Genomic DNA, 70388 nt, shown 5'->3' with positions numbered 1-70388 from the left:
CGATGAGAAGCCTGTACACCAAGAGAATTGTAATTTGGGATACACAGATTTGGGTAGAAGGGAAAGAGTGTTCCAGGGAAGAAAAAGAGTCAGGGGTTTATAAAGGCAAAGACTGTATGGTTGTTAAACTTGTCTGGCAGGAATTATGATTGGCTCTGATGCAGGAAAGGAAATATTTCTCCTTAAGGGATAGGCTGTCACGAGTTATTTAGGGTAAGGGTCCAAATGATATCTTGAGTGTCTGGAAGATTGGGCAGATGTTCTGGATGCCTGAGCTGAGACATAAGTGATCAAAGGCCAGATTCCGTCTAGGCTGAGGTGTGCATAAATCACACTCACTCAGTGCCTCCTGGCTCCATTTTAGAGGATTAGCAATACCGACTCCATTTTAATTTTCCTTTCACAGTACATGCCAGACTCTTAAAGCAGCATGCAACTTGTTCTAGGAAGGGAAACCTTTCGGATCCTTATACCTTATTGAGAACAAGTTCAGCAGCTTTTCCCACAGGGAGGGCCGGGGCAGCCAGAGAGACCCTGACCCCTGCACGGAAGGGCTGAAGAATGAGCACAGGACTTTAGAAATGGTACAGATTTCCACCCAAGTTTGTCTTTATAATTTTGCTGAGGGCTCCTATACCATGGGAGGATGTGATACAGAATGTATCACAGACATAAAAGGTCAATACTTCTCCAGGGCTCTTTAAGTAAGGCAGCGCTCTTGAGGCTTGTGTCCTTGGAATCCTGGCTGATGTGGGAGCTGGATGTACAGGATCAAAAGCACAGCAGGCTTCGGGTTGACTAGTACTCTGCCAGGCCCTGCCCAGCCAGTTCCTGCTCTCACAGCCACGGCAGCCTGAACACTGCTGGGAGCTAGAGCTGTTCGGCAGTCAAGGCCTTCGAGGTCGGCCAGGACAGACTGCCTATGCTCCGTTCTCTTGAAGTTTTGGTTCAACTCAAATAGACCTCTGACCACATTTCTGGCCTCTAGGGGGCACGTTTCTCAGTCTCACCGTCTTTTTTAGGGTGAAATTTCTTGAGCCTTGACCACAAGCTTCTAGGAATTTTCTGGATGGGTGGGTGATAAACCACAGGCCACTGTGCTTTTGACTCAAACTCTTGGAAGACCTTGGGCCCCAGAGCTGGAGCAGATGAACTTGGCCTGGAACCTGGAGACAGGAGCTTTGCAGGGTTTTTCCTTTGTTTTGCCCTTAGGTATGGACAGGAAGGTTGAGTTACTTAGCCTCATGGTCCATTATCATCTCTGAGTAAGGCCCCTTCCTTGATTTTGAATTAACGAATTCCCTCTTATCCCATAGTTCCCTCCTATGCCCCTCTCCTCTATAGGTAAGCACACTAATGGGCTTAATGCATATCTTATTATTTGCATGTGTTCTTGCATGTATTTTGTGTGAGTATATTTTTTTTAACTTGGAAAATAATTTATTTTTCTTAAATGTAAGGGGAAATTAGAAGCATTAATACCTTATCAGGACTTTATGCAAATGTAGAATAAGCATGTTATTCCAAATTCAGGGCCCAGGTGATGTGAAAATGAAAAAGAATTGGGGGGACAAAAATACATTGTGAATAATACATAAATTTACATTTCCATTTAGGTATATTATGCCAAAGTCAGTTTACAGTATTTTGGTACATTTGAAATAGTACTGAATTACTGAGAGTAACCACTGAAATACCTTTCAACTATGTGAAGTATGGAAAATTGCAAAATTAAAAAAAATGTTATACTATTGTGCTGGCTTACAAAGTTAGTGTCCATATTTTGGATGAAAATATGTTCCCCTAGTATCCTAAAAATAAGCAAAGTTTTGAAATCTTTTACACACTGGTATTAGATAGTCGTGTTTATTTTATTCACACAGAGGCAATAGTACAATGCTAAAAATAAGCATGCACCTATGCCTGTATTATTAATGTATGGAAATTGTATTCTGTTATAAAATCTCATCTGGTTTCCTACTTTTTTCACTAAGCACTCTGATTTTAAGATGTATCCACGTTGCTGAATGTGCCCGCAGCTCATGGGCCACGTTTTACTCATCCACCCCCCCCGCCGGTGGACTCTCAGGCTGCCCCTCCCTCCTCCATCATGGGCACAGGAATAGAATTTCTGGGTCATAGGACTGAGACGGAGGCTTTAGTCTGGAAACCTATTAGCACAGCAAGTGCCAAAACCCCTTTCTTGTGCCTGGAAGAGACGTTTTGGAAGTCTGAAGAGCCACCACGCCTCCCATCCTCCCTGTAGCACTAGGCTTAACTCCTAAAACTACAGGATTTGAGGTAGGAAAGCTGGATTTGAGGAGCAGCCTTTCTCCCCTCCTCTGCACCAGGAGAAGACATCCCGGGGTCCAGGTGAGAGGCCCAACATCGCCAAAGATTTTGCTGGCAAGCCCTGAATGCTGAGCTGCCCCTCCTGCACAGCTCAAGGTAGGGGGACAGCCTGCCCTCACCCCAAGGCTGGGAAGTGACTGGGGCCAGGCCCGGGCAGGCAGAAGACCTGAGTAGGAACACCCTGGGATCAGGTGGCACCCCTGCACCTGCCCCCGCCCCCGGGCGAGTCTTTGGGGAGCAGCTTCTCTAACTATTGGACTGAAGCCATAGCCCAAGAAGCTCAGGCTTCTGGCACTAAACAAAATTCAGAAACACCCAGATTGACTCCAGCAAGAAGCTCTTCCAGCCCTAAGATGGGGCCTATGGGCTCTTGCTGATTTGCACTGCCTGACCCCGCCAGCCTTCGGGGGGCGCTGTTCCTCCAACATCAGAGGTTCTGAGCCAGAACCAAGGGCAGCTCTCAGGTGACAGCCTCACATTGATGGTAAAGACCTCTCAGACAAAGGCTTGGGGAGAATGAAGAGAAATTGTCAGGCAGAAACCTGACAACTAGCACCACCCTTTCCTCCTTGTTCCAGGAGACCCTCCTATTCATCCATATGCTTCCAAATGCAGATCAAAAGAGGCTGAGCCCTCCTTCCACACTGCCCTGTCCTGCAGTTCCATTTCCTGCCTCCTCTCCTCCATAGCAGGAGAGCAGGGACCTTCCCCGGCAGGACCCGAGGATGGCCTTCTCCAGGAGGACAAAACCACAACTTCTGTGTACGACAGACACACAGCAAATAGTAGGAAGACGGTGTAGGGGAGGACTTTTCTTGGCCCTCTGGACCCTTGTCCCATGGGAATGACTTTCAGTTAAGGACAGCCTGGGGCAAGGCCAGTGAGACTGGGGGTGGGAGAGTGGGGAGGTGAGTAGGAGCCCATGGGGTGTGAGCCCCTCTGGGGCAGCCTAGGGTGGGAGTGGGTGGCAGACTCATAGGAAATAAGTATTGTCCCTGCCTGGAGAAAGGGCACTCGCTATGAGGGTTAAAAACCATTTGTGCCACAACTATTCTCTAAGCATCTCTTATGTGTCAGGCACTGGGCTAGTTGCAGGATGCTGCTGTGAACAAGAGCTGTGTGGTTCCAGTGATCTGGAGCCGACACTGGAGAGCAGAGGAGTCAAACCAACAGTAAGTAAGCAAATACCTAATTCTAAACAGCAATGCGGACAATGAGGGAAGTTGGGAGCGTGTTGAGATGGAGAATAATGGGGAGGAGGGAGCTACTTTAGATGTGCTGATCAGGAAAGGAGGCACAGAGGCTGAAGCAGTGATTATGGAGGTTTTCCCCTGCCCAGGATCCCTTTCCCTCTTCTTGTACAGCCCTCTCAGTTCCCTTCTCTACTCTTGATCCACAAGGGCTCCTGGAGAGGACATGTGACCCAGATCTGGCCAATCAGGGCAGCCCATCCCACACTGGCCACAGTGATTGGTTCAGAGATGGACCCATGACCCAAATCAGGCAAAGGAGAGTCAGGCTGGAAACTTTGGCTGGACCATTGGATAAGAAGCTGTCTCTTTTCGTCAGAGGATGCTAAACAAGGATATAAGCCTTGAACAGCCATGGGTGGCCACATAGAAAGAGCCTGCCTGAGAATAGAGCCAACCCCAAGGAAAGCAGAGCTGAGAATCGGTGAGGGAGGGAGAGAGAGATCTGTTGACCAAGCCCTAATGCTACTTTTGATTATCTGAATCTGCAGGAGGGAAGAGGAAAAGAAACATCAGCATTCCCCAAAACTCTCTTCAAAATCATCATCTTCACCAGTCCTCTCTCTGCCCTCAACTCTATAAGAAGCTGGAGGCAGGTAGTGGGCAGCAGTGCAGGGTCTGTTTGGAGCCCCCTTTTGGCAGGTCCTGCAAACACAGGTAGTTTCCTAATGTCTTTTCTCATCTTCACCTTTGGACATCAGCCAAAACTCTGAGAGAGCAGAAAAGCCCCATTTTTAACATCCTGTTACATGAGTATTGTTGGCTCATTTCTATAAATGAAGAAAATGAGGCTCAGAGAGTTTGAGTAACTTGCCAAGAACACAGAGCTGGTCAGGGACAGAGCTGAATTCACGCCCTAGTTTGTCTGACTTCAAATCTTCCTCCCCCTTTCTACCACGCCAGTCTAAGGTGTGGTATGGCCCGGCAGGCAGGTGGCCCCTAGCATTGTGGCTATAGGCAGCTTGACCTGGGATTCAGGGACATTTAACTCCAGCTCTGGCAGGCTGTGGGCAGGGCAGTCCCACATCCAGAGAAAGTGACATCTATGGGGTCTGGAAAGTACAGCTCACAGTCTAGGGTTACCGCCATTGTCTGAGTGCCCACTGCGTGTTACTGTGTTTCATCCAGATAAGAAACTGACTACCAGCCAGAGCTGATGAGACCTACTGCTGGATACCTTCTTATCCTCCTTTCCTGAGTCAAGACTGACCCCTGTGGTGGCGTGAGGCTGAGGCTGGCCAGCAGGGAACCCCAGCTGTTAGGAGCAGAGGAAGGCAGTGCCAGAGCCAGGCCCACACACCTTTCTCCCACATCCATCCCATCCCAGACCTGGCCCAGCCTCCTCATGTCTCTCCAGACTCCTCCCCTGCCTCTCTGCCTCCAGCCTCACCCCTCACCCTTATCCACCAGAGCTGCCATTGTTTGCCTGATTGTTCACCATCTTGTTGCCAAATGAATGGTCCAAAAGCACGTTTTATAACGGCAACCTTTATCTACAGAAGATCTTTGAAACTTCTTGGCCTGGCATTTAAAGTGGTTCAAAATGTGGACTTACTGAACTTTTTCAACTTTGTTTCTCCTTTCTTTCAGATGCATACCCTGCATGTGTGTCAAACTGTGTGTGCTATTCCTACTGCCACTCCTTGGCTCAGGTGATTTCTGCCATCCCTGCCCTCCCCTCTCCATTGTTAATATTGACAATTCACTCCTTCAGTCTGTCCACCTTTCCTTCGACAGGTATTCCAGGAGTCTCGCTCTGCTCCTGACATCCCGGGCAGCTTCACCGACCCGCAGCTCTGACACCTCATCCCTTGTATTGTGTTCTCATTAACCCTCTCGTATTAACCTCCTGCATGAGACATCCTTCTTCTCCTGCTCCACTCAACTGCAAATCCTTCAAGGGCAGAGACCCTTCAAGGGTCTCACCCATTTTGCAGCTCCTGTGACAGGGGTTAATAAATGTGTGTTGCTTGAATGGGACAAACACAGGGTCTGGTAGGAAAGCACTAAAAACACTGGCTTGAGAGGCTAGAGCTTAGTCCCAGCTCTGCCACTTCCTAGTGTGGCTTGAGGAGAGCTACTGTCCTTCTCTGGGCCTCGGGATGCCCATCTGTAAAATGGGACTACCATCCTGCCCTGACCACCTTACTAGGCTGGGGTGGGTGGGAGACTATGCAGGTGTCGGCTGTTATTACGATAGTTTCTCCCATAGTCAGGGTGTGTGTTGAGGGTAGAGGGAGATGATTGTGTTTCTTGGAGCCCTTTAGCCATAAGAGCTGAGTTGAGCAAAGACAGCAGGAGGCCCCTCCCAGGACTCTCAGATGCCAGCTCAGGGGGTTACGGCAGGGGAAATGACCAGTGACTTGGTGCACATGTGTCTTTCTGAGGCATGGATGCTCCAGGGCTCTCTGCCAGTATCCTGAGAGGGGGGCAGGCAGGAGCTCTTCTCCAGCCCCAGACTGCCTGTGAAGGGTTAGTGGGCATGACCTCACTTGGCCTGCTTGCAGTCCTATGGTCCTCAAGGTTCCAGACTGCCTCCAGTGACCTGGGGTGGGGTGTGCAAAGGAAAGGGGGGTTTGAGTCGGGGCGTTTTATCATCATGAGCTATCTGTCCAGAGGGGAAGCCGAGGTTCACACTGGAGAAGGGACTCGCTGAGGTCACTTTTACAGTCCTGGTGTGGATATTGGAGACAGAGACGATTGAATCCCAGCTCTGCCACTTACTCCTGTAAGAGCTGGAGCAAATTAAAACCCTGAGTCTCAGGTTCCGTAAATGTTAATGGGGGCTTACAATTCTAATGTTGTAGAGCTATGAGGATCGGAGGGAATGATGTGTATAAGGTGTCCATTCCCGGTGGCAGCTCAGGCATCTGGCTCCATTCCCCAGGGTGATGGGGATGCTCCCTCCTGGACATCCTGCACTGCTCTGGGTAAATACCTCCCCGTTTCTCAGGTGACAAGGCTGTCAAGGTTTTAGGAGAGAATCAGGTCAGCTTTGGACCCAGGACAGGAGGTGGCAGGTCTAAGATTCTGCCAGTCAGGAGACTGATTCTGAGGAAGTGAGCGGCTTAGGGCCTGGGACACCCTTCCCACCACTTCCTTTCCTTCATTTGCTCATTCATTCCGCAGATATGTATTGACTGTGCACTCAGGAACAGATTCTGTCCTGGCTGCTGCTCCATCAGGGAGAAAGAAGATCCAGATGCTCCCCACCCAAAATGCTTGTGTTCCAGTGGGGAGAGAGACAAAACAAGGAGACACAATGAGAGTGGGATTGCTATGGAGTTATGTGCACAAGGCAGGGGATACCGAGGTAGTGGAGCTGCGGAAGACTCGCACTTCCTTTTTTTCTCATTTTAATTGCAGAGCACATTTTCGTGGTTGAGATCGAGCTCTATAATTTTATAACCTGCTATTTTCATTTGGCATTATGTCATAAATATTTCCTCCCTGTGATTATTGAACTCTTTATTTTTTATTGCTTTTAATTAATTTATTTTATTTATTTATTTTTGGCTGCGTTGGGTCTTCATTGCTGTGCACGGGCTTTCTCTAGTTGCATCGAGCGGGGGCTACTCTTCTTTGCGGTGTGCGGGCTTCTCGTTGTGGTGGCTTCTCTTGTTGCAGAGAGCAGGTTCAGTAGCTGTGGCACCCGGGCTTAGTTGCTCCGCGGCATGTGGGAGCTTCCCAGACCAGGGCTCGAACCCATGTTCCCTGCCCTGGTAGGAGGATTCTTAACCACTGCACCACCAGGGAAGCCCCAATTGAACTCTTTATAAATATTTTCAATGGCTGCGGTGTATTTTCAGTAGAGCAATGCCGTAATTTAATTAGGCTTGGACATGTAGATTGTTCTGGGTTGTTTTTTTTCCTATGATAAATAGTACTGTTACAAACATCTTTGTACATAAATTATTTCCCATGTGTCTTGTTATTTCCTTGGGGTAGATTTCTAGTCATGGAATTCCTGGACATGGTATATCAAATTTTAAAAATCCCTCAGTAATTCCTTGGTACCTACTGCCAAATGTCTTTCTGAATCGGTTTTTCGGGTGCACCCTAGAGCAACTGTGGTACTGTTTGGACTTAAGTCTGTATAGAGGTACGAGATTATTGTAGGAAGATAGGTTGGGGTGGGGGTTTGAACCATACAGACTTGGGGGTTCCAGTCCCAGCCCCTTCACTTACTCATCCCATAGCCCTGGCCACGTCGGTTCTCCCATGACATGTGTGATAACACTATCCTTGACCAGTTTTCTGCAGATGAGAGATGGCAAATGTGAAGCACACAGCTCAGTGCCTGGCACACAATAGGAGCACAGTAACTGGTTACTGCTATGGAATGACAGCATCCTGGTCGGGCCTGGGGTGAAGTCATGCCCTCTGGAAGCTGAGGCTGCAGGGTGAGGCCTCAGCTCCAGCCTCCGCTGGCCCAGGCCCAGGTGCCCCTACACTGACCAGGCCAGGGCCCCCAGGAGCACTGCAGGCAGCAGGGCAGAAGGCAAAGGCCAAGACCGGAGGCTAGAGAAAGTGAACCAAGGGCTCTGGGGCCAAAACAGAGGGAGGAAGTGATTTCCAGGCTGACTGAGGAGGAGAACTGGGAAGGAGAGGGAAGAGCGACGGGTAGAGGTCTCAGGGGCCACAGGAAAAGGCAGGACCAAGGTTATGAGAGCCAAAGGGAAGGGCTGGTTCAATGCCGGGATGTAAGGTGAATCCAGGTACCAACCAGGTCCCCAGAGGCTGGCCCAAGGGCAGGGGTGGGCACCAGGGGGCTCTGACAGGCTGCCTAGCACCTGATTCTATAACTAGCTCACTGAGTGCCCCTGGACAAGAACCTGACCCTTGCCGGGCACTGACGCACCCATCTGCAGAAGTCTCTGGTGTCCTTCTGTCTCTGACATCCTCTGGCCTGGCAATGCCCTGAAGAGATGAATGACTTCCCATCTGGCCCTCTGAGTAAGTTTAAATACCTACCAAACAGTTTTTCTGCTGCAGACAGGAGACAGAACTGCCCTGGGTCTCTTGGATCAGTGGGAAGACTTTTCTGAAGGATTATTGGAAAGGGGAAGGGCAGAGGTCAGAGGGAAAGGGCTTGCTTAGAGAGAGTGACCACAGCCAGAGCAGAGTGGACAGGTAAGCCCCAAGGCAGGCTCGAGGAGAATTAGAAAACGTTGCCTGCTTTGGTGGATGAAGTCCCATGTTCATACTGCTTGGCTAGAGAAACCAGCTCTGGTTTTCAGCCCTCACTCATCCCCTTGGCTTGATACTCTGTGTTGCAGGTTGAGTTCTGCAAGAGCAGACACTGAGGCAGAGTTTGGAGCATGTGGTGTGTATTAGAGACCCATGAAAGGAAGGGGGAGAAAGCAGGACTGCGCAGAGAGAAGTCAACCTGTGTTCTAGGCTCAATCAAGTCTCAGCAAACCCAGCACCAGGTCATCTGAGTTGTCCAGCATCAGATCTAAATGGAGGGGCCTCTATCCTCTTGTCTCCATCAGTCACAAGATTTGAGCTGCCCCAGGATAGGTGTGATCTCAGGTAAGGCGGCCCCCTGCAGCTGAGATGAGCTCGGAAGGAATTGACAGCTGGAGGTTGTGTGCTGAGCACTCTCCCTCCCTTCACTCTCCTTGAAGGGGGATCTGGGCAGCACAGCTTCATGTCTTTCACAACTTGGGCAGTGAACCACCTGCTCAACTGTACATGGCAGCCCTGTGGGAGAGAAATTTTAGAGGATACAAACCTGTGCCTTCTCTGGATGCTTTGAAAAGTGTGAAAGAGGAAAAGAAAATCAAATAACAGATCATTGTCTTTGTACTAAGGGAGTCCCTGTCAGGAGAGTCACACCCTCTGAGCAGGCTGGTTCCTGATTTTCTGGCCTGGAAGTTTTGAAATGTCCGGTTGTCTTATCTCACCACTTCCTGCCCTCCCCCTGCACTAGCTCCTGGGCCTCATAATATGCTTTCTGCTGGGAAAGTGTGTCAGATCATTCTTCCATTTCTCTCCTTTTCCCCTTTCTGTGTGATTCGGCCACAAGTTCTTGACATCAGGGAGTGACGAGGCAGCCCTAGAAAGAGATGTGACCTTCACAGGAAGAAGGGAGATGGAACCCTCTGGCTCCAAGGTCTTCAGTGACCCCTTAGTGCTCTTAGTTTGAAGTCCAAACTCTCAACATGGCATGTAACGCCTGCATGAGCTGGCCCTGCCTCTTCCCAGCCTGGCACAGAGCATCACTGAAGGAATGGAATTGTTTATTTTTATTAATAGTGATGATGAAGATGATGATGATGATGATAAAAGAACTCATGTTTCTCTAGGCTCCATCAAACCATGGGCCCTCCTCGGGGCTCAGATCAGCAATGACCTAAAAATTCTTGGCTCACCTGCTCATACAAAATTCTGACTCTCTCCTTAAAATCTATTCCCACCATTTCTGGGAGGCAAGAGGTAAAGAGCAATGAGTTAAGAGCAAAAACTTTGGACTCACCATTGGAAGGAACCAGGATCCTTGGAGAAAGCTTGATTCCAGAGCTGGGGACAGGTAATATATAAGATGAGCTTGAAAAATCTCGTGCCAGAAAGTAAGGAAGTGCTAAAAAACTAATAGTGCCACATCAAAAGGAAACAGAAGCCACCCTAAAGGGGCTCACACTGGCCAATCTGGGACAGTTTGAGCATCAAAATAAATAATAATAACAACAGATTATAACCCATTGAAAGAGAAATTCTCGAGTCCTCATTAATATAAGTAAATGAATAAATGAGGAAAAGGGAACATTCTTCTGTTCAGTAGGATGTCAACTAATACACATAGATGGAAGGGTGGAGTTGGGTGACATCAATGAATGTCAAAACTAGTGGGTGTGGGGCTTCCCTGGTGGTGCAGTGGTTGAGAGTCCACCTGCCGATGCAGGGGACACGGGTTCATGCCCCGGTCCGGGAAGATCCCACATGCCGCGGAGCGGCTGGGCCCGTGAGCCATGGCTGCTGAGCCTGTGCGTCCGGAGCCTGTGCTCCACAACGGGAGAGGCCACAGCAGTGAGAGGCCCGCGTACCGCAAAAAAAAAACAAACAAAAAAAACTAGTGGGTGAAGGTGTGATGAGGAACAGGATACATATATTTACATAGCCTCAAAGAATTTTCCTATAAGATACTTATTAATCACAAAGGGGAAAACAGTAACTCTATGGTGAAGAAAACTGGTGGACACCACTGAAATCGAGTGACCAAAGTTAACATCACCAACAATGGGAAAAGTTGACATCATGTGCCTCCTGATATGATGCACTGAGAAGAACACAGAAGCACTTATGTGGTGTTCCTACCAAAAGAGCATGATCTGAATCTAATCATGAGGGAAGAACCAGACACAAATCCAAATGTTGAGACATTCTTTTTTTAAAAAATTAATTTATTTACTTATTTATTTTTGACCATGTTGGGTCTTCATTGCTGCACACAGGCTTTCTCTAGTTGCAGCGAGTGGGGGCTACTCTTCGTTGTGGTGTGTGGGCTCTTCTCACTGCAGTGGCTTCTCTTGTTGCAGAGCATGGGCTCTAGGTGTGCAGGCTTCAGTAGTTGTGGCACAAAGACTCAGCAGTTGTGGCTCACGGGCTCTAGAGTGCAGGCTCAGTAGTTGTGGCGCACAGGCTTAGTTGCTCCGCGGCATGTGGGAACTTCCCGGACCAGGGCTCGAACCCGTGTCCGCTGCAGTGGCAGGCAGATTCTTAACCACTGTGACAGCAGGGAAGTCCCAAAATGTTGAGACATTCTACAAAATGACCAGCCCGCTGCTTTCCAAAGTGTCAATGTCATGAATGTCAAGGGAAAATAGAGGAACCGTCAGAGATTGAAGGAGACCAGGAGGGAAAAATAGACTTAAGGGACATTACAATTGATGGAATTAAATTTCAATGAGAAGTGCAGACTAGACAAGAGCATTGTATCAATGTTAAATTGTGCTGTGGTTATGTAAGAGAATGTCCTTGTTCTCAGGAAATATACACTAAAGAATTTAGGGGTGAAGAGTTCCATGTCTCCAGCTTACTCAGATAATATATACTATATTATTAAGCATATATAATTAATTAATATGCATATGTAAGTATATAGAGAGACATAATAATAAAGCAATTGGGTAAAATTTAAATAATCTGCTGAATCTGGGGAAAGAGGACAAGAGTTCTTTGTACTCTTTACTTTAAAAATTATATCAGGGCCTCCCTGGTGGCGCAGTGGTTGAGAGTCCGCCTGCCGATGCAGGGGATACGGGTTCGTGCCCCGGTCTGGGAGGATCCCATATGCCGCGGAGCGGCTGGGCCCGTGAGCCATGGCTGCTGAGCCTGCGCGTCCGGAGCCTGTGCTCCGCAACGGGAGAGGCCACAACAGTGAGAGGCCCGCATACCACAAAAAAAAAAAAAAAAAAAAAAAAAAAAAAAAATTATATCAAAATTAAAATGTAAAAATTTAAAAAACCAAACCAAAACATGAGAAAATGTGCCTTTTACTGACCACCGTAGAAGAGTGCTGGTGAGGGCAGGGCTTAGGAAGGAACTAGGGAGATGGGCACCTGCACCCCAGGAATGTGGGGTCTCACCGTCTGGTGAGAGTCTACTGTCACGCCGTCCATGATGCTCAGGCTACCAGTCACTCCTCAGCTTTGTTCTGCTGTTTGAAGTCCTGGGAATGAGGCTTTTCCAGTCGATCCTGAGAGGACAGGGCCACAGCAGCAACAATGCCAGGTCTGTGGGTGCATCATCATGGTGGGCTGAAAGCCTGCTCTGCGCGGGATCTGAGCTAGATGTCTTTTCATGTTCTCAAGCACTGGGCTAGGCACGTAGGAAACATCTTATTTAAATTTTAGAGCAACCCTATTAAATACACAGACTTATCATCCCTGTGTTCCAGATGAGGAACTCAGCCTCGGTGAGGTGAGGCTGGAGCCGGGATTCAAGCCCCGTTCTTCGGACTCCCAGTCTAGTGCCCTCCCTGCCCCCCACCCCCCCCACCCCCCGGCTGGACGTGCCTGGAACCCTCCTGCTTCCGCACTTTGGCCCATGCTGTCTCCTTTGCCTGCATCCGTGCTCCCCTCCCCATTTCTCAACTTAGTGATTTTCTGGCCCAGCCAAGACTGAAGTCCAGGTCTCCTACCTCTGAACCCCAGGTTCTCAGTGATAATTAAACACCAGCTGTGCCACAATCAAGCTTTGCCTTACTGTGAACAAGTCATTTTCTGACTAAATTAAGACCAGCCCCACTGAGGAGAGGATGACGAAAAACTGTTTTGATGTTCTTTTTTGAGACAGAAAAGAGCTATGATGGAAAACACAAAACAAAGCAGGCTGGAAAGGACGGGGGCAGGTGTTGGCGTGGGAGATGGTTACACCCTGCCTTCCCTGTTAGAATCAGGTCAGTTGTCTGTCCCACTGAGCCTCAGTTTCCCCATCTGTAAAATGAAGTGGTAAGAGGATAGAAGGAGTTCCCATCCAAGTGTGTATGTCTGACTCACAGACTGTGACTAGAAACTAGGCGGAGTCCATGTCCCCCACCCAGTCAGTCGGTCTAAGTTGGGGCCTGGCCTTATGTTTTCTAACAAAGTCCCACAGGGCTTCTGATAGGCACCCTTCCTCCATTTGAGAACCTCCAGAGCGTCTCTGCGGGCCCTTCCACCACTGCAGTCCTCCACCCTCTGACCAGTGAGCAGTGGTGGTGGTTCTCAGTCCTCACTGAAGGAACCCTTCCCCCATGTCTACCAGGCTGGGTAGGGGGTCCTGATTACTCTGCTGGCTGCCCACTGGCCACTTTGCACTTCTTTGATGTCTTTTAAGGATCCTGGCCAACAACACCCAGCTTCTGAAGACCAACGATGATTGGAAACTCAGAGTCACACCCTGGTGGCTGCACATTAGTAAATCTGAAAGCTCCTTGTCAACTCAGAAAAACTGTGTGAGCGGGAAGAAGCTTTATTTTTTGCAACTGCTTTCCTGGGGCAAACTGAAAAACAGAATCTATATCACATCCTGAGGGCCAAGAGCCACACCCTCGGCCCCCTCCGAAGATCTGGGGCCAGGATGTGTCCAGGCGGCAGACATACTTTCTGGGAGCCCTGGCTCCCATCCCGCATGGCCCCTTGTCCCCGTATTTCCTCCTCTGCTACTGACTTCCCTTCTCTCCCCTCCCTCCTCATCATGCTTCTGCTCCAGACCCTGCCCTGGCCCCTCACCTCCAGCCCCACACTCTAGGAAGGAAAGACTCCGCTTAGGATGGAACTCTGACGAGTTAACTGAACTCTCTGAGCCTCAGTTTCCTTATCTGTTGGATTAGGTGAGACCTCAGGCATGTGACGGGCTTAGCACAGGGCCCTGGGCAGTGAGACCCCAGCAGGCTTACTCCTGTCATCCTGGAACTACCTTGTTGCCTGGTCTCACCAGTGAGTTTCTTCTGGTTAATCAGGCCCCAGCTCCCCTCCTGAGGGAGGACTTCCCAGGCAGAGCCCCTCTCTCCTTGCACCCACTGCTGTCCTGCCATTTGGCACATTTCCCCACTTGGGCTGCCTCCCCCCCGAGACAGGCAGGAGCCCTGCCTTGTTTGTTTCCAGGCCTCCAGACAAGAAGGCTCAGTAAATGCTGGTGGGTGCTCTGCTGCGGAGCTTGTTCTATTCTGGGCCAGGGTAGCTGCGGTCGAGAGTGGGAGCCCCAGCCCAGTGGACCTGGCCACCTGGAGGGACCCTACAGGCATTTCCCCCAGGAACAGTGGACCACAGTAGCTGGGTGCAGGAACATTCCAGTTCAACCATGGGGTAGGTGGGGTGGGAGGGCACCCCACAGCCATGCTAGTGTCATGGCAGTGCACTCTGTTCCTCCGGAAAGGAAGGAGATACATGTGTCACCTGGCCTGCCTAGAGAATGGCAGATATTATCAAGACAGCATGTTAGCAATGAAAGGGCCAAAACAAATGTCCCTTGGACCAGTGGTGATGCTGTATCCAAATGAAATTCATGGTAAGGGCCTTCTGGATTCCTAATGTCACCAAGGAGCTTTGAAATGCTCTTTTTCTACAGCCCCTTCCCCTTTCCAGAAGGCTCCAAGCTATTGCTTAAGATTTTTCCTGTATGAGATGAGGTTGAAGGGTAACCTGGGGCCAGATCATGCAGGCCATGTAAGGACAATGACCATTGTTCTAAGATCAATGGGAAATCATAACAAGGTGACAACGGGAAGGTGATGATCAGATTTGGGTCTGAAAATGTCACCCTGCTGTGTAGAGAACTGACCGTAGTGAGCAGGGTTGGCTACAGGGATGTGCATCTTGAAATTCTTGATAATATTATCTTTGGATTTGTATTTTTAAGTGAAGTCTGATGGGACAATGAAGCATGGGTTCAGGGCTTGGAGCCTCAGCTCATGCGTGGTCCTGTCTCCTACTACCTCCCCTGATGGGTTCTTGGCTTTCCCCTCCCCACTCCTGCCTAGCAACCACTGCCACCCTCTGCCCCCAGCAGGAACCTGGTGCAGGTGTGGGGAGGCTCAGGGTTGACCGGTGGCATCTCAGGATGGGGCACTGCAGTGGTTGTCCCTGTGCTGTGCTGACAGCACCATGGCGCATTCAGCAGGTGACTCAGGACGGTGGGTCTCCTGCTCACTTCTGCTCCAGGTATCTAGGGCATCCTGGCATGAGTTTGCAATATTCTTGGGGATCGCCCTCCACCATGGGAAAGGGAGATGCCTGCCTTGACTTCTCTGCCCGCCCTCCCCACCACCCCCACCCCCCAACCCCGCCGCTGGGGAATGCAGTCTGGTGACTGGCAGGATGGGAAACGCAGCAGCTTGGGTCTTCTACAGAAGTGAGTCAAGAGATGGAGGGTGCTTGTCCTTCACGTATTCCTATGCCCAAGGGAGTGTAACATTAAATAGCAAGTGAAGCACCAGGACAGGTTGAGAGAACATGGGAAAGGAAAAGACTTTATATTTTAGGACCTTTAATGGCAATTTTTCCCTTACCTTTTTAATAATAGGCCCCATACTTTCATTTTGCACTGATGCTGCAAATTACATAGCTGGTCCTGGTAGAGAGCATTCAATGAGATCAAGCATGTAAAATACATGCAGGCCCTGCAGGCAGTAATACTCCCTTAGTGCTGGCTAGTATTATTGTTTTTGTTGTTTCTTTGGCTCAAAAGGATGGATGAAGTGGCTTCAGGAGCCGAACCCCGCCAGAGGGCTTGCTGTGGCAATCAATGTTGTAATAACTGAGTTTACATTTTATTCTCAATCCTCAGACCTACTACCTCTTAAATTCTTCAAGTAGATGTGTTCAAATGTCATGCAAAACAGGATGGGGCTCTGCCTGCATGGGGGGACTCCCCCTTTAAAAAAAGGAGCAAAGCTTGCCTCAAGCACAGCTGCCCAGACCTCAAGGCAAATTGTGTTTTGACGCAATTGTGATTGTGATTTTCAGAACTGGATCCCCCTCCCCGGGGGAGCTGGTGATGAAGGGCAGCCTGAGGGCAGCTCCCTTTTCTGAGGGGAGCTCAGATGGCTCCGTCTCCCTCTTCCACCTCTCTGATGTCCCACCAATCCATCGCCTCCTCCCTGCCTGCCCATCTAGGCCTCATCCCTCTCTCAGAGTTATAACAACACCCTCTTCTTGTCTCACCCCCTCCCAACCACTTCCCCTCTGGAGAGCTCTTTCTAGAACCTGTCTCTGGGTCCTCCAGGGCAGAGACCAGGTCTGTGTCCCCTCTGAGCCCCAGTCCCAGCAGGGCCTGCCAGGAGTTGGTACCCAGCAGTGTTCATGGATCTGATTAAGCGAAGGCTGTTGTGGTCACGGTGCTTGGCTCCCAACACCCCTAACACCCCAGTCAAGGCATTCCCTTCCTGAGGCCGGTGATGGTGGTATATGAGCATGTGACTAGGTCTCATTCTGGCCAGTGAGACACACGGGGAGGTCTCCCGGAAGACTGGGTGGGGAGGACTTTGGAGAAAATGAGACAAGGAGAGGGGTCCCATTTCTTCCTCTGTGGCTGTGTCTGGAGTTGTAGACCAGAGCCATTGCAGATGGAGGAGGGAGACAGTCAATGAGGAGAATCACAGAGAAACTGAGCTGGGGCCCTAATGCACTTCACCTGGAGGCCATGCTGCCTCCAAACCCCTTGTGTGGGTGATAACACATGTGCTCCATGTCAGACCCTCTGGTTTTATGTTCCTTGCGGCCAAGGCATCCTCAATGGGTGCAAATAACAAAGTGAACCTGGAAGATCATGTGCCAGGGCTGGACTCTCACCCAATGGCACCACCAGCCCCAGCAGCCTCCCTGGACTCAGCTTTTCCAGCTATGGATCAGGGTGACAGGTTCTGGAGGCAGAATTGGAGAAAGGAAGGATGAAACCCATTGTTAAGAGAGGGCTGTTGATTACAGACACCTGTGAAGGTTAAGACATGGGATTTGGCATCAGGCAGACCTGGGTCTGAAGCCTAGCGCTTTACTTACTGGCCTTGGGTGACTTGCATAAACTCTTTAGTTTGCTCCTCTGTGAAGTGAGGATGATGATAATGTGTACCCCACAGGATGGGGTGAGGACTAAGTGAGGTTGTCCATGTAAGAAGCTTCAGCAGGTGCTCCAAAGCCGGGCTGGCTGTTCTGGTGGCCCAAACTCAGGAGCCGCAAAAGGTGAGGTGTGGGGAGGGAGAAGACCTCTCTGCTGCAGAGTACTTTAGATTGATGTCTCCTGTTACTTCCTTCCCCAGTTGCTTCAGCCCACAGCCAGCATGGCCATCCATCTGGGGCTGCCCTGACTGGACCAGAGCAGCTGGGAAAGGAAGGCCTCATGTGTGGGAGCCTTGAGATGGACCTTGGGAGATGGGAGGATTGGCCCAGGGAAGGAAGATGACGGAAGGCATGTCAGGATCGAGGCTGGGAAGCAGAGGGGCAAAGCTGTGGAGGCAGGAGTAGAGAGGGTACCTTTGGGGAGAGGGAAGAGGCCTATTTGGAGCAGACTCCTGGAGAGGCAGGGGAGAGAGCCTGGCTATGAAGTTTCCTGCTGATAAGAGGGTAAGAGCCGTCTATCGACAGAAAGTTTCTAGTCCGCCTCCAGAACTAGAAGCGTCACCCCATTTGGCAGATGGAAAAACCAAGGCCAGGGAGGCTGAGTCGGTGCTATCAGAGGTGGTGATGACATTGGGATGAGGAGCAACCTCAGCACTTGGCCTTCGGGGTTCAAAGTTATATTTACATTAGCTGTCTTCAGCTGCAAGCAGCAGACAACCTGACAGGGGTGCCTTCCATGCTGGAGATGTTTATTAGCTTGACCCCAAGGATTCTGGAGGTAGGGGGCTACCACGGTAGCCCCACCGCTCTGCAGCTATCCCTGACGTGTTCTCTCTTGGGTGGTTATTGCAGAAGTGTGGGCGTGCCCCATCTCTAACCCTGGGCTTGCATAACTGGCACTTGGGCTCTTAGCTTTCTCCTGCAGCAGCTCTCATCCGTCTAATCACCACCAGTCAATGGTAAGGGAGGCATCGCCAAGGGTGGTGATTTGTGGATGAGCCTGATTCATCCCTTCTTGCCAACCCACCCTGGGCTCCGGCCCCCCTGCTGATGTCTTCTGCTGAGTGGGCAGGCCCTGGCTCACCAGGGCGGTGTCTGGAGCTCCAGCCCAGGGCTCTTCCCAAGTTGATACCAGACAGAGCCCCCAGCACCTGCCCCATCAAAACCAGAAACTCCAGTAATGTTCTCAACATTACTTTGTGTCTTTTCCAAAGACTGGGGGTGACAGATGGGGAAACTGAGGCTCAGAGAGTTGGAGGGTGGATTAAGGTCCCTCTGAAGGGTAGGGCCCAGACAGAACAGAAACTGGGGCCTCAACCTGGCTTTTCAAACTCCCACGTTTATGCCTTTGTAATCCTGTCTCTCTCGGTCCAGCCACATTCTTCCAGCCTGAAGACTCCATCTTCAGAGGGAGGCTTCCTGCCCCAGAGAGTGTCTAACCTGGGGACTTGGAGGGAAGACAGTATCCATAGGCTGTTATCCCTTGGCTAGTTACCTGCTCACCCCATTTCTGTGCTTTCATGGCTCCCCCCAGCACACAGCTCTGTCTGCGCCCAGACTGTGAGCTCCTTGAGGGCAGGATGTGGATTGGGGCAACGTTCACCCAGGGTTTGATGATGTTCTAGGCTTGGGTGAGCCCCTCCCTCCCCGAAATGGTTTGCTGGTGAGGGGTGGAGAGTCTAGCGTCTCTGGACCTGGTCTGGGGTGAGGCTTGGGGTGGTAAGTGACAGCACCTGGGTTCCTGCCCTCCTCCTTGCCCACAGCTTCAGTGGGCCTCAGGCTCCCTAAGTTTATGGCCTCTGAGAATGGCCCAGCTAGGGCATCAGAAGGAGGCAAGCGGAGGCAAGTAGTCGGGTGGCAGATGGCAGGCGGGGCTGCACAGGGGAGCACAGAGGCTCCACTTCCTGTGGGGCGACGGCCCTGGAGCCTGCCCTGGGGGAGGTTGCACAAACCTACCTGCACAGGCCCCGGGCTGCGTCTCCCACTGGCCCCTGCCTCCCCACAGCCCGGGGCTGGCATCCCTGCTCTCAGTCCTGCAGCCTGGGCTGTGTCCTCCGTCTCCACAGGGCTGGTGAGGGGCTGGGCCGGACATTGGGATCCGCCCTCCCATCACTGGGCACCAGCCCTTCCTCATTTTGCTGCTGATTCTAGCCCCAAACAAAACAGGTTGAGCCCTTTTCCTCCCTCCAGCAGTCTCTGGCTTACAGCTGCCTTCTGAGGCACTGCAGACGGCGCCGGCCTGGAAGGGGGGCCCTGGGCCAGCCCTGCCAGGACGGGGACGGTGCGCCTGCCTCCTGGCCCTCGTTCAGCCTTGTCTGTGGCAGGAGAGGGAGCTTTGCCGTGGCAGTCGGCTGAGGAAGATGCCCCAGCTTCAGTTCAAAGATGCCTTTTGGGTGAGTGAAGACGGCTGCGGGTTTGAGCCAGTGGTGTGGGCCCCGGGGAGGCCAGCCCGGCCGAAGTTTCCCCGGGGCGGTGGGTGGGGATACGGCTCCAAGAGGGGGATTTCTCATAAAAATAGTGGTTGATTTTTGGTCTTTATCATCGTGGAGGTGACTTGGGCAGCTTCTGAGTCAGAAGAGGAAAGGGATCCTCAGTCTGGGGTACTGATTTCTCTGCAAACTTCAACACAGTGAGTGGGGGATAGTCTCTGTGCTCCCAGGGCTGGTTTTTCCCCTGAGTGACCCTCTCCCCACAGCAGGAACTTTTTAGGAGTGTCTGATATATGGGTGGGAGCTCGAGGATGTCTTGTGAGGCGAAAGAGGGAGGGCGTCAGGTTTGGGGACCAGAAAAACTTGACTTTGGATCTTGGCTCTGCTATTTAGAGGCTGGACAAGTCATTTAACCTCTCTGAGTTCCATTTTCCCTCATCTGTATAGTAGAGAGAGATAATAAACGTACCACCTGGATGGGAGGGTTAAAACAAGGTGATGTAACAAACTCCCCCGCACCTTGCTGGAGCGCCAAATGGGAATTCTCTACCCCTCACCCAACCCCTCTTCCTTGCAGACCTCAGGGGTCCTTTGAGGAGGCAACAAGGCTGGGCAATTCCTCGCTGGCTTTCTTAAATCCAGCGCACTTGTAAATCAAGCCTCTTCCTTGTGAAATTCCAGCACCCAGCTGGCTCGTGGGGGTGAAATGCTTGGCCCAGGCCACACAGCCCGCAAGCCCAGTTTGGACCCCAGATCACTTCAGCTTTTTTCCAGCTGTCTCTCAAACTCCCCCTCTGCTCTGGCTGTTCCCAGTGGCTCACAGGAAAAACCTGAGACCTCTCTGGTTAGCGCTGGGGAATGTGGCTGGCCTGAGGGATCCCCTCCAGCCCTGCAGAGGACACCTGGCTCTTTGCTCACTTCGCACGGCCTCAGTCGACAGCCTGGCCTCTCTGGGCTCTTTCCTGGGGCCTCCGGCCAGGAGGACGAAAGCTAACGAGCCAGGTCTTCCTTGCCTTCCAGGCCACGCTCTGCTTGGGGCCCGTGGCCAGCGTGTGAGTGGCCTGCTTCCCGCTGGCACTGATCGCACAGTGGGCAGAAGGATGCCTCTCTGGGCCTCCGTTTACCCATCTCTACAAAGAGGGCCTGGGACCGGCCCAGAGAAGCCAAGTGAGGCAGAACTGGCTCGGCCCATTCCAAGCACCAGGCTGGCAAATGGGGCCCGTGCGAGGGGCTGCAGGGGTGGGGTGACAGGCCGGACAGTGAGTCACTACATCACTGCTCTGACTTGGAGTGCAAAATCTGGGGAAAGGACAGGGCCTGAAAATCCAGGTGCTTAGTAGCCCAAGGCAGGCCAGGACACCTTGACTATATTTTAGCTCCAGGACATCTGTCCCAGCCCAGAGCCCCTGGGTCCACCTTCCCTAGGACAGAGCTGGGCCAAGGAATAGCCCTAAGGCAGGATCTGGGCAGCAGGGGATGGTACATGAGGGAGAGCAGGGTATGGTGGCAGCAGCCCACCTGTGGCAGCTTCCTGAGCAGTATCCTGCCCACTCTCTGTGCTCTCCCCACCTCTGAGCTGCTGCGGGCTTCACCGCCTACAGGTGCCCCCTCTCCGCCACTGCTGGCTCCCTGGGCCTGGGGTGAGGGTGCAGCTTCCCTAGGGAAGGCTGGAGCGGAACGGGAGAAGTGGCCAGTGGGAGCCTCTCACACTGAGCCTGGGCAGATGCCCCAGAAGGTCGGTGGCAGCACCACTGCCCCCAGGGCTCTGAATTCTACTGGGCGCTCAGCGCCGTGCTCAGCCCCGCCCAGCCCACAAGGACAGCTAACAGTTATTGAGCGTTAAAGATGTGCCAGCCGCCCGTTCTCAGGACTATGTATCTATTCACCCATTTAAACCAAGGAGGTAGATGCTATTATTATCCCTATTATTCGCAAGAGGAGGCTGAGGCACAGAGAGCCTAAGTCATTTGCCCAAGGTTATGTCGCTGGGATGAAACCGGACAGGTTGGCCCCAGTGTCTGGGCTCTCACCCAGGTGCTTCATGGCTCTTCTAGCAACAGGGCCCATCACTGGATCTTTGGGCCACGTTGGCGGAGGAGGGAGAAAAACTGTCCTTCACACCTCCCAGAGAAGTAAGATCAGATGAGGTCCATAGAAGTCTTTTAAAGCCCAATTTACAGACAAATCTGTAAAATGGAAAAGACTTAATGATCTAACTGCCATGGGGGTGTTAGGGACAGGGGCCCACCTGCCCCTCCCCCTGGCTCTCCCCCACCCCAGTCCAAGGCGCACCAGCTCCGTTGTGAGGAGGGAAAAAGAAGTGTTTTCTGAGGAGCTAAGAGCTTGCATTGAAGCTTATATGCTTTACTCATACGAGATGCCCTATAGCAGTTAGGGCCCATGAACTCTGATTTTACCCACAATTATAACAAGCTTGGTCGTGTGGTCTTTTAAACTATAGATACAGCAAATAGTAAGGATCTACATTTGGTTAAATACTGGTGGGCCTGAACTGTTAGAGACGGTTTCACAGATAGCTGGTAGCCTGATAGCAAGAGGAGACCAAAAAATGATAAAAAGCAGACATAGTGTTTCAGAAGTAGTGGGAACATTCAGCATGGGAACAGACCAGCCCTGTCCCTCAGTAGGCCGATATTTGCAATTTTGCCAGTGTGGCCACACAGTATTTATTTATAGCCTGCGTTTATCTTCAGCAGAACGTTCAGACAGGCCGCTGTGGGAGTGAGGCAGGGGCGGGCCTAGCCACAGGGGGAGGGAAGGGATAATTTGATGTCTGTTATACACGCACAGTGATAGAGAACATCACGGCTTTGCAGGAAGTTTGTGGCTGAGCCTCAGAGCAGGGGCTGTTGGTGAGACAAGGTTGAGGATGAGAATACCAGGTGCTCGAGCTGAGGGGGACTTAGACCTCCTATAACCTGACTCAGCAACGAGCGGCACAGAGCCCCCAGAATGCGGGGATACCACCCCCCTTCCCCAGTACACACAGCTTTCCTTGCCAAACTGTATTGCAAGAAACACCTGTCTGCCTCCTCAGTACAGGGCTGGCGAGTGGGGTATGTGTTCAGTCAATGTTTATAGAATAAGTGAATGAACAGTAAATGCATCCACGGTCTTAATGCCTTCCTGAACCTATCTTCTCCTTCATTTTACTTTAGTTACATTCTGCAAATGTTTGTTGAGAAGGGTTCACTACCAGGTAGTCTAAGCTGGGCCTCCGATCCTCACCCCCACGTCCAATCAGATGAATGAGACTGTCTTGCCCTCAAGGAGGCCAGAATCCAGTGCTGGAGACTGAGCTTCTCTGATAACAAGGCCAGGCACGGGGCATACCCAGAGGGGTGCTCCGAGCTGCGCTTTCCCCTCCTACCCCCTCATTGCCTCCCAGACCTGTATGTCCAACCGCCTTTGCAAAGAAGTCACTGGATATTGCTTCAAGAGGGAAAATCTAGGTCTGGACCAGGTTTTATTAAGATCCACATCCTGTCCCACTTGGGGTTGTTAAAAGGAAAAGTAAGGGCCGCATATACTACCTCTCACTCCCCGCCCTTCCCTCCCTGCCGCCCCAGCTTTGGGCAGGAACCATCAATGGGGACAGAGAGAACAGGCCTGAACTTTTCCCTCTGACTTGAGGTCACATCTCTCCCCTTTGAGGCTGGGCTCCAGCTTCACCTGGAAACCTCTGTGCCAAGGTGGGAGGAGTTGAGCTCCCCAACAGAGGACAGAAGGAGGTACCACATCCTTGGGTGGGGGAATGACTCACCCAGGATGCACCGGGTGAGGGTGGGGAGGGGGGACTCAGGCCCCGTGTGTCTGATCAGCTACTGTTGCCTCTTCTTCTTCCCAGTTCGGAGACTCTGAGGTTCCCCACTGAGGAGGAGACTGAGGTGGGGACGACCCTCTTTTCAACATAATTCTGTTTTGAATGTGTGTGGGCCTGGGTATGATTTCCTCATCTTCAAAACACCATTGTTAATGACTGCATGGTCCTCCAGCTTGTGGATTTGGTGGACATGCTGTGATTTATTTATCCAATCCCCTATTGTTGGACATTTAGGTTACTGCCAATTATTTAGTATTCTGGACAGTGATGTACTGGGTAGATCTTTGTGTATCAAGGTTTTGCACTTGAGGACTACGTCTTTGGGTAGCTTCCCAGAAGAGGAGGCATTCCTGGGTGAGAGAGTGGGCCCAGTTCTCTAGCATTTGGCACTAGCAGTCACTTTGGGACCCCTCATAGTCCTCTGGCTGGGCAGGAGACTTTTCATCCAGGAAAGAGGGACCAGAGGGACCTGGAAGGGGCTGGGAGGACTCGGCTTGGCAGGGTTCTGCTGGGAACCTAAGCCCACTCAGGCTTTGTGGGTGGACTTTCAGCAGGGCAGGGCCCTGTGGCCTTGAAGGCTGAGGGGGCTAGTGGCTTCAGAGAGGGGAAAGGATTCTCCAGGTTGTTGAGAAGGGTTCATTACCAGGTAGTCTAAGCTGGGCCTCCGATCCTCACCCCCACGTCCAATCAGATGAATGAGACTGTCTTGCCCTCAAGGAGGGCAGAGGAGGGGGGTCCTCCTGAGAAACAGGGGATTGTAGAGGCAGGAGGTGGGAGAGGGAGGCCCCTGGCTGTCCTTCCTTTGCCTCCACCTACTGCCTTCCCAATGTCTCCCTGGCCATGGCTGTCAGAAGGGATGAGGATGGACTCTCTTTCTGTGCTGGTTGCAAAGCTCTTCAAGGCATGGTGTTCTGTGTAAAAAGCATAGAGCCAAGCCATGTGTCTTGCATGCGACCTGTTGTGAAAGGTGGGGGAAATAAGCATTTATGTCCGCACAGGCTTGTATTAACAATGAGAGTCTCTGGAAAGACACACAGAGAACTAATTAAAGTGATGACCTTGGGGGCAGTCAGAGAAAAGAGATTGATGGGTTATAGGGCTGGGTGGCAGTGAGCGTTGTCACTATGTATCTTTTTATAGTTTTTAACTTTTGAACCATGCAAATGTATTACCTATTGAAAAATTAAATTACACAACTAAAAATGAAAAAGAGAAAGTTTATTTCCTATTCTGTGAAGATTTTTTTCTCTGAGTCCCAGCTACTTAAATCATCCCCAGAGGAGCGGCAACAGTGCCTGTTTGTTCAGTGCCTATTAGGTGCCAGGCACTGTGACAGTCATTCCATGTGTGTCCCCAAACCCACCCTGCAGGGAAGGACTTGCCAATGTCCTCCCGTCTGCAGAACGGAGGCATGGGCAGGTCAAGGGCCTAGTTCATGGTCATATGTCCAGGACAGAGCAGGGCCACCCACCTAGCTCTGTTGGACCCCATCCTGTTCTTCCCCTGACTCCAAGGAGATTGACCAGTTCTTGGTTCAATTATAACTCCTGTTGGATATAAGGGCGGTTCCCTATACGTAAACACTGGTTTCCATGGTTTTGGAAGTAATGTGATTTTTCTCTCCATAATTTTCTGCAAGTGATCACGGATTATGTATTTCATTAAAAGGAAAATATTTAAAAACACAACTAAGCAATTCCTGTTTTCAAGGCCAAGATGGTGGGGTTTTTTTGGTTTTTTGTTTTAATTAATTAATTTATTTATTTTTGGCTGTGTTGGGTCTTCGTTTCTGTGCAAGGGCTTTCTCTAATTGTGGCAAGCGGGGGCCGCTCTTCATCGTGGTGCGCGGGCCTCTCACTGTCGCGGCCTCTCTTGTTGCGGAGCACAGGCTCCAGACACGCAGGCTCAGTAGTTGTGGCTCACGGGCCCAGTTGCTCCGCAGCATGTGGGATCTTCCCAGACCAGGGCTCGAACCCGTATCCCCTGCATTGGCAGGCAGATTCTCAACCACTGCGCCATCGGGGAAGCCCCAAGATGGTGTTTTTAGGTGACATTTGTAGCTCGATAGCATGAACTCTTCCACGTACTCTGTGCACACTCTGTGGTGCGTGTGCCCCCTGGGACCTGAGAACTTGGTTCCTCAGTGCCCACTCCACAGGACACGGTTGGCTGTCTAATGGCGATAGGTGACTGCAGAGGTTTGTGGTTGTGTTTGCCCTGCCGTTGCGATGCCTACAGATGCTCTCCTGTAGGATTTCCTGGAGGCAGTGTCCTGGGCCAAGAACATAACCCACACCTTTGATTTTATTATTGGTGGAAAACAAGATCTGCTTCTCAAGACCCTCTTTTTGGTCCAATTCCCAGGAACTCATGGACTTTTCCTGGCTGCTCCTGGCACCTCCCCCCAGCCGGGGTTGCCAGCCCCTGGGATGGAGAGGGAGGGCCTTGCTTGGGTTTGGAAGGGTTGGTGAGGATTTGGGAGGTGGCAGGAGGGCAAAGCGTGCTCCAGGTGGAAGGAATGGCGCAGGCAAAGGTGTGGAAGGGGGAGAGGGCACAGTGGGTTTGCAAGACGGTTTTCTGGCCCAGAGGACTGCGCAGGGTGAGTGGAAGGAAGGGAAGGCCCTTGCCAGCTTGTGAAAGGTCTTGACCAACCTTGAGTGAAGGCAAAGATGCTTTCTTCCTTTTTGCACCCTCTCCAGGGACGGATGTTTCCACTCACGCAAAGAGACTTGGAGGCTGCAGGCTGTGGGTAGGATGCCCGCCCACCTCACCTAGAGCCTGGCTGACGCTGCAAACCACACGATGGAGGGAACTTGTTGTGGAAACTGAAACTGCCTCACTTCCAGCTAGAGAGAGTGGTACCCTGTGCCCTGGGGGCTGCCCATGCTAGGGCTCCCTGCTGGGCTAGCTCCGGAAGGTCCCTCCCTCATGGGCTCAGTCACTCCCTGTCTTCCGGTCTCAGAAGGGGAATAGGCCTCTTTGAAGCTTCCACCCTCACTCGCTGAAGGGAACCTGGAGAATCCTTTCCCCTTTCTGAACTTCAGTTACCTCATCTGTAGGATGTCAGAGTGATTCTCACCTAAGATAAAGGCTTTGAAGATGGAGAGGCTCAGGGGACCACATTCTTCTGCTCAGCATCAGGAGTTAGCAGACCAGTAACAGATCCCAAGGGATCCCCACTTATAATTGGATAGGCACCTACAGGGTGAGCCTCATGTGTGGATCCTCCCAGTCTCAGGATGCCTCCCCAACTCTGTTCACCATTGCATATTAAATTCCACCATTAGAGAGTCATTCCTATGGCTTCAGGTGACAAGATGCAATAGCCCCATGAGGTTGGTATTCTTATTCCTGCTTTAGAGAGAAGACTGAGGTTTATAGAGGGGATGTGGGCCTGGGGATGCCATCCCGTTGGACTTTGAGGCTGCTGGGCTAGGCCTGGCTGCTACCTTCCCAGGCCAGTTCAGAAAGCCCTTGGTGTCAGTGAGAGTGTGTGGTGGTCTGCCGAGACCTGGTACACTGAGCAATGGGTGACAGAGGAGGCGGGTGAGTGACATCCCCTTCTGCTGGTGTTGACAGGCCACCCACTATTGGGCAACAGGAAGTGTCTGCTGGTGCTCCAGAGGCTAGAAGCCTGGGTGGGGATGGGGCCGCCAGATGGGATCAGGGCTTCCCAACTGCAGAAATGGAAAAGCGGAAGCTGAACTATACTGGAGAGGAAAAGGGGGTGATGGGCTGAGTCAGGAGAATGCTTGACCTGTTCAAGGGACAAGGAGGCCTGTGTGGCTGGGGCAGAGTGATAGAGGTAGAGAGTAGTTGGAGATAAGATCAGAAATGTGACAGGGATCAAAAATCCCAATGCCCAGGCACTGCCACAGGTCAATTGCATGCAATTTTCGGGGTGGAGAAGCAGTGTTTTTCAAAGTCCTCCAGTTTCCAAAGTGCAGCCAAGGCTGAGAACCATTGGTGTAGATAACTGTGGTGTTTCAGATGCATCACTGTTGCTGACAATGAGCATATATCTGGCTTTTACCATTTACGTGACCTCACCTGACTCACTTGTGAATGAGTAGAGGGTAGAGGGTTGTTTTTTTTTTTTAACCTTATAACCTTATACAATTAGTTGTTTTGTGGTCAGTATACGTAACATAAAATTTACCATTTTAACCATTTTTAAGTGTGCGATTAAGTGGCATCAGTACATTCACAATGTTGTACAACCATCACCACAATCTATTTCCAGAACTTTTTCAAGTTTCAAACAGAAATTCTGTACCCCTGAAATAATTACTCCCTATATCCCTCTTCTCACCTCCTACTCTGCTTTCTGTCTCTATGAATTTCCCATGCTAGGGACCCCATATAAGTAGAATCAGACAATATTTGTCCTATTTCATTTAGCATAATGTCTTTAAGGTTCATCCATGTTTTAGCATGTGTCAGAATTTCATTCCTTTTTATGGCTGAATAATATTCCATTGTATGTATATACCTCATTTTGTTTATCCATTTATCTGTTATCAGGCACTTGGGTTGTTCCCTCATTTTGAATATTGTGAATAATGCCACTATGAACACAGGTGTACTAATACTGGTTTGAATCCCTGCTTTCCATTCTTTTGGGTATATACCTAGGAGTGGAATTGCTGGATCATATGGTAATCCTATGTTTAACATGTTGAGTAACTGCTAAATTATTTTCCCCAGCAGCTGCTCCATTTACATTCCCATCAGCAATGCACGAAGGTTTCAAACAAACAGACAAAAAAAACCCAAAAAACAAAACAATGCACAAGGGTTCTGATTTCTCCACATCTTCACCAACACTTGTTATTTTCTGTGTGTTTTTTCCCCCAATCATAGCCATCCTAGTAGGTATGAAGTGGTATCTCTTTGGTGTTTTTTTTTAACCTTGCCTCTTTATTTTATTTTTTAAACATTTATTTATTTATATGGCCATGCCACGCTGCATGCCGGATCTTAGTTCCCCTACCAGGGATTGAACCGTGCCCCTTGCAGTGGAAGCTCTGAGCTTTAACCACTGGACTGCCAGGGAAGTCCCTCATTGGTGTTTTGATTTGTATTTCCCTAATGACCAATGATGTTGAGCATATTTTTTCATATTTATTGGCCATCTGTATATCTTCTTTAGAGAAATGTTTATTCAAGTCCTTTGCCTACTTTTGAATTGGGTTGTTTATCTTTTTGTTGTTCAGTTTTAAGAGTTAGTTTTTGTATATGGTGTTAGGAGTCCAATTCCATTCTTCTGCATGTGCATATCCAGTTTCTCCAGCACCATTTGTTGAAAAGACTGTCTTTTCCACATTGAATGATCTTGCCATCCTTGTTGAAAATCAGTTGACCATATATGTGAGTGCTTATTTCTGGTTCTCTGTTCCATTCCATTGGTCTGTATGTCTGTCCTTATGGCAGTACCACAGTATATTAATTACTGTAGCTTTGTAGTAAGTTTTGAAATCAGGAATTGTGAGTCTTCCAACTTTGTTCTTTTTTTTTTTTTCAAAATTATCAACTATTGAGGTCCTGAGTTGAGGTGTTTTTATTTTTTTAATTTTTAATTATTTTATTTTTAATTATTTAAAATATAGTTGATTTACAATGTTGTATTAGTTTCAGGTATACAGCAAAGTGATTCAGTTATACATATTATATATTGATATATTCTTTTTCAGATTCTTTTCCATTATAGGTTATACAAAATGTTGAGTGTAGTTCCCTGTGCTATACAGTGGGTCCTTGTTGGTTATCTATTTTATATATAGTAGTGTATATCTATCTGATAATCCCAAACTCCTAATTTATCCCTTCCCCCCTTTTCCCCTTTGGTAACCATAAGTTTGTTTTCTATGTCTGCAGATCTATTTCTGTTTAATAAATAAGTTCATTTGTATCTTTTTTTTTTTTTTTTAGATTCCACATATAAGCGATATCATATGATATTTGTCTTTCTCTGTCTGGCTTACTTCACTTAGTATGATAATCTCTAGGTCCATCCATGTTGCTGCAAATGGCATCATTTCATTCTTTTTTATGGCTGAGGAGTATTCCATTATATATATGTACCATACCTTCTTTATCCATTCATCTGTCGATGGACATTTAGGTTGCTTCCACGTCCTGACTATTGTAAACAGTGCTGCTATGAACATTGGGGTGCGTGTTCTTTTTGAATTACGGTTTTCTCCGAATATATGCCCAGAAGTGGGATTGCTGGGTTGTATGGTAGTTCTGTTTTTAGTTTTTTAAGGAACCTCCATACTGTTTTCCATAGTGGCTGCACCAATTTATATTCCCACCAACAGTGTAGGAGAGTTCCTTTTTCTCCACACTAGAGATGTTTTTATGGGTGAGAAAACTGAGGTTTGAGCCTTCCTGAGGTTGCCGACCTGGACTGGCCACCAGTCTATGACAAACCCCCTATAACTCTCCCAAACCTGGACATACTTGGAGAGACACCGTCCTTAGAGAGAATCCCCTGGGGATGGTGGGCTCCTCCTTACAGTCGCCCTACCTCTGGCCCCCTGAGAAGGCCCATGACTTCTGAGCTTCCTTGAGGCCCCACCAGCTCTCACTCTTCAAGGAGGATTGTCCCACAGGCTGGGGTCACCAACTTCTTCAGCGGATCATGAGACGGCCCTGAGGGAATTGATGTCCACCCTGGCCTGGGCCTGCCTAGACCTGAGGGGTCTTTGAAAATCAGGACTTCTGACCCCCAACTGCCTAGATGGCAGCCACTGAAGCAGAAGGGGTCCTCTTCTTTGTCACCTCTTGAATGTTTTCCCTTCATTTGGACCAGCTCTGAGCCCACTCTCCCAGGCCTGGGGACCCCAGACTGCAGGTGGTAGGAAGGTCCAGGAGGTCAGCTGGGGTCAGTCCATGCAAGCAGGGTTGAGGTGGTAGGCAGGGGATCAACACAGAAGTCTGGATCAGTGTCTCTGGAGCTGTCGTGAATACTAACAGCTTGGGCTGTGAGGGTCTGCACAGCGTAGAGCAGCACCGTAGTAGGTGCTGTGTTGGTGTCTGCAGTTGTTCTCAGTCTGACCCAGAAGAGGATGGAAATTGACACTGGAACCAAAGGAACAGTGTGGCTAATTCCAGGGCCAGGGGAAGACCAGCGGCTGAGACTAGGTCTTGGGTCAAGGCGGGAGCTGCCATGAGGCTGCTGGAATTTTATTTTAGTCCTCAGATCACCCCCAACCTTAGAGGGACTGCAGATTCATTGAGGGGAGGAGTTTGCACTCCAGGGTCCAAAGGTCTTGGTTTGAGTCCTACCAACGTACGGGTGCAAGTGAGGGGCTGAGTGGGAAAGGTAAGCAGTGAATGGTTCCAGAGAGCACAGGCTTCCCTCAGGCAGCCCCAGCGCCCCAGAACCCTGAAGGTGGCATCTTGCTCCACTTAGAGATGTATTTTCCCACAGTGCTGCTCTATGCCGGATGCACACTGGCTGTGTTGGGCAGGGTGAAGCAATTTCCCAGTCTCCAACACAGAACCCTTGCTTGGAAGGTGCCGTCTTTGTCTCTCACACTGCCTTTAGAACCCGATGCCCTGCTTGGATTCCACTGCATTCACGGTGTGGCCCTGGTGAGTCCCTCTACTCTCTCAGCCTGTGGCTCCTTGTCTGTATTAAATCCATTACTGTGGTTAAAAGATAGATGTGGTGAAATGAATGTTAATGGCCTAGGGCAAGAAGCCCCGCATATAGACCCTCAGCAGGTACAGGAGCCCAGGAAGCCCCTGGGCTTGGAAGGCGTTGCAGCCAGAGCCCAGGGTCAGCTCTGAGGCCCAGAACCTACCAAGGCCGGCAGAGGAGGCTGAGGGACCTAATCCAGGGGCTGTGGGTGTCTATTCCTGCCTTTGGGGAAAGGTGTGAGGAGTGGGGATCCCCTGCAGCCTCAGGAGCCCACCTCTGTCTCTTGAGCAAGTCTCAAGCCCAGAGGAGGCTGCCAGTCCTCACCCTGAAGCAATTCACAGCTACCAAGCAAGACACCCCACATCAGCCCGGTGAGGGCTTGGAGTCCAGTGTGCGTTCCACTATATGGGTGAAAAAATTAAGGCTGAGAGATCAGAAGCAAGCAGTCGATTGGATTCCAACCAGCTAGGATTCAAACCCAACTCTCCTTTTTTATTTCCTTTCTTGGTTTACTTTTACTTGATATGTACTAATCACCATGGCCACCATTTTCCAGGAGCCCCTTAAGTATCATGGTGCCCTTTGTTGGGCTCCTACATATGTTATATCATTTAGTCCTCAGAGCCCCAGGGAAAGTGGACAGTGTGTTCACACTCATTTTACAGAGGAGGGAATCTGTGCACAGGAGATTAAGTAACTTGCTCAAGGTTACACTGTCTGTGTGCATGGGACTGGCCAGGACTAGGAGGCAGTGCCTGCGATCTTCCCACACCCCCTACATGGACTTTCTCTTGTCAAGGTGTTCCCTGTGGGCCATCCTCTGGCAGGTGTAGGAGGTGTGGGAGGGGTGATAATTGCGGAAGGGGACGTGCAGAGACAGCGCCTGGGCCACAGACGCCAGTCCCCGGTCCCTGGCCGGTCACTTACAAGCTGGAGGCCATGCAGCAAGGAGCCCTGTGCAGCTGGCCACGTGCAGGGGATGGTCGGTGCCTGTCCTTCCTGACGGGTCAGAGTTTCCTCCGGGGCCCAGCGTTGGGTGGCTCAGTTCCCTTCTTCCCTCCAACCACCCTGCCCTCAGCCCTGGCCACTGCTGGATGCTACAAGCCCCCCGCCTAATCAGCTTGTTGGGGGGGCACTACAGAGGAGCTGTGTGACCTGGGCAAGTCACTCACCTTGCTGAGCCTCCGTTGCTCATCTGTGACATGGGGCGGTAAGGGCACAGTCCTGACATTGCAGGCTTCTCTGGGAATTAGAGGCGTGGAGAACACTGGCCTCTACCCATCCACATCCCACCCATCCTGTTCCCTTCCCCTGAACTTGGAACGTGGCCCTGGATCCTCGTTACCTCCAGGGAGGGTCCCCCCACTTGGTCTGCCTGGCTCGGGGCTCCGCCTCAGCTGGCCTCAGGCTACCTCTTCAGACACCTGCTCCAGCCCCTCAGACCCCTCACTGCTGCTTCCTGCTGGGCTTGTAGCCGCTCACAGCTCTGAGCATCAAGCTTCCGGTCTCCTAAACCCGAGGGGCTCATCCCCCACCTCCAGGCTTCTGCCCCAACTCGTGTTCACTCCCTGCCCCACTCTTGTGCTAACTTCTACACGTTTTGGTTTCATAAAGCAGGAGGGAGAAGTGGGGGATCGAGCTGGGCTTTTAAGAGCAGAGGGGAAGTGAGAAGTACATCACAGAAGGGGGGAGGGCAGTGCAGTAGAGGAGCCCCTTCCTGCTTGACGCTGGAAGAGGCCTATTTAAAAGAACAAAGTCGGAAAGCCACGCACGCCCACACAATTGCTGGTTGAGCCTGGACAAGTTACATAACCTTCCTCATCCTTGCATTATCCCCAGGTCGGTATTACTGAGATAAGAGGCCCTAGGTATGCACAGTTGGTCCCTTCTGTTGCTTGTGTTGCTCCCCTGGCCCCCACACCCAGCTCTGTGGGATTCCTGAGAGCTCCTGAACATTCACAGGGCTCCAACAGGGTCCCCTGAAAGCTGCAGGTAACCAACAGTCCCCGGCCTCCAGATTCCCCAAATCTTGGGGCCCAGCTGGGCCCCAGGTCAAGGGCCTGGATGTCTCAGGGGCCCTCCAGCAGGGCTGCTTGAGTAAGGGGCCCTCTAAGGCCCAGGGGAGGCCTCAGACTGGGGCTCAGTGGAGAGCTAGAGCCCTCTGGAAACTCATTTCTAATCTTAAGCCCCTGTCAGCCCAGCTGAACCCAGAGTAGCTCATCTAACCACACTCAATGCGCTTTTGTTCCTTAAAAGTAAGCTTTCTTGGCTCTCTCCCTTTGACACCTATCCTGGGCCATCTTAGGAAAGCTGTAAATCACCCCACATTTGTCTGCTTATGAATGGACCCCTCCAGTCTTTGAGTCAGGGGACACCTAGACCCAGAACACCTGGGTGTTCAGCACATCACCTGAGGCTCGAGTCCTCTCTGTGGAATCCCTAACCTGATTATAGACCCCGGCGATGGGGCATTCTCCATCCATCAGAGTGGCTCACCTGTGTTGCACATTTGGGGCCACTGGGGCTCTTGGAAAGCCTTTCTTTGTACTGATCTGGAGTTGGCCTCTCTGAGGGTACCAGCCACAGATACGCCCTCTGCTCCTGATGGCCCCACAAAGCTCTGCAAATGACCACATTCCCCAATGGCTCCTCAAGGGCTGAGACTAGGGAACTTCTCTTTACCCAGCCCTCCTCCTGGGGTGCTTTGGGTGAGCAACTGGCTTGCTCACTGAAGTCTCTGGTCCATCCATCCATCCATCCATCCATCCAAGCCATATGTGGGTGTCTGGTCTTTTGCTTTCCCTCAGTTTAGCAGCCAGTAATGGTGGAGATGTGGGGTACAGCTGTGAGGCAGTGGAAAAAGCCCGGCTGCTACTCATTGACTTATCCTCTCTGAGCCTCAGTTTCCTTATCTGTACAACAAGGATAATAATACATTGTACAAAGTAGAGGGGACAAGTCTGTCTGGCTTATTTAAAGGTGCTGGATAACGAGTCATTGAATTACAAACAAATTGTCTGGTGTTCTCCATGGGGCAGCTCAGGAGCTGTCATAAAGCCACGTCGGCTCGAGGGCCTCCCTAAGACGCTTCCTCAGCCTTTGTCCAGTGTATCAGCTGAGTGTTGCTGTGCAGACCTGGGCACCAGGTCCCAGTAGGCAAACAGACCCACGTTCTGCCTTCAGGGGGCTGCCTTCTCCAGAGTTCAGTGCTCACTACCTCAGGTGTGCTGACAATCCCAGTGGTTTGGTTTCTCAGCCCGCAGCAGACAAGCAACAGTGGACTAGTTGTTAATAAACCAGCCACGGTAGGCACCTTGGCCGCAGAAAACTGTTAAACTGCGGTGAAGGGAGAGGGTAAAGCAGCCTGGGCACCATGTGGCCTGTAACCATGTTCAAAATCGCAGTCCTTGGCTTCTGGAGTTTCCTGAGATGAAGGGAGTAAGTCCAGTCTCCCTGTTCTGTCTCCTCTTCACTAGTAAAAGGTGATTTAAAAAAAAGAAAGAAAGAAGGAAAGAAAAATGTTAGAAAAAATATATAGGGCTACCCCGGTGGTCCAGTGGTTAAGATTCCATGCTTCCACTGCAGGAGGCACGGGTTCAATCGGGGAAGTTCTGCATGCCATGAAGTGCAGTCAAAAAAAAAATATATATATATATATAGAGAGAGAGAGAGAGAGAGCGCCTAGCAACCCAAGAGCATGTCAGTTATTAGAAGGGTTTTTGACAAGCTTGGCTAGCATTTTACAGAATCGTTTCTGAACTTGGTTAGGGTGCAAGCAGGAAACTTAATGTTTTTCCTTCCACCTTCCAAAGCCACTGGTAGCTCTCCCTTCCTCTACCCTGGGCACGTGTTAGAGCGTTTCTAGTCCTTTTCAGGTCTAACTCCCTCCAGTTTCACCACGTATCAAAATCTCACTCTTGTTCACTTGAGAGCTTCCCAGTCTCCCCACTTGGCCTGTGATTGGAAGCCAATGCCGGGGACAGAGAACGGGTCCGTCTCTGCACTCGCCGTGTTCTGCCACCTCCACTGCCTGCTGCTTCTGTGTCTCCACAGATGGCGTGGGGCGCGGGCTTGGAAGCTCTAAAGGGGTACTTCACCCCTTATTTTCCTGGTGCTGCTGTAGCTGGTGCAGTGGGTAGCAAACGCACACAGGTCAGCTCTTCCTCTCCTGGCTGCCTCGGCGGGTTCTTTGGTGACCTGGCGTATACCGCTCCGTCCCCTGCAGCTGTCCACGTCTGACCCCTCCCAGCTGCTCCCCACTGTCCACTCCACGCAGCTTCTTTCAGGGACTCTTCCCTCGCTGTCAGGCATTTCTCACTGGCAGAGGCTTACTACCGGCAGCTCTTCCCAGCCACCTTCCCGGCCTCCACTTCGTTCCCAGGAAACACATGGTGCCAGTTCCCAACTGCTCCCTCCCCAGGCCCCACTCCCCTCAGGCAGCTCCAGCCCACCCTGGACTTCAGACTTCTCTGGGTAAGATGCAGCCATGGTTGCCATGGTTGCCCTGGCTTCCAAAAGCCAGCAGACAGACCACAGCCTCCCTGCTGGGAGGGCAATTAAAGGTCACTTCCTCTCCCTAAACCTGTTTCACAGTCAGGAGGCCCCAGAGAGGGCAAGGGACTTTACTAAGACTACCCAGCTTCTTCCTGGCAGATCAGACCTGGTACCAAAACCCAGGCCTCTCCCTCTAAGGTTAGAGGTTTAGCTGTCCTCTGAGGGACTTTATATTCTGGAATTCCACGTAAGGGAACATTTGAAAAGGCTTCTGCAGCCTTTTAAATGGACCCTCTGGTGGGGGAGGGTGTGTGGTAGGGAGATAACTTGTTTTTTCCAGCCTGGCGCATCTGGGTTCTGCCTGGTGGGTGGGTTTGGGGTGGGGGGGTGAGAGGCAGACAGGGACAGGGTAGGGCATATGGGGAGCTACCACTTGCTGAACAGCCACTGAGCCTGGGGCTTTGCAGAGAGGTGAGGGAATGAGCCAAGATCTGGTCTGGGAGAGCTGGGTTCAAATCCCTGCTGTGCCCTTCAGGGCCCCTGAGCAGATTAGATAACCTTTCTGGGTTCCATTTTTCTCATCTGTAAAGTGGGGGTAATCCCGGCTCAGGGCAAACTCTGACCTTGCTTTTACTATTCTCACCTGTGTACATTATTTCACTGGCTTCTCAGATCAAACCTAGGTTGTGGGAACAATTAGGCTTCTTTTCACAAGGAGGGAAGTAGAGGCTGAGAATGACCAGGACCACAGGGTGGGGTGTGAACCCGTATCTGGTCTGCTGAACTCTGTCCAATCTCTCAGGCCAGGCCCGGGTCCCCTCCCTGACTGGGCGGCCAATCTGCCCTGATAGGGCTGTGCCCTAGAGGGTGGGCTGTCAGGGCCAGGAGAGGTTGGCCTCTGCCCTCACTTCCTCCATGAGGAAACCAGATCCTGAGAAGGGAAGTGGCTTGCTTGGCACCCTGGTCTTTGTGGCCTAGCCCATGCAGCCACCAAGAATTGTATGGGTGTAAAAAGGAGGAAGTGGCAGTGTGTACAAAGGCTAGCTCTCTACCCACCCAGTGGGGGCATGGCAGGGCCGGGGCCGGCTGGTGGGCCTGGACCGTGGCTCACAGCCAGAGCCACCCAGAGGAGGGAGCAGGTGGGCCGTCCCTGAGCACAACCCGGCACCCAGGCCTCCCGCACGCTGCCTTCAGGCTGAGGTGGGACTATGCTTCCTCCTGCCAGACTTGTCCTGAGCACCTCCTCCTGCAGCCCCGATCTGACCCCTCTATGGGGAAAGGGAGGCCCAGAATGGTCACACAGTGAGGGTGGCAAGGCCTGGGGTCCCACATCTGGCTTGAGGGAGGTCTCCCAAAAGAGGGGACCGCACCTGCCTGCCATCTGGCGCCCTCCCCTGGGGTGGATTGCCCTAGTGCCACATGGTGAGGGCGGGGCCTCCGGCTGCTTGCCGGCTCTCAGCAGCTCATCTGCAGAGCCAGCACAGCCCTTCTCCAGGGCAGCGTTCCTCTGACCCAGCCTGGGCACAGAGCTGGCCTCTGTGAATCCATGGTAACTGAATGACAGACCGAAACACAGCTTTGGTTTGAGGCAGAGAGAATTTGGGAAATCATTTTCAAAAGTTTTTTTTTTTTTTTTCTTTGCGGCTCGCGGGCCTCTCACTGTTGTGGCCTCTCCCGTTGCGGAGCACAGGCTCCGGACGCGCAGGCTCAGCGGCCATGGCTCACGGGCCCAGCCGCTCCGCGGCACCGTGGGATCCTCCCGGACCGGGGCACGAACCTGTGTCCCCTGCATCGGCAGGCGGACTCTCAACCACTGCGCCACCAGGGAAGCCCCTTTAATCATTTTTTGATGTTTCAAAATGTAAAAGAGTTGCTGGACTGTCTATTGAATGACTGATGTCGGTATGTGAGTCTGGGGACAAGCTGACCTGGGTTCACATCCCAGATTCTGATCTTTACCAGCTGAGGGACCTTGGGCAGTCACTTCCCCTCTTTTCCTCCTCATCACCGTCCTTACCTCCCTGGGTGTGTGGTGTTTTCAATAAGAAAACAGCTGTGATATTCTTGGTATGGTGTGTGGTAAGTGGGCTCAATAAGTAGCAATTTCACAGAGGGCAAGGCCACAGGCAGGTCTCAGGTGACAGAGGCTGCAGGTAGACAGAAGGAGATGGGAGGCCCTGCCTTCTGGTAGCTTCTGCACTGTGGAAATGGCAGCCTGAGCCTGTCAACAAGGGCCCTGAAAGGGAGCCCTGGACACCTAGAGGGTGGAGCTGAGTAGGTGCAGGGAGGAAGGGCCAGGATGGGCCCCCTGGAGGAGGTGACTCTGGTGCTGGGCCTTAGACAGTAAGCCTGCAGGACTGATTGATTAACTGATTGAATGATTGGTTAGTTCATTTCCTCAGCAGCTTCCTGAGCCTGGCTGTGCCCAGCACTGAGCCATGAGTCAGAAGCCCTGGAGGAAGAGGCAGTGGTGGGGTGGAGGAGGGGTACAGGCTGGCAGGGAGCAGGCCCCAGGGAGTCAGGCACTTCCTTGGAACAGTCTAGTCACTTGTGACGGTGGCTCACTTGGCCAAAGCCCCTGCTGGCACCAGTGCGCTCTGAGCAGGGGCTGGACCAAACTCTCAAGCCCGGAGTGCTTCGGGGACTTGAGCTCCTGAGGACCCAGCCTGCAGGACCCCTCTGCCTGCCACCTCCTCCAGAATGGCCAATGTAGGTTTGCTTTTGCTTCTCTTTCCACTCTGGGGGGGTCTCAGTAAGGACAGTGGGGTTTCCCTGGGGAGTGGGAGCTGTGCATGGGGCTGGGAGGGAAGAGCAGAGTGTCCGCTGCAGGGCTGGGCTTGGTCAGCGTCTCTCTGCTCAGGCCCCCCTCCCAGAGGCATCGGGGAGTAACAGCAGGTGCCCTGCAAGTCCAAATCCTTGTCCTGCCTCCGCCTGTAGGACCTCAGGCAGGTCCTTCCCTTCTCTGGGCCTCAGTTTCCCCAAGGACTGAGGGGCACTGGACAAGATGCTTCCCAGTTCTGGTGGTCTATGGAATTTGGCCCTGAATACTGGTGTCCAGCTCAGAGTGACCCGCCTGGGGGGGAGGGCAGATCCATTTTCCTCCCTGGCTGCCACAGGCTTTAGTCCTGTGGAGTGAGGACAGAGGCTGAAGGGCAGGAAGCTGTGGTCTGCTGCCTGGTTAGTAGGCAAGTGGCCCATGAAAGCTACAGAAATGGAAGCCTGGTGCACACCAGCCTGGACATTGCGGTGGACAGGCCTGCAGGGGTTGGGGGTTGACTTCCTCCTGCTGGGGTTCTGAGTAGTCAGCCAAGGCCCAGGCCCACTGCTTGTCACCCAGTGGGCAGCTGAACCTGGGTCTCAGGAATTTCTAGTGCTGCTCATGGAGGAGGGTGTGAGCTTGGGATCCTAACCATCCTACAGGCCTGCAGATTCCATTATTCTGAGTTTGCTGAAGGTGGGCTGGGCCTGGCATGGGGCCATCTGGAGCAATTTGTGGCTTCTCTGCCCTTCTCTACCACGTCTGACTCTCCTTAGACCTTGAAGAAAAACACCCTCTCCTCAAGTACTACCTCCCGCCCCGAACTTCCTACACCAGCAGCTCAGAACCCACTCCAGGGGTGAGAGTCAGATCAACAGCAGGATGGGAGGCAGAGAGACAGCTGTGTCCTGAGAATTCTCCAAGATGGCCCTCTCCCCACCATCCTGGCTAAGAGGCGGACCTAGGGTGTGCTGGGTGTCCTGGGGTGCTAGGTGTGTCCTAAGTGTGTGCTAGGATGTGCCCTAGCCCTGACCCTCAAGGCCCACCTCAGCAGATGGGTGCAGGAGCCCGGTGTGGCATCTGGTACACAGTGGATAATCAGGGAACAGCAGTTGCTCTTGTCTCTGCAGAGGCTGTAGAGTGCAGGGGGGTAAAGGGCACAGACCCAAATAAGACAGCCTGGGGCTTCCCTGGTGGCGCAGTGGTTGAGAGTCGGCCTGCCGATGCAGGGGATACGGGTTCGTGCCCCGGTCTGGGAGGATCCCATATGCCACGGAGCGGCTGGGCCCGTGAGCCATGGCCGCTGAGCCTGCGCATCCGGAGCCTGTGCTCCGCAACGGGAGAGACCACAACAGTGAGAGGCCCGCGTACCGCAAAAAAAAAAAAAAAAAAAAAAAAACAAATAAGACAGCCTGGGTTCAATGCCACACCTGCTGCTTTCAATCTGTGTCACCCTGGGTACACTTCACCCATCTGTGCCTCAGTTTTCTCACTTGGACCCCTGAGATAAGAGGGTAATTGAGAAGGTGACAGGAGTGAGCAGTGTCAGGCACCCCATAAAGGCTGTCATCACGGAGCCTTGGTGGGGACCCTTCCCATGGCTGTCTTAGATTAGAGTTGCTGTGTCCTGACTATGAGCTCTGATCCACGAAGGGCTCACCTACACCTGGTACCTCCACAGTTGGGGAACCTACTGTGTGCCTGTGTGAAGCTGTTACCGACCAGCGTTCTTGGCTTCCTTAATCAATAGAAATTGATCAGAGGCCAGACAAGAAATTCAGACAAAGCTTTATTGGGTGGGGCCCCTGCTGCAGCACGGGGAAGCGAGAACAAACAACAGGTTCCCTTGTTTGCCCACTCGCTCAAGGGGGGAGAACTTGTTCTTTATTCTGGGTGAGGGTAGGGGTGTGTCCAGGGGTCGGGCTGGAGGGGTAGCTTAGGTGGTTTGCCCACCCCTTAGCTGGTGTTGTGTGCAAGGAGCTTTTGCTCCTGACCCACTGCTTTTGCGCCCCTGGCTCTTCAGAAGTGACAGTTGAGGTTTTTTGGGTCTTTTGTATCTTTTGGTCCAGAATTTGCCCCAAATGCACATGCACGCCGTTATTTTTAGTCCCATATAATTTCTTTGTATTTTGTAGCTTGAGGAGAGGTGTGTCCAGGTGCTAGCACTGCAGCACTGCAGCAAAGGGGCCCAGGTCCCAGCCTGTCTCAAAGCCAGGTCCTGAATCCCAAGAGCTCGTTCTTGGATAGGGCTGAGGGGGGCAGACGGGGAGGCCAGGCTGGAGGAGGTCAGCAGGGTCCTCACCAGGCTGCAGTCTGCGTTCCCCCGACCCACGCAGCCCGGCTGCGGCCCTCACACGTCCCTCTGTCCTGTGTTCCAGTGCAGGGACTTCACGGCCCACACGGGCTACGAGGTGCTGCTGCAGCGGCTGCTGGATGGCAGGAAGACGTGCAAGGACGTGGAGGAGCTGCTGAGGCAGAGGTGAGCCCCTCCCCCCAGCCCCTGGGAAGTGGCCGAGCCCCCATCCCGGCTGCACCCCGCCCCCCCGCCCCCCACCCCCCTGTTCTAAGAAGTCAGGAGCGCGACTCTCCTGTTTGTCCCGACCTGGGCCTCCCGCAAGTGGACAAATAATCTGATGTTCCTCCAGATGTCCTTGAATTTAGCCAACACTTATTTAGGCGAAGGGCTGGAGGCTTATCCTTCTCAAGGAGGAGCCCGCCGGCCAGCGGACCCCCAGAGGCTGAGCCGGTGGACCGTCAGGTTCTCCTGCCACCGCCGGCGGAGTCTGAGCCGCGGGTGGCGGAAGTGGAGGAGACGCAGCGCCCATGGGTTGTCGTTGCAGGGCCCAGGCAGAGGAACGGTATGGGAAGGACCTGGTGCAGATTGCCCGGAAGGCAGGCGGCCAGACAGAGATCAAGTAAGAAGGCCCCTCCTGCTTCGCCAGGCACTTTCCACAGGGCTTAGGGCTCCCCCTGTGGGGTGGCCTGGGGAGGACCGGCGAGGGTCTGGATGGCTCCCAGGGTAGGGTGCCTGGAGGGCATCTCTCTTGGGAGTCAGGCATTCTGGGCGAGGTCAGGTTCTGCGTGTGGGAAGAAAGCCAGCAGTCTGAGCACCAAGGAGGCCCTGGGCAGGGGGTGAGGTCATCTGTCCTCAGGTGCCTGCAGCACAGCCTGCACCCTCTGGGCGGCCTCCATCCAAGTCCTGAGAGCCCTGAGGGGAGGTGACAGGACCCTACTGGCTGCCCGAGACCCCGCAGCATTGGCTCGGCTCAGGCTTCCAGGAGGGACTGTGTGGCCACAGGCGGGGGTGCCAGCTCCTCACCCGTTAGCCCTGGGACCTTGGTGGGGGGGTCACTGACACTCTGTGCCTCCGTTTCCTCATCAGTGAGCAGATGACAGTACAACCTTCCTCAGAGGATATGTGAGTCCAGGGCTGGCTCAGGCCTGGCTGGGAGGGCAGGCAGTAAGGGCACTTGCTGCTGTGAAGCCGCTGGGCCTCTCTGGCCCTGGGGCCTGGGCCTCTGTGTGCGGACTGTCAGGCGGGGACGCAGATGGAGAGAGAGTGACGATTTGAGGGCAGCTAAGGAGAACTTTCTAACAGTGGAGCGGAGGGGCTGCCTCGGGACGTGTGGACTCTCCCCGCTGCGTGAGGACCGAGCCAGGCTGGGGGGCAGACAGGACCCTGGACTCCAAGTCCTGGTAGGGCTCTGATGAGTCCTTCTCCTCCTACCCTGGAGCCGCAAGACCTCACTCAGCCTGCGGCTGCCATAGCAACCCCTGCCCCCTGCCCCTGCTCCCACAGGGGTCAGGCCTGTGAGCTTCTGACTCTGCCCAAGCAAAGTGACCCTGGACCCCGTCAGCTGCAAAGCCCAGAACCGGGTCCCCTCGTTTGAGTGTCTGAATAAACAACACACTCTAAGTCTCCTAAAGACATAGGCAACCCTGGCTGGTCCCTGCTTCCAACCTGGAGTCAGGGAAAACTTAGGGAGGGCTAGAGGAAGGTTGTAAAGTGGTGTGAGCCAGGGGAGATGAACGCTCAAGGCCCAAGGGTCCTGCGTTGTACCACAAAGTGTGAACAGCAGCTTCAGGAGTATGAATGCAGGAGCCCTAGTCCCCGCTTAACCTTTGTGAGCTGTGTGACTGTGAGCAAGTCATCTAACCTCTCTGAATTGGGTTCTCATCTGTCCACTCCAGTGGGCTGTTGAGCAGATAAAGATGGCAGGGCCGAGGTTGAATACCGGCTGAGTGCACAGGGCTCAGGACATGGTGAGGAACAAATGGAAGTCTGTGGGGACCTTCTTTGTCTTCCAGGCAGGGGGTGGAATCAAGGGAGCATGACCCGGGGGAGTCCCTGCCCACCTCCTGCCCTCCCAGGCCTGCTGGAAAAGGAGAACTTTCCAACAAGAGAGGAGACCTCCTGGGAGAAGTGGAGAGGGTGCTCCAGGCAGAGTCATGGTGGGAGGTCAGGCTGGAGGTGGACTGCGTGAGGCATACTCAGGGGGCTGTGAGTCACGGCGGACTTAAAATAAGGAAGGAGAAGCCACCAATGAAGAGAATAAAGTGGGAATGGAACCAGGTGGGCAGTGGGAAGGGTGGAGAGGTGCACAGAAGTGGCCAGGGCGAGGCTGTGGGCAGCCCTGATTCCCTGCGTGGTTATAGGAAGCCGAGTGGGTCAAGGTCTGCCCTGCCCTATATGCTGTGTGACCCTGGGATGGTCAGTCCCCCTCTCTGAGCCCTGGGTCCTCAGCTGTGAAAGGGGACAATCACTCCCAAGAGTTGCTCTGGACAGTCACAATGTCCAGCAGAGAGCGCCAAGCCACAGCGATGCTCGATAAACAGCAGGGGTCTTTACGATCTCATGGACCCCTCCATAAGTAAGATAAATTGGGGTCACCAGTTTAGTTTAACACTGAGGAGCCTGCCTGGCCAGCCTAGACCATTTCCTCTGAGGCCTAGCCCCCCCCTGGCCCTGGCCCTATCCCTAGAGGCACAGCTTCCATCCAAGGTGGGAGCACCAGGATGGGGCCCCAGGCCAGGGAAGGGAGGAGAGTCAGGGTCCACCTTGCTGCCTACCAAGGAGGAGCTGGTGCCTGGGCTGGGAGGGCCAGGCCCTAAGGCTCAGCCTAACCAGTAGAAGAAAAGGCAGGAACAAAACCCACAGGGGCCCCGCTGCACAGCCACACGGGTTCCAGAGCAGGCTGGGAGCAGCGCATGCATATCAGCACTGCCCCGAGTTCCCCATCGAGCTGGGGTGGCCAGAGGAGCAGGGCAGAGCAGGGCGCACCTCCTGGGAGAGGTGGAGAGGAAGGGAGGGCACCTTCCTGACAGAGGACCGGCACGGACAAAGGCTGGAGGTCGGAAAGCTCAGGGCACATTCAGAACCAGAGTCAGGAGGCAGGAGGCAGACCATCTGCTGCTCCCCGTAGGGCTGTGCCCCTTGCAGCTCCCAGCTCAGCTTATGCACAGTAGGTACTTAACAATTATTGCTGTTGATCCACAAGGCGTGTACTAGGGTTGGTGACGCCATTAAGTCATTCCTTTCTTTACCTGTGGGCCAAGCATCCATCATCCATCCAAGCATGTATGGAGCACCTACTATGTGCCGTGCCCTAGGCTGAGTTGGGGGGGGATTCAGAATTTTTAAAATAAAGTAAAATAAAGGCCCTCACTGTTCTGAAGCCAGGGTCTAGCACACTGAGGGTAACTTCACTCTCGTCCCCAGCCCTTTGCATCAGAACATCACTCCAAGGGCCCTCTCATGCCCCACCTCCTCCAGGAAGCTCTCCCAGACACTCTGGCCTTGCCTGCCTGTCAGGGTCTTGGCTTAGACCGGGTTACCCCATCCCACACCAACGTGGAGGGCTCTCTGTGGGTAGGGTGAGTAGCAACCATGACAACATGGGTCGCTTCCTTGTTGCCGTGGAGGCTTGTGGGGTTGGCACCTGGCAAAGCTGGCCTGGCCGCTCCATGTGGGGACTGGCAGCTCATCCTCCAGGGCCCATCTCCTGGTCAGGGGGAGCCCCCTGCCTCTCCATGGCCAAGGCCCCTGTGTCCCATGGGATGCTCATTCTCAGCCCCTGGGAGGGTGGGCGGAGGGCTGGGGTTGCATAGGCTGGATGAGGTGAACGAGGAGGACAAAAGCCAAGGGGTGAAGTGACCCCAGAAATAGCCCAGCGAGAGCTGAGAGGGTGAAGCAGGCCAGCCTCCCCCCCGCTGCTGCCTGAAATAGATCATTTCTGTGTCATCCCCTGACCTCAGACTGGTCAGAAGGCCGGAGACTCAGCCACATATATTAAAACGAGGTTACTCCCACCTTCAAGTGATTTTTAGCATTCTCCTCCTTCACACATTAACTCAGCAAGCATCTGCTGGGCAGTGGCAATGGAGGACACACAAATAAGACCTGGTCCCCAACTCGAGGGATCCCCACAAGCCCTTTCAATGCATCTTAAAGAAGCGCTAGGTGGGTGCAGGGGGCTTACCCATAACATCTAAACCACACATCCAGCCCTTACAGAAAGTTCACCTTGACTCTCCTTCCAACCTTGGGGCCTTTGCTCTGGCTGTTGCCCTCATTTCTCCCCTGTGAGGTCTAGCTGAAATACCACCTCCCCCAGAAAGCTGTCACCTCCCCACCCTCTTGTTCATCCTGCGCCACGTAGGGTGCTGAGTGCCACAAGCTGCAGAAGCTGCATGGGGCAGGGGTTCAGGAAATAAAGGGGAATTGAGGCACAGCTGGGGGCAGCTTCCTGTGAGCACCTTTGCAGTAACCGCGAGCAAGAACGGCCACCACCTGAGTCCTCACACCCTCTCGTCCCTGCTTCACCCCCACTTGTCACAGCCTAAAACTCTGTGTTTTCGTCAAAAGAGAGGTTTTTTTTTTTTCATGATCTCTCTTCCTCTGAGCTCAGAGCATGAAGGTATCACTGAGGATATTGGAGGGAGAGAGGCGGGCCCTGTTCCCATCAGGGCTCCTCTGGGGTCAGCTCACTCAGGCCCAGCCTCCAGCAAGGGGAGCAAGAGGCCCATCTCCTGTGAGCTGGGAGGCAGTGGCCTCCTGGCTGGCAGGTGCGCAGGGGATGGGATGGCAAAGCAGGGACCACGAGATGGTGCGTGTCACGTGGTGGTACAGAAGTACAGAAGGAGACATTTACACCGGAAATTCAGACTGTTTGGAACAGAATTCCAGGCTGAGTGTCCTGAGAGCCGGGTTGAAAAGGGCAATGGGATGAGTTACACATGAGGACACTGGTGACTGATAACAGAGGTCAGAGGCCTGCAAGGTGTCCCCATCCTTGACATGTGATGGAGACACGGTAGAGGAGAGCTCTGGGAAATCTTGGTCATGGTTTCCCTGAGTGGTTTGGAGTTGAGAAAGGCCTTGGAACTTATCACTCTGGGCTGTAATCCTAGGGACAATGGGGAGGAGAACCAGGCATTGCCGCTGTTCAGTGGCCTCACAGTTCAGTGCTGTGACAGACACTCAAGGTATCAACCCAAGGTGACAATAGGAACAAGTGCTCCAAAGGGACAGAAGAGGAAGCCAGGCAAAGATGCTGCACATAGGGAATTAGCATGTGCAAAGGCCCTGCACAAGAAGGAACATGGCATATAGAAGGAACTGGTAGGTGGCCAAAGAACAGGGATAACAGGTGAGAAGTGAAGCTGGAGGGTTGGAGGTGATGGGGCAGGGGCTAGGGTGGTGGCAGTGAGAGGTGGACAAATAGGAGATTTGGGAAGTGAAAAAGAAGGTAACAGAGGGGGAGGAGGGTGGAGCCAAGGGCGGCTCGTAGGTTTCTGGTGTGCATAACCTGGTAGACAGTGGTGCCTTTGCTGAGAAGGGAGCCCTGCAGCAGGAGCAGGTTTGTAGGGCGATGAGTCCAGTTTCGGACACTCTTGAGTTTGAGGTGTCTGTGAGGTGTGAAGTCTAAAAGGAGGTGAGGACCAGGCAGTGGGTGTGTAAGCCCCAGCCTGTGGGAGGGGTCTGGGCAGGGTGTGGTCATGCTGTGGGTCATGATGGGGCACGGAGAAGTGGCCATACTGGACCTAGAGAGGCTCTAACCATGGACGGGGAGACTGAGGCAGGAGATGAGTGTGTGAGAAGGAGGTGTCACCGATGGCAAGGTGTCAATTCTGTCAGAGAAGAGCCCTGACCTCTCCACCCCTGCCAGGGCAGGTGGGGTCACCATGGCAATCACCCCTTCCTTCCTCTGGTAAGCAGCAGAAGGCTCCAGCTCTCTCCACTTGTGTGGCCATGGTCAGTTTCTTTACCTCTCTGACCCTTGTTTTTCTCATCTGTAAAATGCGGATAATGATGGTACCCTCCCTGCCTGGCAGAGGTGTGAGGATTACATAATTTAGGCCAGCATTTGAACGTACATCAGCAGCACCTGGAGATTTGTTAAAACACAGTGTGCTGGCCCCCTCTTCCAAGCTTCCGCTTCAGGAGGACTGGGGTGGAGCCTGAAATCTGCGTTTCTAACAAACTCCCAGGTGATGCTGCTCCTGCTGGTCTGCTGCTCCTCCATGGCCTCAGTTTCCCTAACTGTCCCCATGGGAGGAGGGAGCCCCCCTGTGAAGCCTGCCTTGCAAGGATTGTGGGGAAATGCAGGCGGGTGGGCAGGGCTGTCTCACTGGGTGTCATGTGGCCATATGGCCACCAGTGGGCGGGAGCGCTGCTCCGCAGAGAGGCTGGATGGGCTGCAGCAGCACGCGGCCAGCAGCAGGATCCTCGCCGCTGCCTGTGTGTGACCCCAGCAAGCCTGGCCACACTGGGGCCTCAGTTTCCCTATCGGCCTCGACTAACTGTGGTTCCTCAGGCATCCTGGTGAGGGGGGAGTTAAGGGGCCATAAACACAGGCAGAGAATTTTACCCTTGAGATAGACAAGCCTCACTTCAGGGCCAATCTGCAACCTCCACACACTGTCTCTGTGCACTTGGAGTCTTGGTGCCCACAGGGCTGCAGGAAGTGGGGGGGAAAGGAGCCCAATCTATGGGGCTGCATCAAGGGGACCCCCTACCTGAAGGCAAATCCAGTGGGGGTTTCTGATAAGAGGGGGCATGCAGTAAGCTCTTAGGTGGGGCATTTTGGAGCTACATCTCAGGTCAGGTTAAGAGGCCTGGGGGACCCCCAGGTCAGGGTGTGCAGTAGTGGGCTCGGGAGGGTGGCATAACAGCAACCCTTGTAAAGCATCTGCTTTGCACCAGCTCAGAGGTGCTTTATACATATACATTCATTTAATCCTCATAACCATTCTGTTTGTGCTATTATCCCCATTTTTACAGAAGGGGAAACTGAGGCACAGAGAGGCTAGGTAACTTGCCCAAGGTCATACAGAGAGTCAGTGGCAGAGCTTGGATTGAACTCAGGCCATCTGGCTCCAGCGTCTGCTTCTAACGCACCTGGGAGTCCAGAGCCGGAAGCCCCTACCCAGGTTCCTAGCCTGGGATTCCAAGTCACCTCCCTCCACTGCCAGGAGGGGGAGCTCACCCGTCTGAGAGGCCCCTGCCCCTGAGAGCTGATGGGCTGGGGAGAGGCACTTTACCGTCAGTCCTGCTCTGACCCAAGGGCCACTAGTGGTGCCCCTTAGCCATCAGCAGCAGACAAGACTGGGCCCTGAGTGGGCTCCGACATCTTTGCTCAGATCTCAACTCCGTTTGTAGCTCTGGGAGACAGCCCCCTGGCAGGACTGCCAGATGAAATATAGAATGCCCCATTAAATTTCAGATAGAAAACAAATATTTTTAAAATTTAAGTGTATTCCAAATATTACATGGGGCATGTTGACATTCAAAAACTATTTGTTGTTTATCTGAAATTTGAACTTAACTGGGTGGCCTGTATTTTTATTTGCTCCATCTGGCAACCCTACCCTTGGGCATCACCCCCTCACACCTCCTATGCCCAGCCAGCCCTTCCCTTCCCTTTCTCCTTGGTGCCCTCTCTGGAGTGGGTAGTGTCTGCGTGTCTGCTTCAGACTGGCCACCTGGTGCCTCCTGACTCCTCCTACTGGGTTTTCTCAGGCACCCAAGCTTAGTGCACCCTAAAGTAACTCCCCATTTTCCCTCCTGGGCCCCTCTCAGAGGTGTCACCACCATCCACCCAGCCATCTAGCCAGGGACCAGGGAGCCCCTCAGTTTCTCGCTGTCCTCACCTGTACCTCCTATTCATCCTGTCCTAAGGCCCCGACATCTCTCCCCTCCATCACCTCTGCCCTGCTTGTCCCCCTCTTCCCCCACAGCCCCCTCCAAAATGTCCTCAGGCCACCTGCCAGGTCTGAACCCCACCCTTTCCTGCTTTCAAGGGAGGGCCCTGAAGATGTGCAGAAGCCAAGAGCATTCTGCCACAGTGGGAGGTTTGATTGCTTTATAACTTCCAAAGAGAGAGCTTTGCATTCCAGAAATCCCAGCTTGAGTTCTGAGCGGATGGTCATGGTCTGGCTAGAGGGTCCCCGGGATCTAGGTCAGTGTGTGTGAGTGAGCCAGGGCCCTCCCACCAAAATAAAAGTCCCCGGGCCCAGCCAGTCCTTCAGGTTCCCCTGCACTGTCCTCCTGCTGACCCTGGTCTTTCTGTTTTGCAGCTCCCTGAGGGCCTCCTTTGACTCTCTGAAGCAGCGTAAGTCCCACCTGGTCCCCACGCCAGGCTGCAGGGTGACAGGACCTTCTGGGAACACCAGATCCCCCACCGGTGGGGAAGGATGTTTGCTGGCCGGGAGTCGAGGCTGGTGGAGGACTTGGGGGTGACAGAGATGAGCTGTGGGGTTGGGGTGGGCTGGCCCAGGCAGGGGCGAATATATGAGCGGCTGGGGCCCACCAGGTCTGACACCGGGGACCACTGTCCTTACTCCGCCCCCAGAAATGGAGAACGTGGGCAGCGCCCACATCCAGCTGGCCCTGGCCCTGCGTGAGGAGTTGCGGAGCCTGGAGGAGTTTCGCGAGAGGCAGAAGGAGCAGAGGAGGAAGGTGAGGGGGCGGGGAGGGGCCTCCGGGGGGCGGGGGCTGTTGTCGCTGTGGAGGCAGCAGGGGACGGGCTCTCCCAATGGGCAGCGCCCCAGGCTTGCGGGGGATGGCGATTTGAAGGAGGAGAGGGGGCTGTGGACAGACTCCTGGTATTGGGACCAGGGCCCAGCTCTCGGGCCTGAAAGCCCCACTGGGGGTCTTCCCCCTGCACTGTCTCAGGCCAGGAAGAGGGAAAGACCTTGGTCTTTTCTTTTGTTTGTTTGTTTTTTGTGCGGTACGTGGGCCTCTCACTGTTGTGGCCTCTCACGTTGCGGAGCACAGGCTCCGGACGCGCAGGCTCAGCGGCCATGGCTCACGGGCCCAGCCGCTCCGCGGCATGTGGGATCTTCCCGGACCAGGGCACGAACCCGTGTCCCCTGCATCGGCAGGCGGACTCTCAACCACTGCACCACTAGGGAAGCCCCCTTGGTCTTCTTGATCATCCTACTACAACAGGCTATAGAGGGTCCATGACAGCTTGGGGGTATCCAAAGGAGGCAACCTAAGTTGGGGAGTCACCAGAAACTGGTCCTGAGCCCAAGGATCAGGGCTGTTTACCTGGGAGAAAGGAAGACTTGGGGGTCAGTCACTGCAGCCACTCTACAGGGCTGCCTGAGGCTGAGGGGAACAGACAGAGCTTGTGGGGAGTGGAGGCTGCCGCGCCTACCCAGCATCCAAAGGTACTGTTCACCCGTCTGTAGGGTGTGGCTGTCCCTAGATGGAGGGACTGCATGGAGAGGAAGTGAGGTCCCCGTCATGGGAGGTGTACAAACAGAGGCTGGAGGCTACTTGTCAGGGAAGCTGCAGAGGTTGGATGGGAGGTGGGCTTGGTGACCCCTGTGTCCCAGGTACTCCTCCCAAGCCTCAGACTCTCTGACTGGCTGAGCACGTGGCCCTCTGGGAAGGCAGGTACGGACACATGATCAGCCTCTCAGGGCCTTAGTGATGCGCATGGTGCCTTGAACAGGGTGGGAGAGGCCAGGGCACAGGAGCACTTCTTGCTTGGAGAGGAAGCATTATTGTAAACTGTCCAAAGAACTGAAAATGGAAAATTCCACACAACTGAGCTGTGAAGGGAAAGAAGGCAACAGTTCACGGCTGGGGCCAGGCTGGGACTGGGTGTCCTGGCCAAGCCGTTTACCCTCACTGCGCCTGTTTCCCTCTTGCGGGATGGGACACTTATGTCCACCTCCCAAGCTTTGGGGGACCCAGCCCAGAACCAGGCCCCTTGCAGTCCTCACAGGCAGGGCGCTGGCTCCGGTCAGTAGCTCTGGCCACAGAAATTTAGTGTGGCTCCACTCCCTGTCTGCCCATCTGGCCAGCTGGGGCCTCAGGCTTTCAGGATTCTAAATTTGGGTTCCTGAGCAGACAATGGGTCCTCCAAGCCAGCCCCAGAAGTTGGCCCAGACTTAAGGAGCTGTAGCAGGCGACCTCTCTGAGCTGGGACTTGCTTGCAGAGCATCTACTGTGACAGCGAGGCCCCAGGGTGGCTGTTTTGAGCTTTCCTGTGGCCAGTGGGGCTGTGATGTCTGAAAAAGCTGTTCTGAACAGAGGGGCAGTTCCACAGTGTGATCAGGGCTCCCACAAGCGAAGGACAGCCGTGATGTAGTGTGCGGGGAAGGCTGCCTGGGTGTGTGTGCACACGTGTGCATGTATGGACATGGGTGTGTACCCAGAACGAGAGTACACCTCTGCACACCTGTGAGCATGTGCATGTGTTTCAGTGTGTGTGTGTGTGTGTGTGTGTGTGTGTGTGTGTGACTAGGTGGCTTCTTGAGGTCTCCCCGCTGGCACCGGCCCCACTGAGACCCCAGGCACAAACCGGCTCCAGCCCCAACACGAGAGGTGTTTCATTTCTAATTATCCTTATAGCCAATCTCTGTCCAGGCCGAGTTCCATCCTCTCCGTCTGTACAAGGAGCCTGGGAGGCGAGGTGGAGGTGCAGGGGCCCCGTGTGCACCAGCGTGTGACCATGACCAAGTCTGGGGTGTGTACACAGGGCCCATGGCTGTGTGTGGCGGACATGGGAGAGTGTACGTATGTGTACTTGTGAGTGGTGTCTGAGGTTGCTCTGTGAAGGCCTTGTGTATATGCAAGGGGGAGCGTGGGGGCCTGTTAACGTTTACTTATGTGTGTGTGTGTGTGTGTGTGTGTAACTGTGTGTGTGTGCCAGCGTGTGTACACGGGGTATGATGGCTTTGAGTGGGTACAGAGGCTTGTGAGTGAAGGACAGCGTGCGTGTGTGTGCGCATGTGCACGTAGGTAGGTTGGGTATTCCCGGGCTAGAGACCAAGTCCTGGCTGGGGTCTGCAGGGAGAGGATATACCATGTGTATCCATGCCCCGGGCTCCTCTAGCTTTCTGTTCTGAGCAGTAGTTGTGAAAGAGCAGGCTGAGGGAGAGGGAGGGCATCTTGTCACCACCCCATTCAGAGCCAGGAAGGAATGCTGGGCCTCATCCCAAGGACACCCCGTCCTCTTGGCCTAAGGGAGTGTCCTGAGGCCATGGCCCCAAGCTCAGTGCCTCATGTCCCCTGCAGTATGAGGCCATCATGGACCGTGTCCAGAAGAGCAAGCTGTTGCTCCACAAGAAGGCCATGGAGGTGAGTGCAAGGGTCCTAGGCCTGGAGGGGTGGCAGGGGTCAGGGTGTGGATCCCAGGAGCCCTGGACTGAGCACCTGGGACAGGGCTTGCCTCAGGCCTCCATCCAGCAACAGGCACAGTAGCCTGTTGGGTTCTTGGTGTTGCACTTGCTCCCAGGGTGCCATGCAGACTGGCCCAGGCCCTGACCTTGGGGGGCTCCTGACTGATGGGCAAGCAGCCAGTCCCAGACAGTGGTCTACAGGGTCATCCAGGCTGTCAGCTGGGGACTCCAGGGGCAGAAGGAGAAGCTGTGTCTCCTAGCTCACTGAGTAAGGAGAAAAATAGCTCCACGATGTGTGCAGAGGCTGGCATCGTGATGATGCATGGCATTTTAAGGGCCCTGCTGGCGGTCTGATGTGACCACACCTCTGAAGAGGCCGGGGCTGCGGGCAGGGCTCCATTGTCCCCACTGGGAAGGGGCCTGGGAACAAGACTCCCTTCTCCATCTCCATTCTGTATCCCCAAACCCTAGTCCCTGGTGAGGAGGCCCCCAACCCATCCACAGCCCCCAACAGGGAGAAGGGAGGTTGGGCTCAGGAGCCTCACTCTGGGGCCCCCAAGTCATGCCCCTCCATACCCCCCCAGTCCAAGAAGACATATGAGCAGAAGTGCCGAGATGCAGACGACGCCGAGCAGGCCTTCGAGCGCATTAGCACCAATGGTCAACAGAAGCAGGTGGAGAAGGTGCGTGGAGCCACTGAGGCCATGTGGTGTCACAGGGCTGGGGCAGGGTGGGGAGGGAGGGAGGGGGTGCCACAGACACTCCAGGGCAAGGTCTGCATCTGGGATATCCTGGCTGCTCACCTCGCTCTGAACCTTCATCCCTCTGTCTGTGAAATGGGTTTCCTAGAATCTCAGGGTCTAGATAGACAGAGTCAGCTTGATCCCCTTTGCCATCTCCAGGCTGCACCCAAGGACCCATTCCTCAGAGCAGGCTCACTGCAGCCCAGGCCCAGAGCTCACAGGGCAATGAGAGCAGATGCTAACCCTCACACAACCCTTTGGAGAAGGGCTCAGTAGGCCCATGTCACAGAGAGGAAACAGGCCCAGAGATGGTAAGTGACTTGTTCAAGGTCTGAGGGCCAGGCAGAAACAGAGAAAGGACCCAAACCCATGTTGTCCAGAACCCAAGCTCTTGACTGCTCTGGCCTCTTGGCCAGGGGGGAGTGTCAGAGATGCCAGGGCTCAAGAACACATTTTGCCCATTGCACAGACAGGAAAGCTGAGGCCCAGAGAGGGCAGGGGCCTGCAGGTGAGCTGGTGGCAGCAAGTCAGGGACAGAGCCCCAGCCTCAGCCAGTGGGTTCAGCAGTGGGCGTGGGGCCCCAGGGCCCGGCCCCTGGTCTACATTTCTCCCTCTAGGTCTCAACATCTTGTTTTCACATGTACCTGCATGAAGTGCAGGTTTCTGTTTTATTCCTTTTTTACTGGAACCAGGCTGTGGGCCCTTGTAGGGTGAGGCTGGAGTTAATGATGGAACTTGCCCACAGTTGGCTCCTGAGTGTCCCCTTGTGTGGCCAGAGAGGGGGTGACAGAGTCCCTTCAGGGTTGCCCAGGGAAACTCGGAGCCCAAGGGCTGGACTGACGGGTTCCCGGGGGCGGGGCCTCAATGCTGCTTTCCCTCTGTCTCCTCAGAGCCAGAACAAAGCCAAGCAGTGCAAGGACTCAGCCATGGAGGCAGGTACGTGGCTAGCCCACCTCCTCAGCTTAGGGGGTAGGGTGGCTTGGACATTCCTTCCCCCACAGCACACTTCCTTCACCCTGGGGACACAGTCACACTCATCACTCTCATTTCCATATTTATGCAAGTAAAACAAAAACATTCATTTTCTCACATTTGCCAAGACTGTTCTTGGTGCTTTGCATGTTTTAACTAACACTCACAACAATCTGCGAGGTGGTCACTATTACTATCGCCTTTTTTTAACAGACGAGGAAACTGTGGCACAGAGAGGTTAATTAACTTGCCCAAGGTCACACAGCCAATAAGTGTGGTAACTGTATTTGAACGCAAGCCATTTGACTCCAGGGCCCAGGACTTTCACAGCCACAATCAAGGGAGACAGGCCCACTCATCGCACACACCTCTCTCTCTCTTACATACACTGAAACACATCAGAGCCTTCTCTGGGCTTCTGTCTCCTCTATCCTTCTCCTGATGCCAGAAGACCCCAACACCCCTATCTCTGCTGACACAACTCCTAGGACAGAGAGCTTACCGTTGCTCCCTTCCCCTGGGAAGGCTCTCCTTCCTGCTAGCGCTGCCTTTCCCAGGACCAGCTGCTCCCTTGGCTGGGGGCACAGAGGTCATGGTCCAAGCCTGCTGGCTTCCCAGCCCAATAGCTCCCAATGCTCCCCTTCACCCCTCCTCCAGGGCTGCCCTCTCTGAGCCTCAGTTTCCCATCTGGAAAGTGAGACGGTAGGACCTGGGGATGGTGAGAGGCCCAGATTTTGACCTTGGGTGTATGAGGCTCTGCTCCGGCCCCAGGCAGCTTGACCACAGGGGGAGCTGAGAGTCACCCTAAGGGCAGTACCACAGTGGTGGCCCTTATGAGCGTTCAGATGTAGCACCAGCAGCCAGGGCAGGTCTCTCTAAGGAGGAGGAGGGCACTCTGGGCAGGGGCGCTGCGGGAGCAAAGGGGTGGGCTGTGGGGGGGTGTCTAGGCCGCTGGCCTCCCTGAGGACTGCCTGTGCTTCCAGAGCGAGTATACAGGCAGAACATCGAGCAGCTGGAGAAGGTGCGGGGCGAGTGGGAGCAGGAGCACCGGACCACCTGTGAGGTGAGACACTCCAGGCGTGGAGGCTGCTTCCCCAGCTACGAAATGGGAGAGACGCCTGTCCCTGCTCCAGCCACTTCACGGGGGGAAAAGAGGCAGTGCTGCGGGAAAGGCATCATTCCTTCATTCCTTCACTCATCCACTCACTCCACAGGCCCTGTGCCGAGTCCCTGCCCCCAGGGAGCTCACCGCCTGGCTTTGTGCTCTGAGTCCCCTTTTGCAGGCAGGCATCCTTCACCCCATTTGGCTGAAGCCGAAACTGAGGCTCAAACAAAACCCATAGCTTCCCTGGGCTCTGCTGATGAGCAGGGCCTGGGAGACAGGCCTCAGGATTCAGGGTCCAGGGCTCCTCTTAAGACACTCCCCAGGGGTATGGTAGGGCCTGGAGGAAGGACGGGGCAGGAAGCCCACAGGCTGTTCAACTTCCCTCCCCAGAAGCCTCAGGACCTGGCACAGAGGTGGGGGTGGGGACGCCTAGGAAGAGTCTTCCCTTTTGGCTTGGCTTCAGCAGAAGGGGTCTGGCTGGTCAGCCCCAGCTGAGCTGAGTGGGGCCTGGCCTGGCCCAGCCCTGCAGCAGCCCCCCACCCACCCCCGCTTCTCCCCCAGGCCTTTCAGCTGCAAGAGTTTGACCGGCTGACCATCCTCCGCAACGCCCTGTGGGTGCACTGCAACCAGCTCTCCATGCAGTGTGTCAAGGATGATGAGGTAGGGGCTGAAGGCAGGGAGGGGTAGGGAGTGGGAGGGGGGCGTGAGGAGAGGGCAGCCTCCTAGCAATGGCACAGCCAGGTCGACCTGAGCCTGTCAGCAGATACCTAGTCCTCTGTGGTCCAAGCCCTGGCCTCAGGGGTCTCTGGCCTCAGGGGTCTCCGACCTCAGCGACAAGCCACTGCCCCAGGCCCTGAGAACAGGGAGCTCAGTACCACAAAGGGCCACAGCCTCTCTGCCTGCAGACTGGGCTTTGTGGTTACCCTGGCATCTGCCCTCTCTGCTCACCCCTGCTCCAAAGCCTTGGCTCTGCTATCAGAGCCACAGAGCACATGCTCCCTCTGCTGGGATGGGGAAGGGAGGTGGACACAGCACCTCAGAGGTTTGGAGAGAGGCTGTGGGACCCTCGGTTGCCCTGCTCCAGGCCTGGCACTTGCAGGAGCCAAGGTCCAGTCCCTCTTCTGTCTCTAGACATCTCCAGGGTGTCCTGGTTCCCCCTTACTGAGCTCTACATGCCTGGTGGGCTGGGTGGGTCCTCCTCAGCAGAGAGGGGCCACCACCTCCCTTGCCAGGGGCCTTGCAGTCCTAGAGCCATAAGCTCCCTTTCATGGCAGTCCTGACTCCCTGATGCCCGCTGCTGTTACTTGCCTAACCCCTTCTGCCTATGGGGTGAGGAGTTTTGGGGGTTTTCTCCCCAAATGACTTGAGCCCACCTGGTGACCTCCTTGTAGCGAAGGAAGGAGTGTGGGCTCTGAATCCTCTCATACCGGATCCAAAGCCCAGCACACTGAATTCCTGCTTTGTGACCTTGGGCAAGTCACTCTCCTCTGAATTTCCTCATCTGTAAAATGAGGAAGCAGTGTCTACCTCAGAGAACAGGAGTGGGGTAAATCCCTTGCAAAGGAACTTGTGCACAGTAGGTGTTCGGGAAACAGGAGAAGCTGTCAGCCAGGGCTCTAACCCCTCAGGCAGGCCTGGGGCAGTTACACCTCAAGGCCCCTGGTCAGAGTTCAGACCCGAAGTGGGGGCACGCTTGACAATGCGGGCATGGAGGTGAGGCCTGGCCCCTCAGCCTCTGCTTTTTCCTGCCCCCAGCTCTACGAAGAGGTGCGAGTGACACTAGAAGGCTGCAGTGTGGATGCCGACATAGACAGCTTCATCCAGGCCAAGAGCACGGGCACTGAGCCCCCAGGTGAGGTCCACCTACAGGCAGCACAGCTTCTGGGTCCAGGCCCGCCTTCCTTAGGCCTGGCTCAGGTTCTCTGAGCCTCAACTGCCAGGACAGAACTGGGGTGGCTCACAGCTCCTTTCTGGGTGGAGAAGCCTTGGTCAGGCCCAGGGAAGGGGTCAGGGACAGTGCAGTCCCCTGGTTGGGTCCTTAGCCTGCCGCCTCATCCAAGATAGAGGATGAGCAGAGCTTAAGAACAATGACACTGGAGGGGGAGATGAGGATAGGGCCAGAGGCAGGAAGCCTCTCCAGAGCACCTGCTCCAGCCTGCTTGGTACCACTAAATCTTGGGTCTAGACTATTCGGTCTCGGTGGTACCCACAGTGAGATCTCTCTAGGAAGGGAGCGGGCCCCATCCTCAAGCACCAGGGTGGCCAGGGCAAGGATGGTAAGGTGGGGCCCCAGTCTGGGTCTCCGGATGGGGAGAGGATGGGGTGCTGAGTGGCACAGGTCCTGCCTGCCCTGCCCTTGCCACCCTGGGCCTCATGTGCTTGCTGCCTGCAGCTCCGGTGCCCTACCAGAACTACTATGATCGGGAGGTTGCCCCGTTGTCCAGCAGCCCTGGCGTTCAGCCGTCCTGTGGCATGATAAAGAGGTGAGCCGCCTGCTGGATGCCAGCCGGACGGGATACAGAGGGTGGGGCCAGGGGTGGGGAACGGGGGCTGCCAGGAAGGGAGGCCAGCCTCTCCTCCTGCACCTGGCTCTTCCACACGTATTTATTGGGTATCTATTGTGTGCCTGGTGCAGGGTTTAGGTGCTGGGCACTCTTCGGGGACAAGACAAGTTCAATCTAATCTCATGACACCCTCAGCCCGAGGGGACCTAGGCATTAAATAATCACAGCCCCCTTATTCACTAGCGACTATGCTCAGAGCTCCAGGGAGACCCCAGGCTGGCTGACCCCTTGGGCTCTGCTGCTAGCCTGGGTGGAGCCTCGGACGGTCAGGCTGAAGTGGCAACCCTCTCCCACTGGCACGGGATCAGGGCACAGGAGAAGGCCCTACTCCAAGCCAGTACTCTTGGAGAATTCTCCAGGTTTTTCCAGGGCCCCTTCCCTGGCCTGGCTGTGGTAGGTGCCAGGGTCCTGGTGTCAGGCCCCAGTGTGTCACTTGCACAAGTCACACACCTCCTCTAGGCCCGGGGCCTATGCGTGTGAGGGGCAGACTCAGACCTAAGGACCCTCTTGGTTCAGGCCTTGGGTGACGACGGTGACAGCCCACTGGGAGCGCCATGGCCTGCTCAGGGAGCCCCCCTGCCCGGGAGCCAGTTCCCTGAGCGCCCCATCTGCGTGCATCTAGGAGCATCCATGGGATTCACGTGGTGCCTGCGCCCCACCCCCACCCCCAGGCCTCCGTGACCTCCTCCCTCCCTCCAACCCACTGCAGAGAAGGCGCTGCCTTTGAGAGGCGGGTCGGGTGGAGGTGACGGGCTCCCAGTCCTCTGAGGACAGCTCATTTCTGAGGCCTCTGGAGCCGCCCTGCAGGAAGGCTCCTGGGAGGCAGAGGCTTGTGGGCACCACGGCATGCTCCTCCGGGAACCCTGAGAAAGTAAGAACCCCAGGAGGAGGGCATTCCTACCCTCGCTATCATTCCAAAATCTTAGGGGACTCAGACCTCTCTGCACTCCCAGTGAGGACCCAGATCCCAACACAGGTGGTCACTTAAACACCAGGACAGAAGAGCTCACCTGGGGCAGTATCAAGAAAGGACAGAAAGGGGCCTGATGAGGATGAAAGATAAAGAGGGAAAGAGGTCCCACAGGCAGAGGCCTGGCTGCTGGAGGGGACGGGCAGGGACCACCATGTGGGGACCAGAAGCCAGGCAGGGCTGGGGAGGGGCAGGGGCCACTGGCCAGGAAGTGAGTGGAGGGAGGAATGGAGATGAAAGCGCAGACAGCCCTGCACTCACAGCCTCAACGAGCTCTGCTCCTCCAGCCCCAGCCCTGCTGGGTTAACCCTACCTGGCAGGGGCAGGAGTGCCACAGGCACTAAGTCTGCAGGGCCCAAATCAGCATCAGGCCTTCCCACGTGCGCCAAGTCCACGCATGCTTGTCCTTGTGTCTCCATCCTGGGCCCTCAGCTCCACAAACCCTGCAAGGGGGCGGGGGTCCCGGATTCTCCCACCCTGGGAAAGGTCTCTGTGTCCCACCTGGCACTACAGGGCAGCCTCCTATGGGCCCAGCCCCTTACTGGGCACTCAAGACCCCTGGGGGCGTCTGGCCTGGTCCCTATTTCAGTCTTATCTCCTATACACCCCAAACTAGTCCACTCCACTTCCCAAATTCCTCTGTCTGTACAATCTGCACCTTTGCACTCCTCTCCCATTCACCGGCAATGCCTTGCACTCCAGTCTCTACCTGATAAAGTTGAGTCTTTGCAGACTTGGCTTGACCCCACCAGACCAGGAAGCCTTTCCTGAGCGGGGGAAGTAGTATCAGCCTCTACTCGTTTAGCCCTTAGCACTGTCTGCTTCAGGGCACCCACATCTGGTTCCTTACTCGGTATCCCAGTGTCTGCCTCTGCCTCTTGCTTCTTGCCTTTTTTTTCTTTTATTCAACAAACTTCCATGACTCCAGTCCAGTCCAGGTCTGAGCCAGGCACAAGGGAAGGGGTGAATTAGCCCAGCACTGCCTCCTGGACCTCACTTTGTGTGGTCGGGGAGCGGCTGGGCTGCCCAGGCTGGTGAAGGTCTTAGCGAGGTGTGAGTGGGCCAAGCTCTAGGGGGCAGCTCCTTTGCCCATGTGGGAGGCTGGAGCAGGGGCCTGGTGGGTGTAGGGCCTGGGCCCTGGAGCACAGAGGTCTTAGAGCCCCCAGTTAGGCCCTGCAGGGAGCAAGTACTGAGAAGACGTCTACAAGGTGAGGGACTGGGAGAGCGCGGCTGGGCAAGAGCCACTGGACCACTCTTTAGGGAGCCCTCATGGTGAGGGGCACCCCATAAATCACATCTGTGCCTGGAGGCTAGGGCCAACCCCAGCCCTGGAGCCCTGTGGGCTCCCTGCCTCATCTACGCCCGCTGTCCCACCCCGACTCACCTGATTTCCTCCCTGTCCCCAGGTTCTCTGGGCTGCTGCATGGAAGTCCCAAAACAACATCGTCAGCAGCTTCTGCGGGTAATTGGGGGTGACAACTGTCAACCTGGGGTGAAGGGGAGGATGCCTACTTGGCACAGATGGGCCTTCCAACAGCTGGGAGGTTGGGGGTTGGGAAGAGGCTGGGCCAAGTCTGGGGAGGCTCCACTTCGGGGGGGGGCCTCCAGGGACCACTGTTCTTTGTAAGGGGCGGGTGCCAGGCCTCACCCTGCTCTCAGCCTCCACAGAGACCCTGACTCCCACCTCTGATCGGAATGAAGGTGTCTATGCCGCCATCGCTGTGCAGGAGGTGCCAGGACCCCACACCCTGCCAGCCCAGGATTACAGGGCGCTCTATGACTACACAGCCCAGGTGAGGCCCCTGCCCTCCCCTCCTTGGGAGGGCACCAGCATGCCCAAGCGAGTGCTCACACGTAGGCACATGCACTGTAAGTGGGCTGGGGTGGGTGCCCTTAGAACAGCACCTGGCCTTTGGGAGGGGCCCAGTGCGGACCTGCTCAGTGAAAGCTGATGAACAGCACGAGGGCCTCGGTCACAAGCACACGTGGTATACAGGCAGGTGTGCGCACGTGCAGCAGCTGGCAGAGCTGGAGCTATCTGAGGAAGCGGTCTGAGGATCAGGCTCTGCACCCACGGGTGAGGGCCTTGTTCTCTGTGACCACGGGCGCCCAGAACAAGCCATGGTCGGAACGAGGCCCTCAGCTGTGCCGGGGTTGATTTTCTGAAGCCCACAAGGGGAGGATGAGTAAAGGAGCCACAGGGCAGCTGTGCCCAGATCCCCAGAGAGTCTAATCTGCTCCCAGTTTGAGGTGAGGGAGTACAGAGCTGGACTCCACATCCACTGGGACTGAAGCCAAGCATCTCCTCGGGGCTCGGCGGGCTGCACTGACTCCCGAAGCCTGGTCCCTGGAGAGGGAGACAGCCCAGGAGAATGATGGTGTGCCTGTATGACAAGGGCTAGCAGAGGTGGGGGCGTGACAAACACGCCTGCCCCCTGACTTGCTAGGTTGCAGCATCTGAAGCAGGGATGGGGAGAAGGGAGCAGCAGGGAGGTGAAGCAGGGGAAGAAGCCCCAGGGTGTGTGTGGGAGGCCCACAGTGACAAACCAGAGGGGACAAGAGGCGGAGCCCCACGAGGCGCCCCACACCCTATGTCTCCAGGGCTGCCTTAGCCCAGAGTGGCCTTGTCTTGCAGCCCCAGGAGGCCAGCATGTCTCAGCTGACAGCCCATCTGGGAGACAGGCTGGCATTTACTGCCTGGGGTGGGGGGAACGCCTGACCAGAGGCCCTCCCAGCAGGCCCCCTTCAGCCTGATGCGTTTTCATTCTCTTGCCCAGAATTCCGACGAGCTGAACATCTCTGCGGGGGACATCCTGGAGGTCATCCAGGAAGGGGAGGATGGCTGGTGGACAGTGCAACGGAACGGGCAGCGTGGCTTTGTCCCTGGCTCCTACCTGGAGAAGCTTTAAGGAAGGGGCAGTAGCCCCCGCCTGGACCTATCCTGTCCACGGGGCCAGCAGTGCCCCCACCGCTGCCCTGGCCTCGCAGGGGCCTCAAGACAGAGCCTGCCCTCAGGAAAGGTACCGGCTGCTCCCGAGCAGTCCTTCCCACAGGGAATAAAGGAGCGCTCTTTTTCCTCCTTGCACCCGTGTCCAAGTGCTCAATTCGGAGGAGGCAAAGGAGGGGAGAAGTCCAGGAGAGCAGAGCTCCCCACCTGCAGTGTTGTCACTGAGGCCCCAGCTCGGGTCTGTCCCTGGTCTGCTGGGGATGGGGAGGTACCCTAGCCCTGGGTCCCAGGGAACTGCCAGGGAGACACGCTCACAGCGGGCAATGGGAGAAGGCCGCAGCGGTCAGGGGGGATGGGGTAGGGGCAAGGAGAAGCTCGGGGCAGCTGGGATGGGGAGACCAGGCTTCCTGGGGCAGAGGGACTAGAGCGGGGCAGCAGCAGACAGAACACAGGGAAGGCAAGAGCAGCAGGACAGGGCAGGTGTGTGAGCACAGGGAGGAGGGACACCTGGAACGTCCTGGGGATGAGCCAAGCTTAGTTCCAGGCAGGAAACAGGTGACAGGTCTGCCGAGGCAGAGGGGCTGTGGCATGGTCGCTTAGGCAGGCCTGGAGTCTACGCGGGCTGACCTGGGCACAGAGGTGGCCAAGCTCCTCTTCCGTTCTTGGTGCTCTCCGGCCTTTGTCTTTTTGGCCCCAGAAACATAACTTCTACTGCTGCCCAAGGCCTGCCACGGCCCTGCTCCAGCCACACCAAGGGCCTGGGGAGTGACTCCGGGGGGAGAGCCAGTGGGAACCGGCCGCTCCGCAGTCCTAGGCCTCCCCAGCGCTCGCCTGTGGGAGCCCCAACACTCTGCCGGCACAGCAGGCCAGCAGCCCGCCCCAACTCAGGGCCAGACATACCGGGGGGGCCTCCTCCACTGGGCACACCTTGAGTGAGCCCGTTACTATCCCCGTAGACCACCTTCCCTGAGACTTCATCACTTCGCTTGCTCGTTCATAAACCTTTGTGGCCCACCTTCTGTGAGCTCAAGAGGAGGAACGCCTCAGACACTGGCTTTACTCAAGGGGCCCTTGACCTGGTGGAGGGGAACAGATAGACCAGAAAGCTGGCGGCAGTACAGGAAACGTCCTGATGTGCCAAGCAGTGCTGAGGCTTCTGGGAACAGGTGACCAAGATAAGCCAAGGAAAAGGGGAAGCTGTTACAGGAAAGTAAAGAGGGGGTTCCTTTCTGCTCCTGCCTGCCTGTGATGATAGCCTCACAGTGGGCAGGGACAGAGAAAGGAGCGAGGGGCACCACTGAATTCTCCAGGATTTAGAACTGGAAGAGACTGGGGGGATCTAATCGGACCTCCTGCACGACTGGGCACCAGGCACTCCTGTCAGCTTCAACATCTCTGCGACTGCGAGCTAATGGCACCCACGGAAGCCTGCCATGGACCTGTGGCTTCCCACTGGTCCTGGCTCTGCCTGGCCAGCCGTCCACCTGGCAGCCATATGGAGGAACATTCCACGTGCTCAGGCAAACATCAGATGCTACAGTAGCAAAAATGAGGCCTTTGACCAAGCTCTGCCCTAGGAGGATGACCAGGGCTGGGAAAGAGGGCTGTTCCTCTGTTTATTGCAGCCTTCCATCTTTATGCCCTTATCTTCAACACTTAAGCAAAAAAGTGGATTTGATTAAACAAACATGACACCTGGTCAACGAGGGGGATGGCTGGACTGTGGCCTCTGACCTCAGACTCAGGTGTGAGAACACCTCAAAAGTCTACAAAGCATGAAAGGGTTGTTTCCACCCAGTATTATTCATGCTGGGGCCAGGCAGAGGTGAAAAGGCACAGGGCAGCCCCTGGGTGCAGGGTAGGGTCCTGGAAGCACGGCTCCAACTACCCTCTGCTAGATGCCACCCCACCACTGCTTCCGCCAGAGGGTGTATGGCAGATTGGGTGGGAAAGGGCTTTGGGCCTCTGAAAAAAATCAGACTGAGGCTTAAATCCTTCCTGAAATGTAAATAAATAGTCTTTTATAAAGCATATTGTACAAGTGAACTGACCAAATGACCATACCGGTCCCTGACACATCTGAGGTTTATAAATAGGGATGTTTGGAAAGAAAAATGTAAACTTGTGCTTGGTTTTATGCTCCCTGAAGGAGAGAGAGAAGTCAGTGACTAAAGCCCTGCTTACACAAATGCTTGCCTGGGCCAGAAACGTTGCTCAGGACAGCTAGATATGAGAGCTGTCAGAAGTAATTCAATCAAGCAAGGTTATTTTGATGATTTCTGTGTGACTGACACTGTATTTGAAAATGGGGGGGGCGGTGCTAAGATAAGGGGGTGCTGTCAAAGAGCTCACTCACCCCAGAAGTAGTACAGAGACACTATTACCCCTCTGATACAAGGTAGACAGTGAATAGGGCAAGAGTAGGACCGGGAGACCAGGTGCAGGCTGTCCAACACAGAGATGATGGAGGCTTCTCCAGGAAGTGGCAGCTGGGCTGGAGAGCAATTCTGGAAGAACGAGGGAAATAGATCAACAGGACTTGGTAACTTACAGGATGTGAGACAGGAATGGGAAGAGTGGAAAGGAAGGAGATGAGAAGCGATTTCCCTTCCCAGGTGGACTAGGAGGTGGGGGAGGGGTAGCAGCAGGGACAAAGTCCGAGCAAAGGCCCAGAAGAGGCAGGACAGCCAAGGAGACTGACCACTGGCATCAGGTCATATATGGGCAGCCAAGAGGAAAGAAAAGAGGAGAAAGTTAGGTTATCAGTGCTTTATTTATTCCTTGAAAATACCTTGTCATCTTGATTGAGCATTCCATTCAACTGCAAAGATTTTTTTAAAAAACCTTTGGCCTAGATATTTATCATCATCTCTGACAGGTGCCGCAGTGTCTACAGTCCTGGAGGGTGATGGGTAACGAGTGTTAGATAACAGAGCCTGCACTCCGGTCATTTAGGCAGCCAGAGAATAGAACTGAAAGCAACTCTGGGGTCACAATTTATACCAGGAAAAAAGAAGCCCACGAATGAATCTAAGTCAGATTCATTGCCTTTGCAGCCTTCTCCATTCTCTGTGTACCAGGTCACAACCTCAGCTGGACAGACAGCCTTCCCAGCAGAGGAGATGGTGACAGATAAAGAGGTTGTTGGTGTGTGTGTAATTGGGTGTATAAATAACTGCGGCCCTCTTCTTGACAGAGGGCTGCTCAAAGCCAGAATGGAGCGGAGGAAAAGTATGGCCTCTGAAGTCAGACTATCAGGGTCTGAATCCACGCTCATGCTTCCTTGTGTGGTCTTAGGCAAGGCACAATTTCTCTGGACCTCAGTATCATCATCAGTAAGATGGGTACAATAAGCCCTTGTGTAAGTTGCTATCCTTGTAAAGTTCAAAATTAGATATAAGCGCTAATTAAAAGCATGAGATGATCATTTTTAATAAAAAAGTCCACCACCTCCAAATCTTGGCTATAATCAACAGTTGCTTTGCGCTTAGTATAGCATCCTCACTTAATGTGCCCTCTGGAGAGTGTTGGTTATGTCAGTAATTCCTTCCCAAAGGTGACAAGGAGGAAAGGAGAAGCAATGCACTATTTGACCGAACTGGACACATGCACCACTGGGGTCTAACACTTAACTCCAACCACCCTCCCACAGCTATTCTCAGGCCTGGCAACCTCAGCACAGGGGTAGCTGTTAGGCTCCGTCTGGCTGAACCAGAATATCTGCCTATTTCCCATCCTGGCATGTGAAGCAGCAGCACAAGCCCAGAACAAGGTCACCACTAGCAAGTGGGCACCCCATCCTCAGCACCCTTACAGGATTCTCAAGACCACAGCGATGTGGCTTTCAAACTGTGCTCTACAAAGCCCTAGCAGGGGCCAAAGGGAGGAGAAGTGGAGCTCCCACTCCATTTCAAGCTCTACTTGTAGAGTTTACCTATTGGACCAGCAGTGGTTCTCATCCCTGGCTGCTCAATGGAATCACCTAACAAGTTTTTTTTTAAATGTTGATGCTTTGGTCCCACCTTAGACGAACTGAATCCAATTCTCTGCCAGCTGAGCTTGAGCATAAATATTTTGAACGTTGAGAACTTTTCTCGCTAATGGGTTCTTCAGCTGAAAAAAGAAAGTTTGAAAACCATCTTCTTATGGCACCATAGTGACATTTCAGACACTGAGTGTCCCACTATGGTGCTGGGGATACAAACATAAACAAGTCTCTTTTCTGTCCTATTATAACTTCTGTATCTATTTTACTTTCAGTGGATAAACTCAAGAGAACAGGACCTGTGTATGAGTTAATTTCCCCCACGACTAGCCATGTACTCCGCACTGTCCAAAAAGGTATTCAGTAGGTAAACTCAGAAAATTTCTGCAAGGTACTGCACAGTACCCTCAGGAAATCTCAGGGACACTGCAATAAAGAGCCACACAGAACATGCAAATTATTTTCAAGAACTGCAAGGATGCTGCATATAAGATCAAGTACCCAAAAAGTAGGGGCTCCTACGCACCAACAATAACCAATTAGCAAATGTATCAGCAACATTACCCCATTCACAATAGCAATAGACATTGAGTTTCACAGAAAAGTTTCCCAAGTAAACTTAACTCTGTTAAAATCTATAAGAAAAACAAAAAACTAAAACAACCTATCAAACTGGGCAGATGATACAAACTGGAAATCCAGGAGATACAAATGGCTGAAACAGCTTTAAGAGTCCTAGCTAAGAGTCAAAGACATACATATTTTCATCTACTGGATGGGAAGAAAAGGTAAAGGCTGATAATATCCGAAGTGTCAAAAACAGATCAAGATGGTGGAGTAGGAGGATGGGGGACTCACCTCCCCCAGTGAACACATCACAAATACATCTACACGTGGAACAATGCTCACTGAAAACTAACTGGAGACTGGCAGAAAGACTTCTGTGCAACCAAGGCTGTAAGAAAGATGCACAAAGAATCAGGCAGGAAGGTAAGAGAAGTGATCAGGTTGGGACCTGTGCCCTTGGGAGGGGACTCAAACGAGCACGGAGATTACACGGGCAGAGATCCTTCCTGTGGAGTGAGCAGTTCCAGCCACATATTGGGTGCCTCAGGAAGATGAGATCCCTCCGTTGGCTGGAGGGCCGATGGCACTAACAGAAGGGCTAGGGGAAGCCTGGACTCGACTCATGAGGAACAAGCACAGACTTGCTTACTCTTGAAACAGGGCAGATTGAAACTACACAGGTCTCTGACCGGTTTCCCACCACTGCCCCGGCATGCACCCAGCCTGAGCCGAGCAACAGCTCTGGCCTCACTTGTTCCAAAAAGCAGCTCCACACTGGGGCAAGGGCGGTCTTGGCCGAGAGGAAAGCTCGTCTGTGAGGCACAAAGGTAGCCCAGACCCAGAGCAGTGTCTAAGTAGGGCAGGGGCAGGCATGACTGGCGCTTACACAGGCAGCCCATTCAGAAGCTGTCCACTGACTATGGCCAGACCTCCACAGCCCAGGCCCAACCCACACTGAGTGCCCACACATGCCCCGCTTGCTCTGAGGTGCAGCTGCACACCAGGGTGAACATGGCAGCGGCTGAGTGAAGAGACAAAGGAGGTTCAGATGTGGAGCAGCATCTGAGCAGGGGAGAGGCAGCCATTACTGTTGCTTACACAGGCAGCACGTCAGAAGCAGTCTAGATCCCTGACTGTGGCCAAACTGCCGCAGCCTGCGCCAGCACTGCTCCGCTCTGGGGTGAGTGTGCGAGTGATGGCATCAGAGAGCAAACACTTTAAAGGGAACAGAGCTAGTTCAGACCTGACCCTCAGAACTTCTGCTCCAGCAACTTGAGACCCAACCTGCCCCTAATAGCATGGTGACAGCCATTGAGAATAAGGGACGTCACCTCTCACACCTGGCTCTGGCCCTAGCCCCTCTCTCTGCAGTCCCACCTTCTACCAAGGTGACAGCTGCCAGCATGCCCTGGAGAAAGATGTGACTTGTGTTCACGTCAGATCCAGCTTCCCCACCAAAGCCACTGGGCACGTGCAGACTGTATAGGGTTGCTCCCACACAAGGATACCCCTTTTCAAGACTGCAGTAGGTAACTGTTTCACCTAATTTCACAGAGACAGAGAAACTTAAAATGAGAAGACAGAGGAGTTTGTTTCAATTGGAAGAGCAAGAGAAAACTCTGAATAAAACAACTAATGAAACAGAAATAAACTATTTACCAGATAAAGAGTTCAAAGCATTAGTAATAAGAATGCTAACTGAATTAGCGAAAAGCATACATAAACACAGTGGGAATTTTAACAAGGGACTAGAAAATATAAAAAAGAACCAGTCAGTACTGAAGAATGCAATAACAGAAATGAATAACACACTAGAAGGAATTAACAGCAGACTAGGTGATACAGAAGAATGTGAAAGTGATCTGCAGGAGAGAATAATGGAAATCACCCAATCAGAACAGCAAAAAAAAAAAAAAAAAAAAAAAACCAGTAAAAAATGGGAACAGTTTAAGGCATCTCTGAGACAATATCAGTCATACCGACATTCACGTTACAGGGGTCCCTGAAGGAGAAGAGAGAAAGAAAAGGGTCAAAAAGTATTTGATGAAATTATGTATGAAAACTTTCCAAACCTGAAGAAGGAAATGGATATCCAGATATAGGAAGCCCAGAGGGTGCCAAACAAGATGAACCCAAACAAACCCACACCAAAACATATCATGATTAAAATGGCAAAAGTTAAAGAGAAAATTCTAAAGGCAACAAGAGAAAAATAAAGAGTCATATATAAGGGAACCCCCACAAGGCTATCAGGTGATTTTTCTATAGAAAGCTTGCAGACCAGATGGGATTAAACATTCAAAGCACCAAAAAAGGGAAAAACCTGCAACCTCACATACCCTGCAAGATAATCATTTAGAATTGAAGGAGAGAGAAAGGACTTGTCAGACAAGCAGAAACTAAGAATTCATCAATACTAAACCAACCCTAAAAGAAATGTTAAATGGTCTTCCCTAAGTGTAAAGGAAGAGGCTACAACAAGAAGTATCTACAGGAAAGGAGAGATCCCACTAGTAAAAGCAAATATATAGTAAAGGCTGAGGATCAACCACTTAAATAAGCTAGTACAAAGATAAAAAAACAAACAAAAAAATTGTAAAAACAACTATAACTACAACAATCAGTAAAGGGATAAACACGAAGATGCAAAATAGGACATCAAAAACAAAATATGGAGAAGGGGAGTAGAAAACATACACCTTTTGGAATGTGTTTGAATGTAAATGACTACCTGTTTGAAACAGGCAGATATAGTTATAGATTAGCATATATAAACCCCATGGTAACCAAGAATCAAAAACCTAAAATAGACACACAAAAACTAGAGAGAAAGGGACACAAGCATACCACTAAAGAAAGTCATCAAATCACAAGGGAAGAGACGAAATGAAAAGAACACAGAAGAGCTACAAAAACAAGTAATAAAATGGCAGTAAGTACATACCTACCAATAATCACTTTAAATATCAATGGACTAAATGCTCCAATCAAGATACACAGAGTGGCTGACTGGATGAAAATACAAAACTCAACTATATCCTGCTTATAAGAGACTCACTTCAGAGCTAAAGACACACAAAGACTGTAAGTGAGGAAATGGAAAAAGACATTTCATGCAAATGGAAATGACAAGAAAGCAGAGGTAGCAATACTCATATCAGACAAAACAGACTTTAAAACAAAGTCTGTAACAAAAGACAAAGAAGGACTCTATATAATGATAAAGGGATCAATACAAGAGGATATAACACTCATTAACATATATGCACCTATTACAGGAGCACCTAAATACATAAAGCAAATATTAACAGACATAAAAGGAGAAATTGACAATAATACAATAATAGTAGGGGACTTTCAGACCCACTTACATCAATGGAGAGATCATCCACACAGAAAATCTGTAAGGAAAGAGTGGTTGTAACACATTAGACCAGTTGGACTTAATAGATAGCTACAGGACCCTACATCCAAAAAAAGCAGAATACACATTCTTTTCAAGTACACATGGAATGTTTTCCAGGATAGATCACAAAACAAGTCTCAACAAATTTAAGAGGACAGAAATTACATCAAGCATTTTTTCCCAACCATAACAGTCTGAAACTAGAAATCAATTACGGGAAGAAAAACGGGAAAAGCACAAACACATGGAGACTAAGCAACATGCTACTAAAAACACAATGGGTCAAAGAAGAAATCAAAGAGACAATCAGAAAATGCTTTGAGACAAATGAAAATGGAAACACAACTTTCCAAAATCCATGGGATGCAGCAAAAGCAGTTCTAAGAGGGAAGTTAATAATGATACAGGCCTTCCTCAAGAAACAAGAAAAAACTTGTTTCTAACCTAACCATCCAAATAAATTAGAAAAAGAACAAAGAAAGCCCAAAGTCAGCAGCAGGAAGAGCCTAATAAAGATCAGAGAGGAAATAAATAAAATAGAGACCAAAACATAACAAACGAACATCAGGAATGATCAATGAAACCAAGAGCTGTTTTTTTGAAAAGATAAACATAATTGAAAAACTTTTAGTCAGGCTCATCAAGAAAAAAAGAGAGAGAACTCAAACAAAGTAAGAAATGAAAAAGGATAAATAACCACCAAAATCACAGAGATACAAAAAGACAACCTAGAAGAAACAGACAAATTTCTAAAAACATACAATCTTACAATACCCAAAGTATCAACAAGGCTGTAGGAAAATGCAGAATTTCATATACTGCTAGTGAGAATAAAAACTGGTATAACTTTTCTGAGGGCAACTGGATGTATCTAAAAGTACAAAGTAAACCACTACTAACAATCTATCCTTGAGTCCATGCAAAGATGTAGAACACAGGGTAATGAAAATGCTTTGGAACTAGATAGATGGGGTGGCTGCACAATACTGTGAACGTACTAAATGCCACTGAGTTGTTCACTTTAAAATGTTAACTTTATGCCGTGTGAATTTCACCTCAATAAAGTTTTTTAAAATTAAAAAAACATTCTAAATGCCTGACAGCATGTGTACGAAGGTGTTCACTGCAGTGAGGCTGGAATCAACGAGTGCCTGTCCACTGTACATTGCTTA

General features: G+C 53.0%; 1 protein-coding gene across 5 annotated transcripts; it reads left to right on the top strand.

Moving 5' to 3' along the window:
* Nucleotides 1-19503: 19503 nt before the first annotated feature.
* On the top strand, nt 19504-61394 carry PSTPIP1 (proline-serine-threonine phosphatase interacting protein 1; the record flags this gene model as incomplete). Of its 5 annotated transcripts, none has more annotated exons than XM_079699651.1 (15): nt 19504-19536; nt 40698-40798; nt 41160-41234; nt 48898-48932; nt 49173-49279; nt 51854-51916; nt 52542-52640; nt 53597-53636; nt 54656-54735; nt 55339-55437; nt 56533-56629; nt 57170-57260; nt 59718-59773; nt 59971-60104; nt 61089-61394. In XM_079699651.1, 15 exons carry the CDS (start codon nt 19504-19506, stop codon nt 61218-61220), a joined length of 1242 nt encoding a protein of 413 aa, XP_079555777.1. In that variant the 3' UTR covers nt 61221-61394. The 5 variants fall into 5 exon arrangements, with proteins under 5 accessions (XP_079555777.1, XP_079555778.1, XP_079555776.1 ...); XM_079699652.1 differs by having other exon boundaries at nt 53591-53636; nt 59980-60104; XM_079699650.1 differs by having other exon boundaries at nt 53591-53636.
* Nucleotides 61395-70388: the final 8994 nt, after the last annotated feature.

Source organism: Hyperoodon ampullatus, assembly GCF_949752795.1.
Source record: "Hyperoodon ampullatus genome assembly, chromosome: 3".
NCBI lineage: Eukaryota > Metazoa > Chordata > Mammalia > Artiodactyla > Ziphiidae > Hyperoodon > Hyperoodon ampullatus.
This window is presented reverse-complemented; position numbering and strand designations above follow the sequence as displayed.